The sequence below is a fragment of the Muscardinus avellanarius genome (genome assembly GCF_963383645.1).
Source record: "Muscardinus avellanarius genome assembly, chromosome: 5".
In the NCBI taxonomy this organism is placed as follows: domain Eukaryota; kingdom Metazoa; phylum Chordata; class Mammalia; order Rodentia; family Gliridae; genus Muscardinus; species Muscardinus avellanarius.
The window spans coordinates 76,490,209-76,562,297 of record NC_137790.1 but is presented as its reverse complement, the minus strand read 5'-3'; the positions used below and the strand labels follow the sequence as shown (position 1 = coordinate 76,562,297).

The window sequence follows — 72,089 nt, the reverse complement described above, 5'->3', positions numbered from 1 at the left end:
CTGAACACTTTTCCTCAAACGATAGGCTTACCGCCCATCTCGACCGAGCGGCTTGCGGCACTTCTTGATGATTGTACTTTAGGATAAGTGAGGCCTGGAAACTCTTGGAGAAGAAGTTGAATATTAGCCATACTGGATCACAATACATGAAGAACTGATAATATTTGAAATATGCCCAAAATATTAGCAGAAACATTAATAGACAATAAATATTTATAGATGAAGCAATCACAGACAAAACTTAAAAATGAGAATGAATAGAATTGGCTGACAGCTGGCTCTGTAACAGAAATATTTGCAGTTTGGGTTATGATGACGACTTAAGTGATTCTGTTTTAATTATATAGGACTTACAGTTCTATATAATTACATCAAACACAATAATTGGAATTAGTGAAAAGAAAATAATACTTTCTAAATTTATATTGTTTTACTGTCTAAATTTGGTCATACTAAATTAAATATTATTTCAAGGAGCCGGGTGTGGTGGTACATGCCCACAATCCCAGTTCTTGGGAGGCTGAAACAGTAGGATCACAGGTTTAAGGCCAGCCTCAGAAATTTAATGAGACCCTCAACAACCCAGTGAGACCCTGGTTCAAAATAACAAATCAAATAGGGCTGGAGGTATAGGTCAGAGGTAAAGTACTTCTGGGTTCAATCCCCAGTATCCCCCCAAAAAAAATACTTCAGTGAAATAATACTTCTTCTCATCCAGGATCACGTCAATCACATGGATTAGTTGAATATAATTAATACAGAATTTGTGAAAGAAGCAAATTTATATAGACTTTGTTCTACTTGGGATCATATTCAATTATTACTGGCAGAAATGACTTAATGATTAGTTGTATGGCTCTCTGTACCTGTTTCCACAAATGTAAATCACTGATATCTAAATAGATGCACAGTATCTACTTCATAAAATTGTTAGGAAAAATTAAATAAGTTACTACTCTAAGCCCTTATAATGACACCCGACACATGTTAAGGGCTAAGCTTTCATTGTTCTCACTGTTGGGGGTTGGTTACTTGGGGTAAAGTCCGAGGTACTCCCAGTGACTATGGAAGCAAATGCAGCCGTGGGCAGCATTTAGTTGAAATGAGATTACAGGTGTGGCATTCCCCAAACATCAAATTTTAGGCAAGAGCTGCGTGTGGTGCAGCATGCAATCCCAGTATTTGGGAGGCTGAACAGGAGGATCACAGGTTCACAGCCAGCTTTTGCAATTAAGTGAGACTCTGTTTCAAAATAAAAAGAAAAAATGGGCTGGAAGATTAGCTCTGAGGTAGAATGCTCCTGGGTTCCATCCCCACCCAGTACCACACACACAAAAAGTTTAGGCAAGAAGTCAAACAACAATATATGCTGGTAGGGATGTGGGGAAACAGGAACTCTTCCACACTGTTGGTGGGCCTGCAAATTAGTGCAGCTGCTATGGAGATCAGTGTGGAGATTCCTCAGAAAACTGGGAATGGATCCACCTGTGATCCAGCTCTGCCACTCCTGGGGATCTTCACAAAGAGACTGAAATCAGAATATTATAGTGATTCGTGCATATCCATGTTTATAACAGTACAATTCACAACAGCCAAATTATGGAATCAACCTAGGTATGCATCAACAGATGCATAGTTTACAAAATTAGGGGATATACGTACAATGAAATTCTACTCGACAATAAAGAAATAAAATTATGTTATTTTCAGGAAGATGGACGGACCTGGAGAACATTATGTTAAGTGAGATCAGCCAGTCACAGAGAGTGAAGGGTCGTACGTTTTCTCTCATATGCGAAGCTAGGGAGTGAGCAGGATACAAGAAGGACATTCGGAGGAAAAACTCCAGTGGACAGAGGAAAGCGGTCTTAGTGAGGTGGTGGGGAGAGAGAGAGGATCAACGAAGGAATCCCTTCCATGACTTATGTAGATATGTGAGCATACATACCACTGCCAATCTCACTGTCCTGTATGCGGAAGGGGGGAGGGAAGGAGCCAGGGGAAGTCCTCCAAGTGCGGTGTGCATGTGTAGCACCATCGCCACGGGCTACATTATGATGTGAGACGAGAATGCACCAATACAGGTTTAAAAAATAATCAGGAAGGCCGGGCGTGGTGGCGCACGCTTGTAATCCCTGCACTTGGGAGGCGGAGACAGGAGGATCGTGCAGGTTCGAAGCCAGCCTTGCTGGCTTAAGAGACCCTGTTTCCAAATTTAAAAAAAAAAAAAAAATATATATATATATATATATATATATATATATATATATATATATGTATGTATGTATGTATGTCTGGGAGTGTAGCCCAGAGGTAGAAGGGTTTCCAGGAACCCCAGTACCACACACACACACACACACACACACACACACAAATAATAATTAGGAAGAAAACCAGGTGTGGTGACGCACACTTGTAATTCCAGCATTCGGGAGGCTGAGACAGGAGGTTCATGGTTTGCAGACAGCCTCAGCTACTTAGTGAAGCCCTCTCCAGCTCCATGAGACTCTGTTGCAAAAAATAAAGAATAAAAAATAGGGCTAGGATGTAGCTTAGAGGTAGAATACCCCTGGGTTCCATCCCCAGTACTGCAAAAAAATTTTTTTAGAGAGAAAACCTTAAATTAACCGTTTGGAGGGGGATCTACAAGGATCTCACCACTCGGGATCTCACCGCTAATCAGGTGGTCTCCAGGAGCGTGTACCCTTATCATTCTGCCAGCTGTGTCTAGGTGATCTGCAGGCAGATGGAGCAGAGATGTTTACGGGAAGCCTAACAGCATGAATTGTTAGGGGAGAAGATGGAGACACCCTAGGAAGTAACCAAGGAAGCCCTATGAGGAATGGAGAGGGTGCCAGGTCGGAAAGAGAGAGAGGTACCAGAAAGGGTGCTACCGTGGGAATCACCAGAGCTCTCACATCAAATGTAGGACGTGGACCACAACCTCCACCACCCCACCCCCCAAAACTGCAAAATGCTCCAGAGGCAGGGAAACGCCAGTGGGAGATCTTGACACCTCAGGCCTGCTACAAGCCCACACAGCTAAAACCAGACCGTGGCAGGGCTCACAGCAGACAGGCCTGGGGCTTTGGGGTCCCATCCTGGCTGCAGTGCGATGCTCCACCACCCACCAGATGTTTGAACTTTCCTCGTGGGAAGGTGCCTTCCACACAGCGAGAGCTCCATCGATGGTAGCTATTATTATTGCTTGCTGACAATTTCATCTTCTAGGGAGCAGAGGAAGTAATAAGGGGAACTGCCACTTGGAACCTAAATTTGGCCCAAAGGGGGAATTGACGGGCAGAGTGGAAGTGACAGGAAGCTTAGGAGAGAGCTTTCAGTTTGTGAAAACTGGCAGGGTGGTTAGACATGCTCACTGAATTTTAACAATTAATGAAAGTACTACAGCTTTAGGTACTAGGAGGATGCTCAGGAGTTTAGTAACTTTGTGTGTTCTTTTTTGCCATGCTGAGGATTGAATCCAGGATCTAGAACATGCTAGGCAAGCACTCCACCACTGATCTATGTCCCCAGACCTGGGGATTTCTTAAGAACAGGACCTTTACCTGTGAGATCTCAAGTCAATGCCAAAAGAGAAGGGGATTAACGGAGCCCCCTGGCTGTAGGTGTTTCCCTAGCCAGAGCTGGACAGAGATGAGCCATGGAGAGGGAACGAAAGTCAAACATGCTTCCGAGAAAGTAAAAACCGCATAGGAACTGAGGCCTGCGAGGGGCTTCATAAAGTCATTAGAGAAAAAAAGGGATACGCTGCTCGTGGCCAACGTTGTCCTGTTGGTGGGTGTCAGAGAAAAAGCAGAACTTCTCAGAATGCGTAGTTTGCTTCTGTTCTCTCTGTCTAAGGGAATGTTCTTAGAACAGGAACGCCCAGAGGAAAAGTCAAACCAAGGTGGGAGAGAAGACTGCAAGACTTTTCGCCAGCGTTTCTATGTGAATTCCAGGAATCTGACCAGGGCAAATTATTTCCAAGAATGTAAGGAAACTTGCAAATGAGTGCCATGAACGCCCCTTCCAGTATTGTTTAAAGGGTAAACAGTGGTCTGGAGGGAAGCCCTCACTCCAGCTTTCAAAATGGTGAGGACATTCAGTTCCACACGCCACAAGGCACTGTGTTATTGAGCCCCAGAACCAACACTACTTTTTAATGAGATGCTCGTGTGCAACTCAAAGAGACAGGGTCGCTCCAAGTCAATGGAGGGGGCTGGAGAACACTTTTATCTCTGCCATTTGCCCCTAAGAGGGTTTTTTTCCTCCTCCTCCTCCTCCTCCTCCTCTTCCTCCTCCTCCTTCCCCTCCTCCTCTTCCTCCTCCTCCTCCTCTTCCTCCTCCTCCTCCTCCTCCTCCTCCTCCTCCTCCTCCTCCTCCTCCTCTTCTTCTTCTTCTTCTTCTTCTTCTTCTTCTTCTTCTTCTTCTTCTTCTTTTTTGTGGTACTAGAGATGAAACCAAGGGGCATTTTTTCTCTGAGACACACCCCCAGGCCTATTTTTTTTTTTATTCTTAATTTTGAAACAGGGTCTCACTAAGCTGTGGAGAGCCTTACTAAGCAGCTGAGGCTGGCCATGAACCTGAGATCCTCCTGTCTCAGCCTCCCAAGTACTGGGATTACAAGCGTGCATCACCATGCCCGGCTACATTGAGATCTGTTTTCATTTATATTTTAAGTTGTTTTGTTTCATTGCTTTATCTGTATCAAATTTTACTTAGGTTTCTATCACGTCAGGTGACATTGTGCTTGCTTCCCCTCTCCCCAATATCCACTTCCTTATCATTGGTGACACCCCAACTTTTTTCTGGTAATCGTATTTCCACCATGCAATTCAGGAGTTTTAAAGAACACTGACTACGCTTGTGGCCAAAGCAGAAACTGTGGCCCAGGCTTCATCTTACCAGTAAAATTCCATCTCCCGTATACTATTATTACTGCAGGAAATAGGACATGGACATGGCTTAAATCAGGGTAGCGGCCTTGGGAAAAGACAATGGGGGGGTCAGAGAAAGCAGCCCCTCCCTTACCTTCCTTTATTTATTTATTTTTATTTTTTTTTTTTTTGGTGGTACTGGGGTTCCTGGAAACCCCTCTACCTCTGGGCTACACTCCCAGACCTATTTTATATTTTATTTGGAAACAGGGTCTCTTAAACCAGCGCGGCTGGCCTCGAACCTGCGCGATCCTCCTGTCTCTGCCTCCCAAGCGCGGGAATTACAAGCGTGCGCCGCCACGCCCAGCCTCACCTTCCTTTAAATAGCATGGTATGAAGATGTGGAGCCTGGAAGCACTCGACCCATTTTGCTGCTGCCAGGAGTAAAGTCTGGCTGAAGACTCGGCCACTTTACAGAAGCCGGCAGGACCGAGAGGTCTCCATGGCAACTAAACGGAACCCTTAATCACATTACAACTGAAAGAACTATGCTGCACTTAGTGTTACCTAACTCATTAAAACCCTTTCCTTCTTAGCCAGGCGTGGTGGCGCACGCTTGTAATCCCCGCGCTTGGGAGGCAGGGACAGGAGGATCGTGCAGGTTTGCAGCCAGCCGCGCTGGCGTAAGAGACCCTGTTTCCAAATAAAAAAGTATAAAAATAGGTCTGGGAGTGTAGCTGAGGTAGAAGAGTTTCCAGGAACCCCAGTACCACCAAAAAAACAAACAACAACAACAAAAACCCTTTCCTGTGTGTGTGTGTGTGTGTGTGTGAGAGAGAGAGAGGGGGTGGGGAGGAGGGGAGGAGAGGGAGAGGGAGAAGGAGAAGAGAGAATTCAGGGGTGAAGCTGGGCGTGGTGGCGCACGCATTCGGGAGGCCCTCTGCAACTCAGTGAGACCCAGTTTCAAAATAAAGAATAAAAAATAGGGCAGTGGGTGTAGCTCGGAGGTCGAATGCCCCTGGGTTCCATCCCCAGACCAGCAAAAAAAATAAATAATAATAATAATAATAATAATAATAATAATCCTGTCTCAGCTTCCATACTGGGATTACAGGCGTGCACCAGCATACCTGGCTCCTTCTTTAGCTTAGTTTCAATTTAGTTTCCCATTCCTTGAAACTGAAAGCGCCGTAACTGAAAAACTCATTGCAAGTTGTTCTTTATAGACAGTGTTTCTATCAAGTCCAAATTTCCTGACCCCTTTTTTTTTTTTTTTTTTTTTTGGTGCTGGGATGGAACTCATAGGCTTTCTACCTTCGGGCTACACTCCAGACCTATTTTGTATTTTATTTGGAAACAGGGTCTCACTAAGTTGTTGAGAGCCTCACTAAGTAGCTGAGGCTGGCTTCGAACCTGCACGATCCTCCTGTCTCTGCCTCCTAAGCACTGGGATTACAAGCGTGTGCCACCATGCCCGCCTGACCGAAATTTTGAAGGCCTAAATTTTTTTTTGTGTGTGTGTGTGTGTGGTACTGGGGATGGAACCCAGGGGCATTCTGCCTCCGAGCTATACCCTCAGCTCTATTTTTTATTCTTTATTTTGAAACCGGGTCTCACTGAGTTGCAAAGGGCCTCACTAAGTAGCTGAAGCTGTCTGTGAACCGTGATCCTCCAGTCTCATGCTGGGATTACAAGCGTGTGCCACTACGCCCGGCGCTCTAAATTTTTTTCGAGAAGACTTTACTTTCAATATTTTGTTAAAACAAATATTAAAATGTCTTAGAGTTGGGCACAAAACTGGCTTTTTCTTTTCTCTTAATTTATAATGAATATCACTAGTAGACACAATGATTGGAAAATAAAACTGACAACTGCTTAAATTAACACTGTTTGTTTGTTTGTTTGTTTGTTTAATGGTACTGGGGATTGAACCCCAAGGAGGCAGGAGGTAGTAGTTTAGAACTCAAATGAAAGAGGCAAAAGCATTTTGTAAGGTACATGTTTTCAGAAGGATCCACTAAGGTGGAACATGTAAAACTAAGTTTTATTTATGTTTGAGATTTTATCTGATTATCAAATTTCCTAGTCAGTTCCATTTCAGCCAACCAATTATTGGCTCCTCTCAAATCTTGATATTGGTCTCAAAATTCAAGTTTCCCTCCGTGCCTTAAAGTGCTTTCATTTGGGCATTCAAACTGTTTTTGGAACTGATTTTTACTTTTACAGTGTCATCTCTTTCTTGAGTGTACAACCCAATGCTCTGCATGAAATCATTTTTGAGGGAGGTGCTGGGGATTGAACCCAGGGCCTTTTGATTGAGCCCACGTGCTCTACTCTAGCCTAATACTTCATTTTATATGTTTAGCACATACCTCCAGGCTCAACATCTGCTCCCAATACTGATACTCCATTCTACAGTCAAATCTATGAGTTATGCATGTGAAGAGCTCAAGCCGGGGCACACAGCCTACTGTTCTCAGCCTCTCCATCACTGCAGTTCCCTCCGTCAGACTTTTTCTCCTTCACTTGTTTTTTCTTGAGGCTCAGCAACCACTGTGTGGTGCAGTTTTCCAGCTGCGGCCATATGTGTGTTATAAAATACTACATCACATCATAGAAAAGAGGTGGTACCCGCAGATTCGGCAATTCAAGAGAGATTTAATAAGGGGATAATACAAAGATATGGTCATGGGAGCACAGGGTGTCAGGATTTGCCAGAAAGAGCTGTTAATATCCCTAGAGCAGCTGGGCATGGTGGCACATATTTGCGACCCCAGTATGTGGGAGGCTGAGATAGGCGGGTGGCAGGTTCGAGGACGGCCTCAGCAAGTAGTGAGATTTTCATCAACCTAATGAGACCTTGTTTCAAAATAAAAATGAAAAACAGAGCTGGGGTTGTATAGAAGGAGAATGCTCCTGGGTTCAATGTCCAGTACTACAGAGGGGAAAAATCCCTAGGTCTGAGGAGAGCAAGGTGTTAGGAACCCAGGTGAGAGAGTCCAAACATGACATGATGAAGGCTCCTTGAGAAGTTCCAGGAATGCCGGGCATGGTGGCGCACGCTTGTAATCCCCGCGCTTGGGAGGCAGAGACAGGAGGATCGCGCAGGTTCGAAGCCAGCCGCACGCGCTGGCTTAGGAGACCCTGTTTCCAAAAATGAAAATGTAAAAATAGGTCTGGGAGTGTAGCCCGGAGGTAGAAGGGCTTCCAGGAACCCCAGTACCACCAAAAAAAAAAAAAAGAAGTTCCAGGAAAGCAGCCCCCTGAAGAAGCCCTGATAGGAGGGATCCGGAGGGAAAGTGCCTGCCTCTAATTTCTTGCCCCTGTTGGGATCCTAACTGGAAGCCAAAGCACACAGGAACGAGTGATACCCTCAATATGAGTGGAGAGTCCTGAGCCCCCAGCCGGGTGGGAGCAGGCGGAAGAGCAAACCGGCGGATTCTGAACAGTGATCTGCAATGTGCTAGAGGGCGAGTCCTGCCGCCTGGCCTGTCTCCATCATGCCTTCCAAATGTGTCTTGGCATCGGTGGCATCTTTGCATGACATGTTCTTAAAGGCCTTTAAAAATGGCTCTCGTTCTTTACCTTGCAATTTGTTTTACTGCACACAGAATTTAAATTATTTCCCAATGGTATTACCAGCCATTTGCTTACATTGAAACTTAATCACATTCGCTTTTTTTTTTTTTTTAACTGCTAACATAGTTTCATATAAGCCAAGTGTGTTGGCATGGGCCCGTAATCCCAGGATGCAGGAGACTGAGACAGGAGGATCGCAGGTTTAAGGCCATCCTGGGCAACTTAGCGAGCTGGGTATGAGTTGGACAGGCTCGAGGACAGCCTCAACAAGTAGTGAGACTCTCCTTAACCTAAGAAGGCCCTGTTTCAAAATAAAAATAAAATAGAGCTGAGGATGTAACTCAGAGGTAGAATGACCCTGAGTTCAAACCCCAGTGCCACAAAAAATAAAAAATTAAAGTAAGAGCAATCCAACTCTAATTGGCATAAGCAAAGGAGAGATTATTGGCTTGTATAACTATAAAAGCTGTTATCAGGCAGGAACAAATCCCTTGGAGGAACTCCCAGTTATACTTTATGCAGAGAAGACCACTGACTCTACCCCTCCCTCCTATTGTCCAAGCCAGCTCTGAGCTACAAGAAAGTAGCACCCACAGCAACTGAATATGTGTACAGTAGTTCCCTTAAGAAGATAAGCAACCTTTTTGAATATGTAAATATATTCCTTATAATGAACACATACATTTTCATAACAGAGTCTCAGTAGAATAAAATTCCTTCTTAGCAGCCTGGTTGTCTTTTCCCGAGAAGGTTATTAAAGTAAGCGGGAGACTTGTAGAGCTGAATGACAATGTTGAAAAAGTGGAGTGCTGGATAGACAGGAGGAAGATCCACACCGCAGACCTGGCTCTGCTGTTAACAACGGGCCCACTTCTCCATTTGTAAGATGAGGTTGCACAAGACCACCAAAGTCTATTTCAGTAGTAAGAATTTCAAATTCTATTCTGAAATATGTATTATCAAAGAGCTGATAAAATGGGAGTACTTGGCCGGGCGTAGTGGTGTATCAAGCCATCTATTTTGCAGAGATGAAAACTGAACCTGAGTGTTATATTATTTATATAGGATCAGAGCGCAGCAGCAGGAATAGAACCTGCACCTATCCCAGCCCTCTGTGACTGCTCATTGTAGGTGTCAGTTTTCCTGGGCCGTGGGGCCCTGACATGTGGTCAAACATTATTTTGAGCATTTCTGTGTGGATGAGATTAACATTTAAAGCACTGGACTTTGAGCAAAGTAGATTATTCTCAATACCATGGGTGAACCTTATCCAACCTGCTGAAGGTCCACATGGAAGAGCAAGACTGACCTTCCCAAGAAAGGGGAAATTCTCCGTCCTGCTGGAACGCTGCAGGTTTTGGACTTGCTGGCCTCCATACTCACATGAGACGATTCCTTAGTCAATCTTTTCATGTTATATTGGTTCTATTCCTCTGGATTTTGTTGTTGTATTGGTTTTCTGCTTTGTTGTTTTGTTTTGGTAATACTGGGGTTCCTGGAAACCCTTCTACCTCTGGGCTACACTCCCAGACCTATTTTATACTTTTATTTGGAAACAGGGTCTCTTAAGCCAGCGAGGCTGGCTTCGAACCTATGCGATCCTCCTGTCTCCGCCTCCCAAGCATGGGGATTACAGCATGCGCCACCACGCCCTGGCGTGTATTGTTTGTTTTTGAATATGTAAATATGTGGAACCCAGGGGCATTCTACTTCTGAGCTATACTCCCAGCCCTGTTTTTTATTCTTTATTTTGAAACAGGGTCTCACTGAGTTGTGGAGGGCTTCACTAAGTAACTGAGGCCAGCCACAAACCAGGATTCTCCTGTCTCAGCCTCCCAAATGCTGGGATTACAAACAGGTCTGCGTCACTAAGCCCAACTTTGTTTTTGTTTTTTATAGGGATGGAACTCAGGCCCTTGTGCATGCCAGGCAAGTGCTCTGCCACTGAGCTACATCCCTAGCCTTCTCTAGAGAATCTTCAGTTATATACCTGCCCTTTCTTTTTCTGACCAATTACACCTTTACAATACTGCTACTGGAACCAGGTGTGGTGGTGCACGCTTGTAATTCCAGCATTTGAGAGGCTGAGACCGGAGGATCGCAGTTCATGAACAGTTTCAGCTACTTGGCAAGGCCCTTCGCAACTCATTAAGACCCTGTTTCAAAAATAAAACGACAAGCCGGGCGTGGTGGCGCACCCTTGTAATCCCCGCGCTTGGGAGGCTGAGACAGGAGGATCGCACGGGTTCGAAGCCAGCCTCAGCTATTTAGTGAGGCTTTCAGCAACTTAGTGAGAACCCTGTCTCCAAATAAAATATAAAAAAAAAGTCTGGGAGTATAGCCCGGAGGTAAAAAGCCTCTGAGTTCTACCCCCAGTACCAAAAAAAAAAAAAAAAAAGAAAGAAAGCCGGGCGTGGTGGCGCACGCTTGTAATCCCAGCATTTGGGAGGCTGAAACCTGGAGGATCGCGGTTCGCGGACAGCCTCAGCTACTTAGTGAGGCCCTCTGCAACTCAGTGAGACCCGGTTTCAAAATAAAGAATAAAAAATAGGGCAGGGGCTGTAGCTCAGAGGTAAAATGTCACTGGGTTCCATCCCCAGACCTACAATAAATAAATAAATAAATAAATAAATAAATAAAACACTGCTGCTGGTTTGATGTGGCTGGGTGTGTTCCCCAAGGATTCATTTGTTGGGAGTTTGGTCTCCAATGTGGTGATTTTAAAAGGTGGTGGATAGCTGGGCATTGTGGCGCACGCTTATAATCCCAGTGCTTGGGAGACTGAGACAGGAGGATCACATGTTCAAGACCAGCTCCAGCAACTTATTAAGACCCTGTTTCAAAATAAAAAATAAAATTGGGTTAGGGTATAGCTTGGAGATAGAAATTCTCCTGAATTCAATCCCAGTACCACTAAATAAATAAATATTAAATGAATAAATAAGGCCAGGCGTGGTGGCAAATGCTGATAATCCCAGTATTTCAGAGGCTGAGACAGGAGGATTGTAGGTTCAAAACCAGCCTCAGCACCTCAATGAGGCTCTCAGCAACTTAGCCAGACCCTGTTTAATAAAAAAAAAAAAAAAGTAAAATAGGCTGGGTTTGTAGCCCAGAGGTAAAAGGCCCTTAAGTTCCACAAAAAAATTTTAAAAATAAAAATAAACATAAAAGGGCTCGGGGTGTAGTTCAGCGGGAGAATACCCTTGGACTCAAATACCTTGGACCCAGTACCACCACCACCACCAAAATAAGGGTTGCGATCCAGTGGTAGAGCTCTTGCCTTGCTGCAGGAAGCCCTGGATTCAGTCTTCAGCAACACACACACACACACACACACACACACACACACACACACACACCACAGTGGAACTTTTAAGAGATGGAGTATAGCAAGGCACAGTGACGCACGCCTGTAATCCCAGTACCTGGGAGGCTGACACAGAAGGATCACAGGTTCAAGGCCAGCCTCAGCAATTTAGTGAGGCCCTCAGCAATTTAGTGAGACACCATTTCAAAATAAAATGTAACTGCCGGGCATGGTGGCGTACGCTTGTAATCCCAGCGCTTGGGAGGCTGAGACAGGAGGATCACACAGGTTCGAAGCCAGCCTCAGCTACTTAGTGAGGCTCTCAGCAACTCAGTGAGACCCTGTTTCCAAATAAAGTATAAAATAGGTCTGGGAGTATAGCCTGGAGGAAGAAAAGCCCCTGGGTTCCACCCTCAATACCACAATAAATAAATAAATAAACAAATAAATAAAATAGGGCTGGGGGTGTGACTTAGTGGTTGAATTCTCCTAGGTCTAATTCCCAGTAAACCCCCCCCACCCAAAAAAAAAAAGGCTAGGGTATAGCTAGGAGGTAAAATGCCCTAGACTTCAATCTCCAGCACCCTGTCCTTCCCCCAGAAGAAGAGCTGGAGTGTGGTGGGAGGCACTCAACTCACTGGTGCCTGTTCCTTAGAAGAGGTAAATGCTGATCTTCCCAAGTGAACTTGTTCTCATGAGAATAGGTTAGTGTGTGCGTGTGTGTGTGTGTGTGTGTGTGTGTGTGTAGTACTGGGGGTGGAATCCAGAGGCTTTTCTACCTCCGGGCTATACTCCCAGACATATTTTATACTTTATTTGGAAACAGGGTCTCACTACATTGCTGAGAGCCTCACTAAATACTTGAGGCTGGCTTCGAACCTGTGTGATCCTCCTGTCTCAGCCTCCCAAGCGCTGGGATTACAAGTGTGCGCCACCACGCTCCACTCTTATTAAAGAGCAAGACTGGCCCTTCCCTGTCCTTGGCTTCCTGTCTCCCTGCACCATCTTTTCTCCACACTCTTCCAATATTGTGATGCCCTCAGCCATAAGACTCTCACCAGAGGCCAAACTGATGGAGCTACCAAATCTTGGACTTTCGGCCTTCAAAACCATGAACTAAACAAAACTCCTTTCTACCTGAGTGTAATCTCAGTGTTTGGGAGGCTGAAACAAGATCACAGATTCATAGCTGGCCAGCCTCATCAACTTAGTGAGGCCCTGTTTCAAAATAAAAGAATAAAATAAAACTTGGGGTGTAGCTCAGAGATAGAATGTCCCTGTGTACCATTCCTAGTACCACAAAAAAATTAAAATAAACCTTTTCTTCATATATTATCCAAACATACATTTTGTTATAGCAGCAGAAAATAAACTCATACAAATACATATCATTTCATCATTTGACATTTGTACAATACTTCAGTAACCACAGAGATATTTTTTTCTGGTCACAATAGGAAAAAAAGACACATGAAAGGGTTAAACTGTCAACACTAATCCAGGAGTTAATCTTAGAATGACTAATAGTAAAGCAAGCAGACACATCTCCAGATGTGATTAGTCAAGTATCCAGTATCACCTAGGATCTAGCCTTGCTAAAAATACTTTACTTGAGCTGGGTATGGTGGCCCATGCTTGTAATCCCAGTACTTGGGAGGCTGAGACAGGAGGGTTGAAGGTTCAAGGCCAGCCTCAGCTACTTAGTGAGGCCTTCCATGATTTAGTGAGCCCCTGTTTCAAAATAAAGAATAAAAAATAGAACTGGGATGTAGCTCAGAGGTAGAATGCCCCTGGGTTCAATCCCTGGTACCATAAAATACATACATACATACATTATTCCAGAGCTGAGGCAGGAAAACTTCATGCTTAAGGCCAGCAAAAGGAAAAAAAAAAAAGAAAAAAAAAGCTTCACTTGAATTGAATCAAACTTTAAAATATAATTTATATTTATAGAAAATAAAGGACATAGAGCCAACTAAAAGAACACTACAACAAGGAAGCAGTCAGCTAAACTGATAAGATGAGATATCCCTTTCCACTATCAACATCATAAATAAAGAGGCCGAGCCTGGTGGCACAGGACTGTAGTTCCAGTGCATGGGAGGCTGAAACAGAAGGATCACAAATTCAAGGCCAGCCTCAGAAACTTAGCAAGACCCTGTTTCAAAACAAAAATAATGGGAATTGCATTGAACCTATAGATCAGTTTTGGCAGAATGGCCATTTTGATGATATTTATTCTGCCTATCCATGAGCACGGGAGATCTTTCCATCTTCCAAGGTCTTCTTCAATTTCTTTCTTTAATGTTTTATAGTTTTTGTTGTAGAGGTCTTTTACATCTTGGGTTAGGTTTATTCCTAGGTATTTTATTGGTTTTGAGGTTATAGTGAATGGAATTGTTTTCTTTGTTTCTTTCATTGTGGATTCGTTGTTGGCATAAAGAAAAGCCACTGATTTCTTTAGGTTGATTTTGTAACCTGCGACTTTGCTGAATTTGTCAATCAGCTCCAGAAGTTTTTTGGTTGAATTCTTTGGGTCTTCCAGATAAAGGATCATGTCATCTGCGAATAAGGATAATTTTAATTCCTCTCTTCCTATGTGAATTCCTTTGATTTCCTTCTCTTGTCTGATTGCTGCAGCAAGAGTCTCAAGGACTATATTGAAAAGGAGTGGTAATAGTGGGCATCCTTGATAGCAAAACTGTGGGAAATACACACAATGGAATTCTATTCAGCCATAAAGAAGAACAAAATTATATCATTTGCAAGAAGATGGAAAGCCCTGGAGAACATTATGTTAAGTGAGATCAGCCAAGCACAGAAGGAGAAGGTACATATGTTTCCTCTAATATGCCCAAACTAGGAAACACAAAGGATACCAGTAGGACTCCAGATAATGGAGGGGAAATACCAGCAAAGTTTGAATGGAAAGATAGGAGAGGAGGAAGGCTGATCTTGATTAATGAGGGTCTACATCTGAACATGTGTAAAATTATGAATAAGACATGGTTAACCTGGACAACCATTGGTGGGAGGGGGGAAGGGGAAACGGTGGCAGTGGGGAGAGGGCACCAAATATAGTTTAAATGTATACCATTTATGTTCAATAAAAAAATTGTTAAAAGAAAAAAACAAAACAAAACAAATAAATAAAATAAAATATACGGCTGGGGTGTAGCACGAAGTTAGAATGTCCCTGAGTTCAATCCCTAGCACCAAATAAATAAATAAAGCCTCACTTACCATCACAACCCAGTGGTCACAATACATGGTCTTGGTTCAAATCCTGGTTCAGAACAAAAGAGTAGTACAGAACATTTTGGGGACAGCTGTAGAAACTTGCAATATGGACTAAGTACTAGGTAGTGTTAATAAATTATATTTAGCTGGGTGTGGTGGCGCACGCTTAGAAGGCTGAGACAGGAGGATCACAGGTTCTCGGCCAGCCTCAGCAACTTAGTGAGACCATGTTTCAAAGTAAAAAGAATAAAATAGGGCTGTGGGTGTGGCCCGGAGGTAGAAAGCCCCTGGGTTCCACCCCAGTACCACCAAAAAAAAAAAAAAAAAAAAAAAAAACAAGATCTTGGTATGTGCCACAACACCCAGCTAAATATACTTTTACATGTTTTATTAAAAACTAATAAAGTAGGAATGAGCTCTGGACACACAAAAGGGAGAAGTAACTGTTGAAGTTGTCCTAACCCCCAGGTAGAACAGGAGGGAGGTTACACCTGCCTCCCTGGCAAGGAAAGGCCAGAAATGGCATTCTTCTCATGTTTCCTTCCTGCTAAGGCCCCCTTCCTGACTCTCTTTGGGCTCGGAAGTTTCTGAGGAACTCCTGCCTTGCAGGGCCTCCCCTGGAGGGTGAGCTTGGAGACAAGGCATCTGATTGGCTGACCCAGGGAGAAGGGGGTGGGGGCCGCGGGACCCCTGGGAAGGCAGGTTCTGGATGGATGAAGTGCCAGATGGAGCTGATCTGTTGGAAGAAGCAGTGAAATTCTCATCTCTCAAAGCACCAAGCAAAGGCTGGAAGCCTGGACAGAGTGAGCTGGGGAACAGGCTGGCCTTGAGGACCCCACAGGCTGGGCAGCCTCAGGGGCCCAGTCCCAGGAAAAGTACAGCTGTGGCCAGAGGTGAGAGCAAGGCGGTGAGGTATGCCTGTCACCTCAGGACTGGTAGGCCCAAGTAGGAAGATCTGCAATCTTGGCAACTTAGATCTTGTTCCAAAATAAAAATAAAAAATTAAAAGGGGCTGGGTTTGACGGTGCACGCTTGTAATCCCAGCATTTGGGAGATTGACACAAGAGGATCAAGGTTCGTGGCCACTTAGCTACTGCTTAAGTGAGGCCATTTGCAACTCAGTGAGACCCTGTTTCAAAATAAAGAATAAAAAATAGGTCTGGGGGTATAGCTTGGAGGTAGAATGCCCCTGGGTTCCAGCCCCAATACCGCAAAATAAATAAATAAATAAACAGGGTTGGGGGTAGAGCTCAGAGGCAATATACCCCTGGGTTCAATTCCTAGTAACAAACAGGAAAGGAGGCCAGGACCAGGCACTGAGGGCTGGGCCTGGAGCTGATTTTCTGATCTCTGCTGTCCCTCCAGGACCCTGCCTCTCTGGGCTGCTTCCTGTCTCTTATAATCTGGAGGAACCAATTTCCTTCACTGGCTGATTTCATTTGATAAGGAAGGGCACGGGCGCTCATGCCAAGCCACAGCGAGGGGGAGGGGCAGAGGAGGATCATCCCTGGGAGAGCTCGGTCTTGACGGTCCCTACCCACACGCCCACCCACTCTGGAAGCAGGGAGATTCAGGAGAAAAGCTGCTTTACTGCAAAGGTTTGTTTTGAACTTTACAAATATTGCTTTTTTTTTCTTTCTGGGTTTGGGGATGGAAGCTAGGGGCATTCGACCTCCGAGCTACACCCTCAGCCCTATTTTTTATTCTTTATTTTCAAACAGGGTCTCACTGAGTTGCAAGGAGCCTCGCTAAGTAGCTGAGGCTGTCTGCGAACTGCCATCCTCCTGTATCAACTTCCCAAATGCTGGAATTGCAGGCGTGCGCCACCACGCCCAGCTTCGAATATTGCCTTTTAAGCCAACAAACAGTGCCCAGCACATTTTCTAGCTCTAGAGAGAAAAGAACAATGCAGGTCAACAACTGGACCCTAGGGCCGCTTTGTGCTGGGATGGACAGAATATAAAGGTAAATAGACTCTTTCCTTGCCCTCAGAACAGTCATAACCTCACTGGGTTCGGTGATGCATGCCTGTGATCCCAGTACTTGGAAGGCTGAGATAGGAAGAGCTCAGGCTCAAGGCCAGCCTCAGCAATTTAGAGAGATCCTCTTTCCAAATAAAAAATTAAAAGGAGCTGAGCATAGAGGCACATGCCAGTGACCCCAATACTTGGGAGGCTGAGACAGAAGAATTACGGATTTGAGGTCAACCTCAGCAATTTAGTGAGACTCTATTTCAAAATTAAAAATAAAATAGGACTGGGGGAATAGCGCATAGGTAGGATATCTCTGGCTCAATACCCAGTACCAAAGATAAATAAGTAAATTAATATATAAGGGGTCGAGGGTATAGCTAGGAGGTAGAATATCCTAGGGTTCAATATCTAGTACCAAACAAACAAAAACAACCTTCAACTGTAGCTCGAAGACTAAAAATCAAACAGAAAGAACTCACTATAAAACATATTTAGTCCTGCTTGGAGTGGTGGCACATGCTTGCAATCCCAGCATTTGGGAGGCTGCAACAGGAAGATTCGGGTTCGCGGACAGCCTCAGCTACTTAGTGAGGCCCTTTGCAACTCAGTGAGACCGTGCTTCAAATTTAAGAATTAAAAATAGGGCTGGGGGTGTAGCTCGGAGATAGAATGCTCCTGGGTTCCATCCCCAGTACTGGGGAAAAAAAAGACCAAAAGAACCTTTCTGCCTTCCTTTTTTATCTTTTAAGTATTGGAATAAGTCTTAAGAAAGTGCTTTACTTTTCTTCATGGTCATTTAGTCAAGTATCTTGTAAGACCAGCTCCTCCCTCAGAATAAAAGTTAATGCATGTGCCTCAGTTACCCAGGATGAGAAAGGAGATGTGAGAGAGATAAATGAGTTGGATCGAATTAAATGATTTGTGCCACGTCAGCTTGATGCAAATTTGCCATATCTGATACTATGAAAAAAATTTTGATGACTTTTCTAATGTCTTAACTGGTAAGCTTTAAAATATCATTCTTTAAGCTGGGCGTGGTGGCACACTCTTGTAATCCTAGCATTCAGGAGGCTGAGACAAGAGAATCACGGTTCGCAGACAGCCTCAGCTACTTAGTGAGGCCCTCTGCAACTCAGTGAGACCCTGTTTCAAAAAATAAAGAATCAAAAAATAGGTCTAGGGGTGTAACTTGGAGGTAGAATGCCCCTGGGTTTCATCCCCAGTACCGCAAAAAATACAAAGCAAACAAAACAAACAAAAAACACATACTTAGTCCTGAATTAACCAGAAAAGCACATGGAATGTCCCTGAAAATATGTAACAAACAGATTAGATACTATCTTCTTTTTCATCCAACTAGGAGGGTGTAGCTCAATCCCCAGTAACACACACACACACACACACACACACACACACACTCACTCACTCACTCACTCACTCAAGCATGTGGCCTTTGACCGAGCCTCTCCCGCTTGGCCGTCGCCTGCTGCTCTACTGTGACGGGCTTGGTTGGGTGGAAGGGTTCCAGATGGTGTTGTACTGGAATTCAGAGCAAAGCAGCAGAAGGTCCTAGGGCCGCAGTCTTTGGGGATCCCTGCAGAATGGTTCTTCACCACGGTGCATGTCCTGCCCCCAGGATTCCTTCTCCACGGGGCCTTGCAGAGGTGGCCAGGGCTACTGGCCGGATTGCAGCCAGGTGCCCAGGTTCTCGTGAGGTCCGGCAGAGGGTCTGGCAGGTGGGTGGGGAGCACAGAGATGAATGGAAGATAGCGAGTGGCCTTTGCCACCCAGGGATTACAGTCTTGAAGGGAAACACCATGCTGCCAGGCAGGTGAGGAAGCAGGGGAGCCTGAGCCTCTTGCTGCACCCTTCCTCCCAGAGGGGATGGACGGCAACCCTGTGGATCCACCCAGAATACGGACAGTTGGGGGGAAACTGGAAAACACTGGAAACGAAAGAAGGAAGGAGTGTGAGAGAAACTAGAACTTTCATGGCCAAAGCAGAGGGTAAAGAATTAGGAAAACAGCAAAAGAATAAAAAGCCAAGCCAGGCATGGTAGTGCCCTATGATTCCAGCACGTGGGAGGCTGAGACAGGAGGATCAAGATTCGAGGTCAGCCTCAACAAGTAGCAAGGCTCTCAGCAACCTAGTGAGACCCTGTTTCAAAAACAAAATATAAATAGATAAATAGGGCTGGGGTAGCTTGGTGGTAGAATGCTCCTGGGTTCAATCCCCAGGGCACCCCACACACACACTCGAGGTCCCCCAAAGTATTGAGCTCGTCCTTCTCCCTCCAGAAAAAAAAAAAGACTGTCAGCTTTTTTCTTCCTTCCTTCCTTCCTTCCTTCCTTCCTTTCGTTCTTTCTTTTCTCTCTTTCTTCTTTCTGTTACTGGGCTACATTCCCAGAGCTATTTTATATATTTTTTGGAAACAGGGTCTCACTAAGTTGCCGAGAGCCTCACTAAGTAGCTGAGGCTGGCTTCGAACCTGTGCCATCCTCCTGTCTCAGCCTCCCAAGTACTTGAATTACAGGCGTGTGCCGCCACGCTGGACAAGACTGTCAACTTTACAGAAAACATGACGTTTGTGGCTCAGCTCACGCAGGTGTGGGTATGACCCTGAAGTGGGTCAAAACCCTTACCCTGAAGTAAGGGTTTCCTTCTGCAAGCTCCTCCCCAGCCTCCCCAGCCCCTGATGTGTGCTGCCGCTGCCCCCTGCTGGACGGACTCTACTGGGCCCTGGGGAGGGGGTCGGCAGAGAGTGGCCACTTTCAGTACCTAAGGGGCCAAGGTAGAAGAGAGGGAACGCTAAGGCACGTGCAATAAGACGGAGTGTTTAATAGCCAGAGACCAACACAAACCTGTGCAGGAAAGGTCTGGCTTATAATCGGCATAGAAGCAGGCGGTCAAGGAAGAGAAGGGGAAGGGGAGCTGCCTGAGGAAGGAGGCTTTCAGTGAGGCCTAGACGACCCTTCTCTACCCTATGGTCTATCCAAAGCATTTTAACCTTTCCTAAAGCACAGTGCTTATTATGTGTGTGGGGAAATTTTCAAATGCTACATGGCTAAGAGAAGAATTTTTGACAATGCTTTTTTTTTTTTTTTTTTTTGGCAGTATTGGGAATGGAACCCAGGGACATTCTATCTCCAAGTGACGACACCCCTGGCCCTATTTTTTATTCTTTATTTGGAAACGGGGTCTCACTGAGTTGCAAAGGGCCTCACTAAGTGGATGAGACTGGCTGTGACCTGGATCCTCCTGTCTCAGCCTCCCAAATGCTGAGATTATAAGTGTGTGCCACCATGCCCAGCTTGCCTTTTTTTTTATTTTTTTATTTTTGGTGGTACTGGGGGTGGAACCCAGAGGCTTTCTACCTCCGGGCTATGCTCCCAGACCTATTTTATATTTTATTTGGAAACAGGGTCTCACTAAGTTGCTGAGAGCCTCATTAAGTAGCTGAGGCTGGCTTCAAACCCGTGCGATCCTCCTGTCTCAGCCTCCCAAGTGTGGGGATTATAAGCGTGCGCCAGCACACCCGGCTTGCCTTTTCTTTTTTAAAGTAGGTTGGTATTATAACATTTATTAAAATGCTATGGGTTAATAGAAACAACAAAGGACCAAAGAATTAAAATGCAAGCTATGTAAAATCCCAACTAAAACCCAAACCTGTCTAATGTATTCATTCATCAGCTAAATAAAGCCCAAGAAAGATAAGACACCCAATATAATAAAGTACTATGAACAACTGGCAAATTTCAGTTATTAAAATTGTAGATTTTGCTGGGCCTGGTGGCACACACTTGTAATCCCCGTGCTTGGGAGGCGGAGACAGGAGTATTGTGCAGATTTGAAGCCAGCCGCGCTGGCTTATGAGACCCTGTTTCCAAATAAAAAGTATAAAATAGGTCTGGGAGTGTAGCCCGGAGGTAGAAGGGCTTCCAGGAACCCCAGTACCACACACACAAAAAAATTGTAGATTTTGCGTGTGTGTGTGTGTGTGTGTGTGTGTGTGTGTGAGTGTGTGTGTGTGTGTGTGTGTGTGTGTGTGTGTGTGTGAAACTGGGGATAGAACCCAGGGGCTTTCTACCTCCGGACTATACCCCCAGACCTATTTTGTATTTAATTTGGAAACAAGGTCTCACTAAATTGCTGAGAGCCTCACAAAGTAGCTGAGTCTGGCTTCGAACCTATATGACCCTCCTGTCTCAGCCTCCCAAGTGCTGGGATTACAAGCGTGTGCCCGTGCCTGGCTTGGAGTTTGCATTTTGTATCCTTTACTCAATCAAAGAAAAATAAAATTCTTTTTTTTTTTTTTTTTGGTGGTGGTGGTACTGGGGTTCCTGGAAACCCTTCTACCTCTGGGCTACACTACCAGGCCTATTTTATATTTTTATTTGGAAACAGGGTCTCTTAAACCAGAGAGGCTGGCTTCGAACCTGCGTGATCTTCCTGTCTTCTCCTCCCCAGCATGGGGATTACAAGCGTGCGCCACCAAACCCAGCCTAAAAATTCTTTTTGAATGTCATATAAATATAAATCAAGATAGAAAATTACATTATAAACTTGTAACAATGATTGCAAATACATTATATTACATGATTCTTATAGGCAATAGGTTCGTTATGGTACACATACAGCATGAAACTAAGATAATAAAGAATAGACAAAAATACACGTCAGCTGTATGCTAACATACAAGTGACACTCCCATCTACCCACACTAAAAAATTATATAATGCTGTCAGAAAAAACTGGGAGTGGTAGTGTATACTTGTAATCCCAGTACTTGGGAGGCTGAGCCAGGAGGATCGTAAGTTCATGACCAGCCTCAGCTACTTAGGCCCTCTGCAACTTAGTGAGACCCTGTTTCAAAATAAAAAGAATAAAAAATAGGGGTAGGGGTGTAGCTCAGAGGTAAAATGCCCCTGGGTTCAATCCCCAGTACTGCAAAAAGTCTTAAAAACAACATACTTTAATAAGAAATAAATTCAATAAAGAATGATAATAATGAGAGCCAAGGTATTCAGATTTCAGAAGTCATGCTTTTTTTTTCGGTTGATACAAAATTTTGTCAACTGTGTTTTCAAAAGTTTGTTCAGTGCCAGCATTACTCATAAAAGTCACACATTTAAAAGCCGGGTGTGGTGTCGCACGCTTGTAATCCCCACGCTTGAGAGGCTGAGACAGGTCAAAGCCAGCCTCAGCTACTTAGTGAGGCTCTCAGCAACTTGGTGAGACCCTGTTTCCAAATAAAGTCTAAAATAGGTCTGGGAGTATAGCCGGAGATAGAAAAGTCCCTGGGTTCCACCCCCAGTACCACACACACAAAATAAATAAATAAATGTCACACATTTATCACTTCATATATTTACTTTCTTCTGCATAAAAGACCTCTGATAAATATCTAAAATGTCCAGATTTAACACAGTTGAGATGAAACTGGATCAAATACTGGTATTGTTTTTAACTATCACCTCAAGTGTTTGGGTGTCACAAATTTATGCAACCAATCAAACAAAATAAAAACAAAAAATGACACAGCATCTACTATAAATAAAACAACTGTATATGTAACAGAGGACAAGGCAGTGGCAGGTTAAACCAAAGCTAGCTGAGTACAAAACATCGACTTACTGTCGCATAGTAAACAAACTGAAAATGCTCCGAGAGAGACATGATGGAGATGTGACCAAGAAGGTGCCCACTGAGCTTCCTGCCTACCGTGGCTGTGAAGCCGTGGCCGTGTGGACAGGGCACGCGCTGATGAGCTGGGGGTCCGCTGTCACGTGACACTCGCCATGTCTGGCACTGAGGAGTTAAGGATTACTACCCGGGGCTTAGATGTAGGCTTTCATACAAATTGTTTCAACTATAAAACTGTTTGTGCTTCATACGAAACTGGAAGCTTAAGTTGAAATGTAATTGAATATTTATGTGAACGATGCTAATTTTTCAAATTCTTTTGAAGTTTAAAAAGGTGGCAAAAAAAAAAAAAGGCTTGTATTGAAGGAGGACAGGTTACTAAAGCTAGCAGGGAGACAGACTACACAAATTATCTGGTATGATATTTAAAGAAGTCTGTTTAAGACGGGCATGGTGGCGCACGTTTGTAATCCCCGTGCTTGGGAGGTGGAGACAGGAGGATCGCTCAGGTTCAAAGCCAGCCTTGCTGGCTTAAGAGACCTGTTTCCAAATAAAATATATGATAGATCTGGGAGTGTAGCCTAGAAGTAGAAGGGTTCCATCCCCGGTTCCACCAGAAAGAAAGAAAGAAAAAGAAAGAAAGAAAGAAAGAAAGAAAGAAAGAAAGAAAGAAAGAAAGAAAGAAAGAAAGAAAGCAGGCAGGCAGGCAGGCAGGCAGGCAGGCAGGCAGGCAGGCAGATTAAATTCTGATCATTTAAAAATACTTTTTTCCAGAGCCGAGCGTGGTAGTGCACATTTGTAATCTCAGTACTTCGAAGCCAGCTTCGGCTACTTACTGAGGCTCTCAGCAACACAGTGCAACCCTATTTCCAAATAAAGAATAAAAAATAGGGCTGGGAGTGCAGCTTGGAGGTAGAATGCCCCTGGGTTCCATCCCCAGTACCACAAAAAATAAAATACTTTTTTCCAAAATTAAAATCACAAGCATTCATTTTTTGTGAAAAAGTTTGTTAGGCATACTATTACCTCCAACTAATATGGAAAAAAATCCAATGCACCCCCCCTTCTCTGAATAGAATAAAACTCTAATTTTGTTCATAAAGTGATGTTCAGATCACATATAATTGTGATCTCAGAATCCTTTGGTCTAACACTGAAGACTGCAATAACCAAAAGTACTCAATTTTGAATTTTATTTTATTTTATTTTTATTTATTTATTTATTTATTTTGCGGGTCTGGGGATGGAACCCAGGGGCATTCGACCTCCGAGCTACACCCCCAGCCCTATTTTTTATTCTTTATTTTGAAACAGGGTCTCACTGAGTTGCAGAGGGCCTCACTAAGTAGCTGAGGCTGTCCGCGAACCGTGATCCTCCAGGTCTCAGCCTCCCTAATGCTGGGATTACAAGCGCGCGCCACCACGCCCGGCCAATTTTGAATTTTAAATAAATTTTTTTTTTCTGTACTGGGGATGAAACCCAGGGACATTCTACCTCCAAGTTATACCCTCAGCCCTATTTTTTATTCTTCATTTTTGAAACAGGGTCTCACTGAGTTGCAAAGGGCCTCACTAAGTAGCAACCGTGATCCTCTCGTTTCAGCCTCTGGAATGCTGGGATCACAAGCGTGCGCCCAGCAAATTTTAAATACTTTTGAAATCACTTCACCAGTGACATCCCTGGCGGAAGGTTAATGCATGATGCATCACCACAGTCCATTCAGAGAGTTTTGGCTTTGCTATGAGAAGAAAAAGAGTCGAAAAGTCTCTCACAGTCACTGCCCCTGTCACTGCGTAGTTAAGGGGCATCTGTCTCCCCATCTTGACAATCCTTTTCTGACTTCTTATTAAAGTCTACAGAGTGACCCCAACTGACCTCCCAAGCCTCTGCTCACACCCTTCTTACTTGCACTGCTGTGCTTCTTTTTTTGTGTGTGTGTGGGTCTGGGGATGGAACCCAGGGGCATTTGACCTCCAAGCTACACCCCCTGCCCTATTTTTGCTTTATTTTGAAACCGGGTCTCACTGAGCTGCAGAGGCTTCACTAAGTAACTGAGGCTGTCCGCGAACCGCGATCCTCCAGGTCTCAGCCTCCCAAATGCTGGGATTACAAGCGTGCGCCACCACGCCCGGCTACTGCTGTGCTTCTATCAAACTGAACTTGTCACTGTCCCCACTCTCATCTTCCCACAGTCCTTGCGGTGCCACTGTTTCTCCTCCCCATTCCCCAGCGCTTACAGCAATATGAAAAACATGCATGGTGCAGATGTAAAACTATGAAACAAAAATAGAGAAAAATAAAACAAGAACAGGTGACTATTTTAAACCAATAGCCTCTCCATTGTATTTTCTTTTAAATACTGTACTATGTACCTATATTTTATATTCAAAATAGATTCATTAAGTACCTTATTTAGAAGAAGTGGATTAGAGCTGGGCGTGGTGGTAAACGCTTGTAATCCCAGCGCTTGGGAGGCTGAGACAGGAGGATGACACAGGTTCGAAGCCAGCCTCAGCTACTTAGTGAGGCTCTCAGCAACTTAGTGAGACCCTATTTCCAAATAAAGTATAAAATAAGTCTGGGAGTATAGCCCGGAGGTAGAAAGCCCCTGGGTTCCACCCCCAGTACCACAAAAGAAAAAAAAAGTGGATTAGAAATCTCTGAAAGTCGTGCGTGGTGGTGCACACTTGTAATCCCCGAGTTTGGGAGGTGGAGACAGGAGGATTGCGCAGGTTCGAAACCAGCCTCGCTGCTTTAAGAGACCCTGTTTCCAAAAATAAAACAGGTCTGAGAGTGTAGCCTGGAGGTAGGAGGGCTTCCAGGAACCCCAGTATCACCCTGCCAAAAAAAGAAAGAAATCTCTGAAACATAATATATATTTGATGATTTAAAAATTCATTAGACAAGCAGGGCATGGTGGTACACACCTGTAATCCTAGTACTTAGGAGATGGATATTGCAGGAGGATTGAAGGGACACAGCAAGCCTTAGCAACTTAGTGAGGCCCTCAGCAACTTAGTGAGGCCCTCAGCAACATAGTGAGACTGTTTCAAAATAAGAAATAAAGCCGGGCATGGTGGCGCACGCTTGTAATCCCTGCGCTTAGGAGGCGGAGACAGGATGATCACGCAGGTTCGAAGCCAGCCGCGCTGGCTTAAAGAGACCCTGTTTCCAAATTTTAAAAAAAGTATAAAAATAGGTCTGGGAGAATAGCCCGGAGGTAGAAGGGCTTCCAGGAACCCCAGTACCACCAAAAAAAAAAAAAAAAAAAGAGAAAGAAAGAAAGAAAGAAAGAAAGAAAGAAAGAAAGAAAGAAAGAGGGGCTGGGGTATAGCTCAGCAGTAGAATGCCTTTGGGTTCAATCCCCAGTTTTAAAAGAAAATTCAGTGGACAGTATAAACTCCAGACCAAATAGACAAAGTAAAAATTTTAATTAAAACATAACAGGAGCTGAGTGTGGTAGCATATGCTTGTAATCCCAGTACTTGGAGGCTGAGACAAGAGAATCGCAGTTTGTGGCCAGCCTCAACTACTTAGTGAGGTCCTAGACAACTTAGTGAGACTCCTGTTTCAAAATAAAAAATAAAAATATGGCTGGGAGTGTAGCTCAGAGATAAGATGCTCCTGGGTTCAATACTCTGTACTGCAAAAATAAATAAATAAATAAATAAATAAATAAATAAATATGTATTAGCAGCAAAGTGATATAGAAACTAGATTGCATAGATATTCTTGTTTTTAAGTCTCAGGAGACAAGAATGAAGAAAAGGGTGAAGAAGAAATAATAGAAAAGATAACAGCCCCCTGGATATTGACATTCAAGAGAATGAGACTTAACTCCTACTTCACACAGTAAGCAAGAAATAATTCAAAATATCACAGACCTAAATATAAAACCTGAAACTATAGAACCCTTAGAAGAAAACAAAGAAGTCTGTGACTTTGAACTAGGCAGTGGTTTCTTAGGTATGACATAAAACTCCAGCTGAGAGCCAGGTAAATTGGACTTCATGAACACTTAAAAGTTGTATACTAAGCTGAACATGGTGGCTCACACTTGTAATCCAAGTACTTGGGAGGCCGAGACAGGAGGATTGCAGGTTGGAGGACAGCCTCAGCAAGTAATGAGACTCTCATCAACTTAGCGAGACCCTATTTCAAAATAAGAAATAAAATTGGTCTGGGGTTGTAGCTCAGAGGTAGAATGCCCTTGGGTTCAAGTCTCAGTACCAAAAAAAGTATACTCCAAAAAGACACTATCATTCTAGGATATATAATTCCTACAACTGCACAAGAAAAAGACAAATTACCCATTTCACAAATGGGTGAAGGATTTTTTTTCTGTGTATGGGGTACCTGGAATTGAATCCAGGAGCTTCACTTGTCTTGGTGGCGCATGCCTGTTAATCCCAATTACTTGGGAGATTGAGACATGAGGATCACAGGTTTGAAGCCAACCTCAGAAGTGTAGTGAGACTCTCAGCAACCTGCAGTGACCCTGCTTCAAAATAAAAAAATGAAATAGGGCTGGTGATGTAGGTCAGAGGTAGAACACTCCTGGGTCCAATCTCCAGTAACACAGACACAGAGAAACAGTCTAAGTTACTACGTACTGGTCTAGAATCTGTGATCCTCCTATCCAAACCTCACAAGTACTGGGATCACAGGCATGGGCCACTGTATCTGGCTGGAAAAAGCATTTATACAGACATTTCTTCAAATAATGTTCTCACAAAGCCAACAGAGCAAATATATGTTCAATACAGTTAAAATTAGAATGAGATACTGCTTCATACCCACTAGGATGGCTATAATTTTAAAAAGAAAGGAAGGAAAGAAAGAAGGAAGAAAGGAAAGAAAGATGGATTGTAGAACCAATAGAATAAAGAAAACATCTTAACTAGCAAAGAAAAGAGATGAGCTACGGAGAAGTGATAGCTAGACTGACAATAGACCTCTTACAACTAACCGCTCATGCCAGAAAATAACGGAGCAATACGCTCAACGTGTTAAAGAAAAGGAATTGTTAATGTCAATTATTTCACTAGCAAACTTATTCATGAGTGAGGACAAGGACCCAGGCGTGGGGGCACGTGTCTGTAATTTCAGTACTTGAGAGGCTAAGAGAGGATGATCACGTATTTGAGCCCAGCCTCACCAATACAGCAAGACCCCCAGCCACTCAGCAAGACCCTGTTTCAAAATAAAAATAAAATAGATCTGGGGGTTAGCTTGGAGGTAGAATGCCCCTGGGTGTCAACCCTAGTACCACTACCACCAAAAAGAGTGAGGGGAAAATGAGGCTTTTTTTTTTTTTTTTTTTTTTTTTTTTTACAGTACTGGGGTTGGAACCCAGGGGCATTCTACCTCCAAGCTACACTCCCAGCCCTATATTTTATTCTTTATTTTGAAACAGGGTCTCACTGAGTTGCAAAGGGCATTACTAAGTAGTAGCTGAAGTGTCCGCAAACCACCATCCTCCTGTCTCAGCCTCCCAAATGCTGGGATTACAAGCGTGTCTCACCACACCCGGCTAAAACAGGGCATTGTTTAAACATTCAGTAATCAAAAGAGTCTCACTAAGCTGGATGTGATGGCACACACTGTAATCCCAGTACTTAAGAGGTTGAGACTGGAGGATCACAGGTTTGCAGCCAGCCTCAGCAACTTAGTGAGGCCCTCTGCAACTTAGTGAGAACCTGTTTCCAAATAAGAGAATAAAATAGGTCTGGGGATGTAGCTTGGAGGTAGGATGCCCCTGGGTGCCATCCTCAATACCACCAAATAAATAAATAAATAAAATAAGAGTCTCACTAAAAGAAATATAGCAGGCTGGGTATGGTTGTGCACACCTGTAGTCCCAGTACTTGAGAGGCTGAGACAGGAGGATAACAGGTAGGTTGGAAGCCAGCCTCAGCAATTTATAAGACCCTGTTTCAAAATAAAAATTAAAAAAGGTTAGGGATGCAGTTCTGTAGTAGAGAGCTTGCCTAGCATGGGTGAGGCCCGATTCAATCCCCAGGACCACCACACATACACAGAGAACTATAGACAGGATACATAAGTGATAGGACATGGATAAGACAGCTATCGTGCACTGGCGTGAGTTCACTGTGGAGAGTCACTGCCTACACCAGCATCTCTCCGTCTCAAGCTGGGGCTCTGAGTAAGTTATTTAGCCTGTCTGTTGTCTCAGTTTCTTCATCTAAAATAGGAACACTAATGGCACCTACTTCAAAAGGGTGTTCCAAAGTTGCTGAAAAGCCGGGTGTGGTGGCACACCCTTGTAATTCCAGTACTTGAGAGCCTAAGACAGGATGATTGCAGGTTCGAAGCCAGCTTTGGCAACTTATCGAAGTCCTCTACAACTTAGTGAGACTTTGTTTCCAAATAAGAAATAAAACCAGATTGGGGGTATAAGTTGAAGGTAGAAGGCCCTGGTTTCCATTCCAAGTATCAATCAATCAATCAATATTAAAGATAAAGTTACCGAAAATCAGGTCAAAATAGATACATTCATTCCTATATATCCATAGTGACCAGTGAGAATATATAAAAAGAAATAAATCTTGTTTTCCAATTTTGTGTGTGTGTGTGCAGTGGGGATGGTACTGGGGATTGAACCCAGGGATATTCTGCCTCCAATCTATACCCCCAGCCCTTTTTATTTACTTAAAAATTTTTTTTTGTTGTTTCAGCTGGACATGGTTGCTCACGCATGTCATTCCAGTACTTGAGAGGCTGAGACAGAAGGATCTCAGGTTCATGGTCAGTCTCAGCAACTAAATGAGGCCCTCCACAACTTAGTGAGATCTGTTCCCTATATGTGAGATCTGTTTCATACACATACACACACGGCTGGGGATGTAGCTCAGGGTAAAATGCCCCTGAGTTTCATTCTTAGCACCACACACAAAAATAATTGTTGTTTTGTTTTGAAACAGAGTCTCACAGGTTGCTGAGAGTTTTCTTTTTTGTTATTGTTTTGTTTTGTTTTGTGGTTCTTAAGAACTTAGGCCCTGTTTCAAAATAAAAAATAAAAATAGGATAGCTCAGAGGTAAAACAAACCTGGGTTCAATCCCCAGTATCACAATAAACAACAACAACAAAAATAATCCAACAAACAACATAGATGCTTATAAGGAAAGCATCCTTCCCTGCCCCTGAGATTCTCATCCACTTGCAGGGGGCTCTTTTTGAGTGATAGTCTCAGTCTCTCTGCTCCTTTGCCCTTTCTCCTAAAAGAACAGAGTGACTCTCAATAGAACATTTAGAAGAATAATCAGGGCATACTAGGCTCCGCTCTGCTTTTCTTTTTGAGGCACAAACGGACACCAGCATTCTCTGTGCAGACACAGCACACTTACTATATTGCTTGTAGATTTCTGGCTCAATCCCACAAGCCCCTGGCTATCAGAAGTAAAACTGGATCCTCTGACCTGGTCTTCGTCCGCAGTAAAGATAATATTTTGGTCCCGAGGTACTACCTTTATTTCTCAATCTGTTCCATATCCAGATGGAAAAAAATCTGTCTATTTATTGGACTCTCACAGACAATGTTTGGAGACACAAAAGATGGGGAGGCATGCCCCGATCATGGGTGAGAATGTACTTTATCATAAAGATATTCATTCTTCTTGAATCTATCAATTCAACATGCATATTGATTTGTATTGTCGATTTTCAATAAAAATCCTAATAGTCCAGGCGTGGTGGTGCATGCCTATAATGTCAGTACTAGGGAGGCCGAGACAGGAGAATCATAGGCTAGCCTCAGCAACCTAGCAAGACCCTGTTTCAAAATAAAAATAAATAAATAAAAGGGGCTGAGGGCATAACTCAGAGGTAGAATGTCCTTGGGTTCAATCCCCAGCAAAAAAAAGGGGGGCAGGGGAGAGGCTTCTTGTTCATATCTATAACACAAAAGAAGAAATAGTGTAATATGGAAATATAAACTGGCTTATCACCTCCATAGATGACCCCTGTGAGTCTCTTTCAGATAGCCCCTCTGTCACACACTGTCAGTCGGGTCGTAATTATCCGCTCCCGGTCAAATCCTCGGAAAGATGGGCCAAAAGGCAGGTGGAGTTCTGCAGAAACTTATCTGCAGCGATTCTTTCCCCTCTATGAAATAAATATCCTTAAGTTCTTAGGTACGACGCTTTGGAAAGAATCTGAGGTGGACAAAGGCTTCTTGAGCCAATGACAATTTATTACAGGAACCCAGAAAAATTTATACCCTTCACCAGTGAGATTAATAATAGGAGAAAAAAGAAAAGGGGGGCAATCACAGCAAAACAATAGTGAATTACATGTAAACAAAGTAAAAGACTAGTCCAGCATTTAAGAGATTAACTCCGGATCTTTCTTTCGATATTGCAGCAGAGCAGGTCCAAGGGGTAAATTCCAGAGGCAATACAGGCACGCCCAAGGCCCAGGGCTTGGAGAATACGCCTTCTCATGGAATCTTCTTTTGCTTTCTTTTTTGAAGTTTCCATCTATATCCGTATGACAAGCATGGGGAGATATGGCGGTCCAGGGAGATGTGATGGAAGTCTCTCAGATCTCATCCGCCTTGCCTTCTGAAGTCTGAAAGCTTACAAAAACTCACAACACAGCTTGGCAAATAAAACACCAAAAAAAATACCATGAAGTCCTTAGATTTAGTTGTCAGATGTATTTCCTTAACTGCTGAACACTCTTCCTTAGACAATAAGCCAATTAAAAGTCTATTCATCTTTAATAATCCATTTCCCTATCACAAACCCTCTGCAACCTGCTTCTAACTTTCTAATTCCTTTCTTTCCCAGTTGGGACAATCTTATGATAAGCTCTTCTTCATGCAAAAGTGCTTTTCTTACTCTTACGGTATTTCCTTTCTTTCATACATATATATTTAGAATATCTGTCCTTTATTTTGTCATATTCATTTCTAGCCATGCGGCGTCTCCCTGTCTCGGGGAACGCTCATACTGGGCGTAAAAGTCAATAATCTTTTTCCTTCGGCTCTATTGTATTTGGGCAACTAAGTTGTTCATCTCCTAAATTGTTTTGAAGTCACACACAAAGTTTTATCTTCTCTGTCTCTAGGCAGGATCTCAAGGGTAAACAGAGTTACCTTAAACTGAGCTACCGGAGTTAATGGCTTAACCTAAGTTAGTGATAAGAATGAGGGTCGGAGATAATTTGTAACTGCTGCAGCTGGAATGCTTATCACAGCATCTGAGTTCTGGCTAGTTTTTCATTACTATTGAGCAAAGCCAAGGGCGTTTAGACAAATTATTAGAAAATTTATTTCCACGGACTCAATTTCTTTCATAGTCCTGATCTCACATCACCGGAGCAGTTTGTGTAGAGAGTTAAAAGAATTATTACCAAGAGAATAATAGTTATGAAGGATATCTAAAAGTGGGGGGTACTTTGGCCAGAGATGACACCCCGTTCCCGGGGCTTGTTGCCGATTGGCTATGTGGAGTGGGGTCTCAACACATAGATGCCGAGGCAGCAGGTGGTCTCGGCACCCCTCAATGAACTGCTTCTTCAAGAAGGTCTGCAAAACCCCTAATGTATAAACTTCTCAGGATTACTGGGTTGTTTTTGTCGTATTTCTAATGCCAGAAAGGCTCAGACTTTAATCACAAAGTAAAGCCAGTCCTAATGGCACACACCCATAATCCCAGTACTTGGGAGGCTGAGACAGGAGGACCACAGGTTTCCGGATAGCCTCAGCAACTAAGCAAGGCCCTTTGCAACCTAGTGAGACCCTGTTGCCAAATTAAAAATAAAATAGGGCTGGGTGTAACTCAGAGGTAGCATACCCCTGGGTTCAATCCCCAGTACTATAAAAAACAAAAACAAAAAAACAAAGCCAACTTGGTCAGATGGTCTCTAATTCTCCATATTCTTTTATAAATACACAAGGAAACAAGGGGTTTGTAGTCCCTTTCCCTGTACACAATACATGGTACGTCCAGCTGTGCCTGGCCTAAGCACCCTTCCTCATGAACATCTGGGGTGCCACACACATCGCCCACACCTCCAGGTGCGTGACTACATCACATACTGTCTCTATTGCTTGTCCTTGTCCCTCCTTCCTGGGCTATGAGATCCTCCAGGACAAAGCTTCACTTGTCTTTGCCCTCCTGGCTCTGTGATTCTCACAGTAGGTCCTTAGTAAAAGAGGAAAGAGAAACTTGGCACGTTCACTAAGGAGAGGATCAAATAACTAAAAGCATCTGCTTCGTCCAGCCCACAAAGTGCGAAGGCATCTATAACAGGTTGTCCTGGGAAGTTAGGCCACAAACATTTGCTGTTTCAGTCTTTTCTGCCTTTTCCTCTGAGACAAAGTTCTGCCAATTTCTAATTCAGGCTCAGATTAATGTGCCAACCTGTTGATGTGGTCCAGGGAGGCACTCTCAGAGAAGCAACACAAGAAAATAAGATGGAAGCTTTTCTCCATAGCAGTCTCAGACCCAGCTCTCAGGCTGGGACGTATGCAGTAGCAGAGGAGGAGCAGCTGGATGGGGACCAGGAGCCCAGAGCCAGGATTCTGTACAGAAAATCCAGGGGTATCAAGGGTAAGGCTGCTGACAGGACCAGGCAAGAAGTCTCTGGCTGGGTTTTAGGCTTGCTACAATTAGCAAATAAAAATATAGAATGCCCTTTCACCTTATACCCATTAAGATGGCAATTATAAAAACAAACAAAAAATAACACAGGAAATAACAAGTGTTAGTGAGAATGTGGAAAAACTAGAATCCTTCTGCACTGTTGATAGAAGTGTAAAATTCTGCAGCAAAAAGTTAAGCATACCAGGCATAGTGGCTCATGCTTGCAATTCAGCAACTCGGCCTGGATGCCTGTGTGGCACCTGGATTCTTACTGCTTTTTATATTTTTATTGGAAGTGAGTACCAGAACAATTTTTTAATACTGGCACATGAGGCAGCATCCAACCAGGGTAAAAATTCCTGTTACCACTATTAAGGAGCTTAAGACTGAGGCTAATAAAGTCTTCCCGTTTCTGGATCATTTTGGAGCATATCACCAGAAGGGTTGTATACCTCAGAGTTTTCGGCCAATTTATCAGCCATCATTGACAATTAGTCAATCTGGTGGGTTTTTTTATTTTTCTCATTAATTAATTAATTAATTAATATTTTGCAGTACTGGGGACGGAACCCAGGAGCATTTGACCTACAAACTACACACCCTGCCCTATTTTTTTATTCTTTATTTTGAAAAAGGGTCTCACTAAGTTGTGGAGGGCCTCACTAAGTAGCTAAGGCTGTCTATGAACCGCGATCCTCTGGTCTCAGCCTCCCAAGGACTGGGATTACAAGCGTGCACCACCACACCCGGCTTTTTATTCTTTATTTTGAAACAGGGTCTCACTGAGTTGCATAGGGCCTCACTAAGTAGCTGAGGCTGTCCATGAAGCGAAATCCTCCTTTCTCAGCCTCCTGAATGCTGGGATTACAAGCGTGTGCTGCTACACCCAGTTGTTAGTCAATCTCTTTTTAAGGGTTCTAACGAGGTCAGCATTACCCAGTACAAAAGCGCAGCATCCACCCACACAGCATCACACAAACACCTCCTTATGATGGGTCACCTGTTTTACATTGACTGTCCACCAGACACTGTTCCAATGAGGACAGGACCTAGTCTAATTATAATCAGACTCTGATTTAGGGCAGATGTAGTTGTCAGCCCGGGAGAGCTGCTGTTGTGTTTTCAGGTTACCACAAGATGTAATCTGACCTGCAACAAATCTGACAACAATGGTATTCCTAGTTTTGGTTACATTAATGGTGAAGATTACATAGGCTGGCTGTAACAACTCAATTAGCCCTAGACCTAGCTTCACACCTAAATTCTTGAGAAGATTAGATTCCAGAAATGTTTCATCTTTTGTAAAAGCCTCACACTCCATCTGCTTGCCTACGTTTCCTAGGAAAAAGACCCCAGAGGAAGTCGCACATTTGCCCTGTACCCTGGCTCCATGGGTCCATGCCTCTGCTCCCCAGGATTCTTATCATGAAGAAGTTTTTCACCTTTTGTCTTCCTGAAAATTCAAAGGAAGGAAACTGCCATCCCATGTTGCCAATGCCCCTAGCCACCCCTCTCTCTAGAGGCACTATAAGAGATTGAAAGATCCCAGGACTGCACTCACCCTCTCGAGATGGCCTGTGTTTCCCATTGAACATGTATCTCTTGCCTTTTCTTAAATTAAAACTCTTTGTCTCTGACTAGCGAGTTTTGAAATTCTTTTTGCTATGGAAGCCAAGAACCCCGAGGGTTCTGATATAAATTTCTCTTTCCCAAACTGGGGAACTCATGACTCTCCACAGAATTATCATGTTTTCCTGTGACAGGACCACTGTAAATCCCACAAATAAAGTTAATCCTAAGGCACATATGACATAAAACCTAGAGTTCAGTTCTGTGGCATGGGATGAATGCTCCCCAGTGCTGTGTCACGCATGAGCCCGACAGCCTCTGGGTATGACTAGAGCAGGGCAAGTTGTCTTTTTCAGGATCAGCTTGTCTGGCTCTCCGGGGTTTCTTGTGAGCAGTCCAGTGGGTTGTCTTGGGCTGGTGGTTCCGGGGCAGCTGTGATGAATCCAGGAAGCAATATCCTTGGATTTTACTGCTGTTGGGGTGGCAGTAATATTTTGCCTTGAGGAGAGCCTGACTCCGATCTTTGACCCAAACTAAGCTTTGACGCTCAGAAGAGTTAACTGGGGTAGTTAAACTTAACTGGTATTTTATCTAGCACCTATTTATGCAAATCATGTGTGACCTTACCCAGGTTCCTTATAAGTTTATGCATTTCTAACATCCCCACCTCCTGCAGCCTTCCTGGAAATCCTTGGAAGACAGGAGGGTGCCAAGCATATATCATCTCGCAGGGAGAATACCCTATTCTCTTGGTAGAAGACTAAGAGTTAGGGTTGAACCCAAACTTAAGTTGGATTCTTGACGTATTTTCTCTAATCCAGCTTTGATAGTTTTATTTATTTTCTCTGCTTTGCCTGAACCCTGTGGCCTCTATATGGAGTACAGCTTCTAGGTGATTCTCAGGGCAACTGCCATGTCCCGGGTGACTTCTGCAACGAAGGCTGGTCTATTGTCTGACCCTGTGTGTTAAGGGTTGTTTACATCTAGTTAAATTATGTGGGTGGTCCTTAAAAATGACTTTATGAATACATCTCTTTTTGCCCTAAAATAGCATACTTGTTTTTGGGTTAACTTTCCTGTTGGGTATTTAAGACCAAGTAGGTAGCCCTGTTAGGGCAAACAATTTTTTTATAAATTATTTTACTGTTGAGGTCAGTCAGAGCTCCTCAGGATTACTCTAAGGGACTTTGTGAGATTTTTTCCTCAACCATTTGTGCCATCTGCCAGAATGTGTCATGGTCTTGCTGACCATTTGGCTGTGTTTTGAGCACTGGGGACATTCCCCTCTCTAGTGACCTTCCTTTTTACAGAATATGCACGGTGGCTCTTATTCTCTGGGATCCTCACTATTTCTCTACTCAGAAGACTGGGTGACTTTCCAGAATTTGCAGAGCCATTAGGATTCCCATCATTGATTCCCTGGATCACAGTCAACCTTGGGTGGCAAAGGCCAAAATATTGGCTCTTTTTTCCTTAGCCCTTTTATTTCCTGATTGTTTTACAAGTCTCAGTTGTTGAACACCCCAAAGGTCAGTTTTACCAATTCTTTTTAATGAATAATGTGCCAGTATTTAAAAATTGCTCCGGTATTGATTTCCAATAAAAATGTGAAAGGAAGTCAGCGTTTGAGTGCTGTGTAGGCACTCAAGCAGGGACAGGCAGCAGCTTTCCTTTGTTACTTCTCAGAGCTTCCCCTCCCCTCCGCCCTTGTCCTAATGTTTACCCCTAGTAAAGCCTTTAGCCTTACATATGTAAAGACAATTAAAAGCTCTAAGATCACAGTGACTTTACCTGGCACATTTTAGAGTCATAAAGAAAGCAAGAGCCTTATGCCTTGCTCTTAGAGACTACACACAGACCCTGTTTCAAATAAAACAAAAAATTTAGCCAGGCATAGTGAAGCATGCTTTAATCCCAGTACTAGGGAGGCTGACACAGAAGGCCAGCCAGCCTCAGAAACTGGTGAGGCCCTTCGCAACTTAATAAGACTCTGTTTCAGAATAAAGAATAAAATAGGGCTGGGAGTGTAGCTCAGAGGTAGAATGCCCCTGGATTCAATTCCCAGTACCACAAATTAACATAACAATTTAAGAACATATAAACCTAGAAGAACAATTCTGTTGCTATTAACAATTTTTGTTTAGAACACACCAGCTTAATAAACTGTCCTCTAAAGCTCTGTATTCTAGATGATACTTAAGAAAATACTTTACTTACAAGAAAGTCAGTACAACATATAAGTTACATATATATTAATTTAAGCCTTGCTTGGAGTGAAATTTAAAATTCAGTACTCAGGAGCTGGGTGTGGTGGCGCACACTTGTAATCCCAGCACTTGGGAGGCTGAGACCAGAAGATCACAATTCACAGACTCAGCTACTTAGTGAGGCCCTTTGCAACCTAGTGAGACCCAGTTTCAAAATAAAGAATAAAAAATGGGGCTGTGGGTGTAGCTCAGAGGTAGAATGCTCCTGGGTTCCATCCCTAATACTGCAAAAAAAAAAAAAAAAAAAAAAAAAAAAAAAATTCAGTACTCAGCAAAAAACTATAATTACCATTTTATGTAGGTTAATAGCATTGACAAAAATCAAATAGCTCTAGACCCTTCATAAGTTTAGAGTTATATGATTAGAAACAGGCTTATTAAATGATGGACAATTGTATCTTTTTAAAAATAATAAAACAGAGGACTTCCGGGAAGATGGCAACCAAGAAAAGCAGCGTTTACAAGTCCTGCTAACACTCGATCTCTGTTGCCACAAAATCAGCGCTTTTCATAGCCAGAAAACACTATCAGCAGAGAAATAAAAAATGTAAATACAAGGGACAGAAAAAGAAGTCTAGAAGAACAACCAGAGACCAGAAAAGAAACCAGCCCGCAACGCAGTGGCAGAGCCGTGCCGGCACAACTTCCCTCACAGCACCAGGCTCCAGCGAAGAAAGGTAAACAAGTAGCTGAAGTGAGCAGCTGTGGATCATTCGGGTGTAATTCAGCAGTTCTTCTAGTGCAAAGAACATCTAAAACTCCCACTGGACAAGATCATCACGTCTTTCAGGGACTCAGAATGGAGCTCAAAACCAAAAAAGAAATACAAACAAAAACTATAGTGACAGAATGGATTAAAAACCAGAATCCATCAATCTGTTGCTTACAAGAAACACACTTTACAAGTAAAGATAGTAACAAATTCAAGGTAAAGAGCTGGAGCAAGGTAATTCATGTTAGTAGCCATCCTAACAAATGTAAAGTAGTATTTCACTATAGTGTTTGTTTGTATTTTCTTAATGATTAGTTATATTATGATAATGATGAGTGATGTTCATGTGTTTATTGGTCATATAAAAATCTTTGGAGATTCATTACCTATTTTAGTCTTTTGCCTAATTCTAAATTGTATTGTTTGCTTTTATTGTTGCTAATATTTAAGATTTCTATTTGGAATATTAATATACCTTCAGATATAGCATTTGGAAATATTTTATCCCATTCTATCAGTATTTTTTAATTCTGTTTGCATTGTCTGATGTACAATATTTTTTATTTTTTATGAAGTTTGTTTATTCTTTTGTTGCCTGTGCCTTTGGAATCATATCTAAGAAATCACTGCCAATTTCAGTGTTGTCAAGTTTTATGACTCAGATTTTCTTCTAAAAGTTTATAGTCTTGAGATTTACATTTAGGTCTTTTATCTATTTTGAGTTAATATTTGTATGTGGTGTTAGGTAAGGGTCCAATTTTATGCCTTTTCATGTAATTGTTATTTTTCAACAATATTTAGAGAAAAGATTATTATTTCCTTTACCAAATGTTCTTGGAAACCTTGTCAAAAATAACTTGACCATATATGGAATAATTTATTTCTAGGTTTTTTATTTTATTCCACTGGTTTACATATCTGCCTTTATAGCAGTACTATACTGTTTCAATTATTGTTGCTTTATAAGGTTTGAAATCAGAAATTGTACATCTAGCTGTGTTCTTTTTCGAGATTGTTTTGGGTGTTTAGAGTTCATATTTCATGTTAGGATAGATTTTTCTAAAAATAAATAAATAAGTAAATGTATAAAAAATAAAATAAAGTAAAAAAAAGAAAGTTGGAATTGAACACACACATACACACAAAAAAAATTAATGCAATCACTTTGGAAAATAGTATGGAAGATCCTCAGAAGATGGAAAACAAATTTACCATATGACCCAGCAATACCACCTCTTGGTATCTACCAAAAAAAAAAAAAAAAAAAAACCAAAATACCAAACTAATGCATGAGCAACCATGTTCATAGATGGACAATTTACCATTGCCAAACTGTGGAACCAGCCAAGATGTCCTTCAACAGATGAGTGGATTACAAAATTCTGGGATGTGTACACAATGGAATTTGCCCAGCCATAAAGGAGAACAAAATTATGGCATTTGTTAGGGAAAAATGGGTCATAGGAAGAAATCTTGTAAGAGGAAATCCTATAGAGGAGCAAACAAGACAACCTAAAGGAGGAGAAAGGAGGGGGGAAGAGGAAAATCTCTAAAACACACAATGTACTTAAACATATCAAAATGTCAATCACTAAGCCAAGCAAGGGAGGGAGGGACGGGGAGGGAATGGGGTGGGAATTGGATAGGGGTTAAATCAGCGATGAGTACATGTTTGTACACACAAGTTTTTTACCCCAATAAGTTGTATGAATATAATGCACAAATTTAAAAGAAAAAAAGAAAAAAGAAAGAATAAAAAAATAGGATTGGGGGTGTAGCTCAGAGGTAGAATGACCTTGAAAAAAAAAGTTAACACTAATGCCTACATTATTGAAAATTGACTAATAATGAAAATCAGAGTCAACTGTACTATTCCAATTACGTAAATTAGAGTGCATAAAAGCAACATTACCACCACCCTGTTCTCCACATAGAAGGCAGAACATGCTCAGCCTTCCCCACTTAAAAAGGATCTGTTGCCTGAAGCAACCAAAAGCTAATTGATTCCAAAGTCACCACTGAGGGCTTGTGGCACTAGAACCCTGGTGTCCTGGCATCATAATCCCAGGCTCCACCAACCAGAACACGATGCTTCTTCAAAAAGAGAAACAAAACAAAACAAAAAGAAGGCTTTTCTATTGTGCACATCCCAGGGCTTGTCAAAACATCACTGCATCATTGTTCTGCCCCTTCTTCATGGGGCTGTCACAGTGACGTGATCAAGCCTGGTGCTTTTCCTAATTCTAACAAAAGCAAGAAGAGAGAAGATTCTACATCCCTGTAACCTTTCATTCTCCAGACCTCCAAATTCACTATTTCAACATTTCATTCAAAGGCTTAGGTAAAAATAAATGAGAGCAGTCAAGTAACTGGAAATTCTATAGCTTCCTCTGATCTGGGTGCTGTTTAATGTATATACTTTACGGGGTGTGTTGTAATTATACATGATAGTGAAGTGAAAAGGGATACAAACATATGTGCACACAGTAAAAAAAAAATGGCATTAGGAGTGAAATGTCACAAAAAATAAGAAATCAGATGCTTTCCCTAATGTGCAAAAACTAGGGAGAAATGGGTAACAGGAGGAACTCTAGATGAAGAAGGGATCCTATAGAGGAGCAATGAAGGTGACCTATCTGAGGGGATGGGAGGGGGGAGAGGGAAATTCTTTAAAGCAAGTGGTGTACTTAAACAAACATAGCAAAGTTAATCAGGAAACCAAGCATGGGAAGGAGGGAGGGGGAGGGTAGGGGTTAGGGATTGGGTAAGGGCTGATTGGGTGATGTGTGCATGTATATCTCAAGTTTTTTATCCTATTAAGAAGTATGATGCCGGGCGTGGTGGAGCACGCTTGTAATCCCTGCGCTTGGGAGGCGGAGACAGGAGGAACGTGCAGGTTCGAAGCCAGCGTGCTGGCTTAAGAGACCCTGTTTCCAAATAAAAATATAAAATAGGTCTGGGAGTGTATCCCGGAGGTAGAAGGGCTTCCAGGAACACCAGTACCACCAAAAAAAAAAAAAAAAAAAAAAGAGTATGGCTACAATGCACCAATAAAAATTTATTAAAAAAAAGATTAAAATAAAAAGAAAAATGTGAAAACAGACCAAATAAAATTTATGCAATTGTGGCCTAAATGCAAAATAAAATAAAAATAATAAAACATTTAGTCAAAGTGAACAGGTGCAAGTCAGGTCTTAAATGAAAATGATTTTTTAATGGTATTAAACATTAGACACAATGAAGAGATCACTTTTTTGTTACCTTTCACACATATAAAACTCATATATTAGCTGGACATGGTGGCACACACTTGTAATCTCAGTACTTGAGAGGCTGAGACAAGAGGATCACTCAGGTTCGAAGCCAGCCTCACCTACTTAGTGATGCTCTCAGCAACTTAGTGAGACCCTCTTTCCAAATAAAAATATAAAATAGGTCTGGAAATATAGCCCGGAGGTAGAAGGCTCCTGGGTTTCATCCCCAGTACTGCAAATAAATAAATAAATAAATAAATAAATAAATAGTAAGAACCATAGAAATATTATTAGTTAAAATTTTAGATTAAGGCCGGGTGTGGTGGCGCACACTTGTAATCCCTGCACTTGGGAGGCAGAAACAGGAGGATCATGTGAGGCTGGCTTAAGAGACCCTGTTTCCAAATACACACACACACACACACACACACACACACACACACACACACACACACACACAGGGTCTGGGAGCATAGCCCGGAGGTAGAAGGATTTCCAGGAACCCCAGTACCACCAAAAAAAAAAGAATTTAGATTTAGGATAGGGAAAAAATAGAAATTCCCCGCTCCCTTCCTAGCTCTCAGCAAACTGACACTTAGCAGAAAAAAGACAGAAAGCAGCTTGCAAATAAATGGGGACAGTCCCTCTCTCTAAGCATGCCAGGAGACAGGACAGGGCAGGGGTCCTCCCTAAGTGTAAATAAGGGGAAGCACCTGCCAGATGAGAGACAAGACAGTTTGATTTAACAGCTTTTTTTTTTTTTCTGTTTTCTGTATCTGTATCACACTCATACTAGGTGTAATAAATCTCACACTTTCCCATTCCCTCCTTTCAAAGTGACCACCTGTACAAGAAATTTGGAATGTTTTTGTTTGGGGGCCCAGTTAGTGGGAAATAGCCAGCCATCGGGGTCATCAGCTGCTGATTAAAGACCTGTATATCCTAGTTTCCTTTTGTCTCTGAGACTGGACTGTAGGGAACACTCTCCTACAATAATTTCACTATTTCTAGGAGCCCTTCTTGGAAGGGTGTATGTACTAAGCTACTTCCAAAAACGTAATGTAGCCAGTCTATACTATTACCAGGACTTCTGGCAAGTAGCCATCTGTCCATGGCCTCTACTGCTCTGGACATTTGGTCATGAATGATGTCACTCTGGCCAACTGAATGAAGGGAAAGCAATGTCAGTACAACTCTCATACCAGCCTTAAGCCTCCTTTCCTTCAAAAGAAAGTGGCCAACAAAGGGGCACAGATGATTTTTTTAAAAATGCTTTAAATATTGGTTGGGAAAAGGGAACAAGTTAGCTACATTAAAATAAACAGATAAACCGGGTGTGGTGGCACACGCTTATAATCCCAGCACTTGGGAGGCTGAGACAGGAGGATCGCACGGGTTCGAAGCCAGCCTCAGCTATTAGTGAGGCTCTCAGCAACTTAGTGAGACCCTGTTTCTAAATAAAATATAAAATAGGTCTGGGAGTGTAGCCCAGAGGTAGAAAACCCCTGGGTTCCACACCCAGTACCACAAAAAATAATAAAATAAAATAAACAGATATATGACATATCCCCATTATACCTCTAATTAATCAAATCTGGAATATTAGCATTTTATTTCAAGGGAGCCTTACTCAAGGGAAAGTTAAAACCATAATCTTCTAATGTTTTCCTATTTTATTTGTTTATTGATTGTGATATTGGGGATTGAACCCGGGGGTATTCTACCTCTGCACTACAACCCCACCCTTTTTTAAATTTAGAAGCAGGGTCTCACTGAGAGTCTTCCTGAGGCTGACTTTGAACCTCCAATCCTCGTGTCTCATCCTCCCAAGCACTATCATGCGCCAGAGCCAGGCATGGCGGTGCACACTTGTAATTCCAGTATTTGGGAGTCCGAGACAAGGAAATCACAGGCTTACAGTCAGCCTCAGCTACTTAGTGAGACCCTTTAGCAACTTAGTGAGAGCCTGTTTCAAAATAAAATATGAAAATAGGATTGGGGTGTAGGTTGGAGGTAGACTGCCCCTGGGTTCAATCCCCAGTACCACAAAAAAAAAAAAAAAAAAGAAAGAAAGAAAGAAAGAAAAAGAAAAAAAAAAAAAAGAAGCTGGGCATAGTGGTATACACCTATATACACTTGTAATCCTAGTACTTGGGAAGCTGAGACCAGAGGATCATAGGTTCAAGAACAGCCTTAGTAAGTAGTGAGACTTAACCTAGCAAGACTCTGTTTCCAAACAAAAACATTATCAAAAGAGGACTGGAATGTAGCCCAAAGGTAGAATGTCCCTGGGCTCTACCCCCTGTACTACCAAAAAAGAGAAAGAAACAAATTAAGCACTGTCAACAGGGTGACCTAAGGAAATTTCCTAAATGACTCTTGCTTCTTGAGTCACTCATCATGAAATCCTACCTATGAAAGCTGAATAACCATCTTAAATTCTGAGGACTTTTTCTTTTCTTTTTTTCAGTATTGGGGATGGAACCCAGGGGCATTCTACCTCTGAGTGACACCCCAGCCCTATTTTTTTTATTATTTATTTTTGGTGGTACTGGGGTTCCTGGAAACTTTTCTCCGGTCTACACTCCCAGACCTATTTTTTAAATTTGGAAACAGGATCTCTTAAGCCGGAATGGCTGGCTTCGAACCTGTGCGATCCTCCTGTCTCAGCCTCCCAAGCACAGGGATTACAAGCATGTGCCGCTACCCCCAGCGTCAACAATATTCTTATGAATACATTAAATAAAAAGCAATTAGTAGCAGGCATGGTGGCACACACTTCTAATCCCAGTACTTGACAGGCTGAGACAGGAGGATTGCAGGTTTGTGGCCAGCCTCAACAACTTGTGAGGCCCTCCATAATTTAATTAGACCCTGTTTGAGGCCCTCCACAACTTAGTGAGACTGTTTCAAAACAAAGAATAAAATATAGGCCTGGGGTTGTAGCTGAAAGGTTAAATGTCCCTGGGTTCTATCCCCAGACCTGCAAAAAATAAAATAATTTATAAAAAATCGGGTTGAGGGTGGAGTTCAGAGTTAGAATATCCCTGAGTTCAACCAGTACTACCGCATAAAAAAGCAATTGGTCTGGGGGAATATCCAAAAAAGAAACTAGGACAACAGATTCAAAAGCTGCCTGTGGTGTCATTTCACTAAACAAAAAGATAAATACAGAAATTTACACCTACTTATTTTTCTCTTGGAAAGCTAAAAATGCTTTGCATAACTTTTAGCATATACTTAATATCTTCAGCTGATTGTCTTCTTTCAGATCACAAGAGCACATGTGCAGCCAGTCCAGGACGAGCCTGCCTGCCTCTTAGAACTCTTGGCAAACAACTGCATTACCAATGGTTAGCTTAGGGCAGAACCAGTCCGACCTAGAGAACCACTGTGCCCTGTCCGTGATCCCTTCTAAACACGGGACATGAAAATTCTTTTATTAAAAGCCATGGGATGTACAGGTTAATTCCATCACCACCCCTGGCTACGAATGTACCCCATTTTTTTTCTTTCTGAGCAATGTGGAAAAATGTTCCTGTTAACTTGTAAGCAATCACAGGTGGTTAAAATTTGTTTTAGCTTTTTATTAGGAAACTAAGGCAAACAATGAAATTCCAAAAAATTAAAATACAGAATTCTAATTTCATTCTAAACAAATATGAAATCTACACCAAGAACTAAAAACCAGTTTCCCAATATTTACAAATAAAGGGGAATGACTAAAAGGCATTCACAGTAATTACTTTTTCTTCACTAGCCTCAGGTTTTTATCCCTTTTCTTTTCCACTTTATCTGGACTAGGATATACAGTTTCCTTCTCATCTACCTCTTCTAAGATGGCCTGTAACTTCAGAGGAGCTTGTCTTCCTACATAGTTCTATGTTCCTCAACAAATATGTGAGCACCTGCCTACTGAGCTCAGAGATGTGAATATGGTGAGTCCATCAAGTTACTATCCTAGGGAGGTAAGACACCAATAAATAAATAAATAAATAAATAAATAAATAAATAATTTTATAAAAGATATAAATTCATATAGCATGAGTTAAATATAGATAAAATATAAAACTAAAGAAATTTCAAGGAAGGAGGGGTTACATTCAGGAGAGGAACTGAGGAATGTTTATGAGGATAGAATTTGGATTGAGTGTGGGCCCTTCCTTCCTAATAAAGGCTTCAGAGTGGTCGTGTCTATCAGTCCCAATTGTGGTGGTCTTGATTTCTGGAAAGTAATCTTTTTAACATTCTTTAAAACACCTTAAGTTTCTACCAAGCTGTTCATTTCTTTAAATTATTCAAAAAATTACTAACATTACAGTCTATATAAACAATAGTTTGGGGACTTGGGTTAACAATTATAAAGCCAGGCATGGTAGAATTGCAGGTTTGAGGCCAGCCTCGGCAACTTGGAAAACCTTGTTTCAAAGTGAAAAGTAAAAAGGACTGAGGATGTAGATGGGAGGTAGAATGCTCCTGGGTTCAATCCCCAGTAAAAAAAAAAAAAAAAAAAAAAAAGTTAATTATAATAATAATTTCTATAAGGATTAGGGCTTTATTTTTTAAACTCCCCAGTCAAGTCATACCTAAGAGGCAGAAGATGCCTCATCATTGCTGGGCGTGGTGGCGCACGCTTGTAATCCTAGTGCTTGGGAGGCTGAGACAGGAGGATCGCATAGGTTCAAAGCCAGCCTCAGCTACTTAGTGAGGCTCTCAGCAACTAAGTGAGACCCTGTTTCCAAATACAATATAAAAATAGGTCTGGGAGTATAGCCTGGAGGTAGAAAAGCCCCTGGGTTCCACCCCCAGTACCACAAAAAAAAAAAAAAAAGCCTCATTATTTAGCCATAACTTCACATACTGCAGTTGGGCAAAACCTACTTGCTTTAGCAAATCTGTATTTAATCTTAATTTAAGAATGAGATGAAATAAATGGCTTAACATTCAAAGTAAAATGAAAACACAATGGCAACTATGAAATGATATCTACTAACCACAGAATTCCTTGTATGAAAAGTTTTAATGAATTATGAGCCAATGAATATTACAGACTTTGAGCCTACTGGTACTTCTTTCCTATGTAAAACCAGATAATAAAAACAATCTATCTCAAGTATGACAGAAGACGATGGTGTGAATAAGAGTAATAGTAATGTCTGCTTTCACATCTGCATGCTTCGTTAAAGAACCAAAGAAAAGAACTCCCAGTTTTCCAAGGCAACACAGTCAATTCAATTACACATTTTTTTCCTGATCACAGTTGCAGTTGAAATACATCAAATACCACTTTGTTTTTCAATAGCACTTTTCATCCACAGCGCAAGCACTTTCCCATTTTTTCTTCCTTTACCTTCAATATCCTGGTGAGGTAGTGAAGGGAGGGAGCAAGAATTCTCTAGTTTGCAGATGAGAAAAATCTAGGTGAATTTTAGAACAATGGTTCTCAATCTTGATGGTATACTGAAATTACCAAAAAGCTTTTAAAAACCCTATAGTCAAGTCATATCCCAGACCAACATCAGAATGTTAACATCGTGGACCCAAGACAAATACTTTATAAAACACTCCCAAGTGATTCCAAAGTACAGCCAACATTGAGAACCATTGGTTTGGGTAATTTATACTCAATCTTCAGGTACAACTGTGTTCTACCTAAGTGATTTAAAAAAGAGATCTCCTGGAACATTGCAGCAGTTTGTTTTAATAATCTGGACAGCCACTGTTGGGTCTCTAGCAACAAAGTCATTTACCAGGTTATAAATGAAGGCTTGTCATTTTCCTGGTGCTCATGCTATGAACCTCTATTTTACAAAACTTGCAAATGGGATATTAGGGTATTCAAATATTTGAGATAAGAATGGCTTGTCATTAAATATTTAGGCCATTGTTTGACTCTGGGTTCCATATGGAATGAATAACCATGTGTTTTTGTTTTCCAGTCAGCACCTTCAAAACTGTGTTGTAAATGAATGTTTACTAACAAGACAAAACAGAAGTTATAAACAAAATTCTCAGCAAAAACTCTTGGAATTGGCCAAGTCACAATCTGAAAAGGCAACAAGTATTTAAAGGACTTCATCACTTTCTAAGTAGCCAGTCTTCATCTTCAGAACCTCTCTTCTTTAATCAAATTTTAAACTTTACCAAATTGAGTTGTTCTCCACCAAGAAAAATCAATTTGTGTCAGCTATATTCTCTAATATATTTAACACATAATTTCACTCTCTACAAGGAGGCTTCTTCTTGATGTAGATAGCAAAAAGAATCTTAAATTTCATCTTTTCAAACAACCTAGCAAATTCACAATAAATACTTGTAAACCTTTCAGATAGCAACAACAGATCTTTTGTTCTATGGCTGACATATCCTGTTTTACAGGAGTATTGATGATTTTAACTCTCAAGTAGCAACCCAAGAATCCCAGCAAGTTGCTTGCTGTACCTAATTTTATTAGATTCAAAATAAAATATACATATAATAATCTAAAAATTATAAACATTTCACTTGCCTTCATCAATTCTTATGTATCTGAAACCATACAATTTATACTTTCATATAGAAAGATGATGTGTATTTCTCTTCTAAAGAAAAGAAAATTTTCAGCTCATGTGTTGTATGATTAATTCAAGATTATTAGTGAAGAGAAATAAAATTTATCAGCCAAAATAGGAAGTCATGTTAAGCTCTTCTCCAATGAAACTTTCAAAAAACTGCCAACCTGAAGTTTTCAGCACAGAAGTTGTGTTTCAAGTCCCACAGGGGCAATTCTCTATAAGAAAATTAAGAATACTCTCCACCTGGTTTCAGGTTGGCACTGTGTCAGATGGTGAGTAAACATTTTCTTGATCGCCCCAAGGAAGAATTCGAGGCTTAGTTTGTTGCATGATGTAAACAATGAAATTAAAACATTTTTATAGTATCTACAGCACTATAAAGTTAGAAAATAAAAGAACCATTCATCAATTCTTTTTCTAGGGTTTATGACTTATAGCTTTTATATGTGACATAGCATTGTTCTGTGTTATGACACTTTCTCAGAAGGCCAAAAAATAAAACCTGGTATCAAAAGATGTGCATTACTATTACGTTTAGCTCATCCTTACTGATATCTGAATAATGAATTTGCCTTCCCTTCATCTTTAGCCAGAAGACTGAGGAATCTTTACGATAATTTGATGGTTAGAAGCAAACAACAGACTGTAACAGCTATGGGAACATTAAGCCAAAAGTAAGATAATGAACCAATGCATCTTCTCTTAAAATTCTTTCCTTTGTGGTTACCCAATTGTCCCTAGATGTTATTCTAATTTTGTACCATGTAGTGGTTTTAGAGAAACTGAAATAGAACAAAGCAACCCCTTTGTTCCTTTTTTTTTTTACATTTTTTTTACACACATATTGTATATACAACTTTTAAAATAGCTGCACAACTTTATTTCTCATTGTTAGAGAAGTGCAGTCCAGGCAGACCATGCTTCTCAATATATTAAAAATATTAAATAAAACCCAACCAGTTTCACACTTTTCTAATAGTCAAGCTGGCTGGAAAAAAAAAGGGACTGGAGAAAGAACAGGCAGTTGTAAGATGGTATCAATCTTTCTTCACAAACACACTACTTAAAAATCTTACTATTTCCTTATCCCTTTTACAGCGTCCCTAAAATCTCACCTTTAAGTTGGAAATAACACATTGCTAACATAAGAGACAAAATCTGTTGCAACATGCATATGTCAACTGCCCACTCAACCAACTGCAACCCTGAGGATTTTTCTGGCCCAGTGGAAAGAGGAAACGCTAAGATAATCTCTGCTGTAGAGCTGCTTCTCCAGTTTACAACTTCGTGGCTTTTTTCAGGATGTTTCTTGGACATGCACGTGACACTGTCACTTCATGATTCTACTTTCACCAAGTAGATCTCTCTTCCATTCTGTCTGTCATCACAAGAAAGCCACTGTCATCCATCCAAAGGTTTTCCAAGGTAAACCAAAGTCACTTCTGTGTTGCCATATACAGCAGAAACTGCTGGATATAAGCAGGCTTTTGGAAGTCCTCTAAAGGCAACCCCCAGGAACTCATATCCACGTTCAAAAGCTAAAGTCTTATCTTCCATGTCCAAGATGACTCGAATTCTTTCTCCTATCTGCAAACAGACACCAAAAGAAGGTTAAAAGAAAATCCACTAAAGGCACAGCTAAAAAAATTTTTTTGAAAATATTATTAAGAATATATATATCCATGGTGGCACACACTTGTAATCCCAGCATTTGGGAGGCTGAGACAGGAGGATTAAGGTTCGCAGACAGCCTCAGCTATTTAGTGAGGCTCTCAGCAATTTAGTGAGACACTGTTTTAAAATAAAGAATAAAAAATAGGGCTGGGGGGTGTAGCTCGGAGATAGAATGCCCCTGGGTTCCATCCCCAGTACCGCAGGGGATAAAAAAGAATATATATCTAAAATTTATCTATAAAAATCAGAAGGGAAACTTTCTGGTTAGGGAGAAACCTCTAAAAGAAAGAATATATATCATTCTTACCACAAATGCTTAATCATTTTTTAAAGACTCACATGGGATCCACATTTAATTATTAACAACTTAAATATTCCCTAGATTTTACTCTTTAAGAACTTTTCTTAAGGAAGTTAACACTAACACCTATAACTTGGTATATTTTACCAAAAGGGCTCTATGTAAATTACTTTCTCAAATTATAGATTTACCTACAAGTATTCAGCCATAAAAAATAAAATTTTAATATATGCTACAACATAGATGAAACATGAAAACATTACACTAAGTAAAATAAGACAGAAACAAAAAGACAAATATTGTATGATTCCATTTATATGAAGTACCTAGAATAATCAAATAGACAGAAAATAGAGGTTACCAGAGGCTGAGAAGCAGGCAAAGGGGGAAGTTATTGTTTAGTGAGTACAGTTAATATTTGGGTGATGAAAAAGTTTTAGTGAGTACAGTTTATATTTGGGTGATAAAAAAGTTTTGGTGAGCAAGGGCATGGTGGCACATGCCTGTAATCCCAGTACCTGGGAGGCTAAGATAGCAGGATCACAGGTTTGAAGACAGCCTCAGCAAATAGTGAGACTCTAATCAATCTAGTGAGACCTTATTTTAAAATAAAAGTAAGCCAGGTGTGGTGGCGCACACTTGTAATCCCCGCGCTTGGGAGGCTGAGACAGGAGGATCGCACAGGTTCGAAGCCAGCCTCAGCTACTTAGTGAGGCTCTCAGCAACTTAGTGAGACCCTGTTTCCAAATAAAATAGAAAATAGGTCTGGGAGTATAGCCCGGAGGTAGAAAGCCTCTGGGTTCCACCCCCAGTACCTCAAAAATAAATAAATAAATAAATAAATAAATAAATAAAATAAAAGTAAAATACAGCTGGGGGATGTAGCTTAGAGGTAAAATACCTATGAGTTCAATCCCCAGTACCAAAAGTTTCAGGTATAGACAGCAATGACAATTACACAATATTGTGAATGTATTTAATGTCACTTAATTGTATGCTTACAAATGGTTAAAATAACTGGGTGTGGTGGTACACACTAGTAATCCCAATTCTTGGGCCCCTGGCCCAAATTTGCCCTGAGCCCTAATATCACACCTTAGAGCACAAGTATGATCATTTATTCACATATGATCTACAACTCATTTCATGCTATAACAATGGAGTTGGAACACTGTGACAGAGACCATATACACTGCAAATATTTACCTCTGGCCCTAAACAGGAAAAATGTTTTCTATCACCTAAGCTAGAGCAAAGATGGATTCCTCAAGGCAGAATTTGTATGAGCAACAACTATTGAGATACATCATTTATGTCACGTATTTAAAAGTTACCATGAAAGATGGAACTGCTATAGAAAAACTGTCAATTTTTTTTTTTTTTTTTTTTGGTGGTATTGGGGAAGGAACCCAGGGGCCTTCTACCTCCGGGCTACACTCCCAGACCTATTTTATATTTTTTATTTGGAAACAGGGTCTCTAAGCCAGTGGAGGCTGGCTTCGAACCTGCGTGATCCTCCTGTCTCAGCCTCCCAAGTGCGGGGATTACAAGCCTGCGCCATCACGCCCGGCGAAAAACTATAAATTTAAAACAAATTAAAGTATGATATGACAAATGCCCAGACCTGGAAAAACAGCCAGTTTCTCACCTGGTATTTTGGTGCATTGTTGCATTGTGGAAAACTGCCATTGACTTCCCCATTATGCAGCAGGTTATTGTCCACCAGATTCCAGCCCCAGCTCTGGTCATCACTGCCCAGCAATGCCACATAACCTTGGCACTGCATAGGGGCCCGTTTCGTGGCGATTCCAATCACGGCCACAGTGCCCAAAGGGCCTTCCCACCATACTTCCCATGCATGGCGGCCCTCACTGAAACCAATCTTTGTCCTTGCACCATCAGTGCTCTGAGCGATAGGGTTTCGATGTAAAGTAAAGCCATTCTTCTTTATATAGACATTCCTGGAGCAGTCATTAGTGCTGAAGGCATGTTGGAAAGCACGTACCTAAAAAGATGAGAAATAAACCAAAGAAACAGAATTTTATTTTTCTCAAATATTAAAAAGTACCCAAATGTCAGGCTAATGTTTTAATTAAGAAATCTATACATTTAAAAACAATACAAGCCGGGCGTGGTGGTACACACTTGTAATCCCTGTACTTGGGAGGCTGAGACAGGAGAATCCCACAGGTTTGAAGCCAGCCTCAGCTGGCTTAAGAGACCCTGTTTCCAAATAAAATATAAAATAGGTCTGGGAGTGTATCCTAGAAGTAGAAGGCCCCTGGGTTCCATCCCCAGTACCGCCAAAACAAAAATAATACAGTGAGCATTTCCAAATAATGGCTAAAGCTTCAGGATATAATGCTAATCTAAGATATATAATATTTAAAATAGCTGCCATCACCGGGCTTGGTGGCGCATGCTTATAATCCCCGTGCCTGGGAAGCAGAGACAGGAGGATCTCACAGGTTCGAAGCCAGACTTGCTGGTTTAAGAGACCCTGTTTCCAAACAAAAATATGAAATAGGTCTGGGAATGTAGCCCAGAGATAGAAGGGTTTCCAGGAACCCCAGTATCACCAAAAAAAAAAAAAAAAAAAGCTGCCAGCTGGGCGCTGTGGCAGACACTTATAGTCTCATCTACTTGAGAGGGTGAAATGTGAGGATCACTGGAGCCCCAAACTGCAAGACCTTACCTCTTAAATACATACATTAATGTATAAGTAAACAAGTAATTTCCAACTGTCTTATCACTGTCTAAATTCTAGGTTACAGTGTGAATTCTCTAGGGTTCTTAAAACATCAAAAGATATATACAAAAATCCTTCTATTTTAGAGCAAATACTGAAATGTTAATGGATGAAATAATGGTATGTGAAAAATTGCTTTGAATATCCAGGGGCAGAGTGAGAGAGTGTATGAGGTAAACATGAAACCAGACTTGTCATGAGTCATTGGTAAAGCTTGGTGATGAATATAGGAAAGTTCATCCAACTATTGTCTCTGCTTTTGTTTGATATTTTTATGTCAAAAAGTTAAGAGATAGCTGGATGTGGTGGTACACACTTGTAATCTCAGTACTTGGAAGGCTGAGATAAGGAGATTGAAGGTTTGCAACCAGCCTTTGCAACTTTGTGAGAATCTGTTTCAGAATAAAAAATAAAATAGGGCAGGGAGCACAGCTCAGAGGTAGAATTCCCAAGTTCAATCTCCAGTAGGTCAAGCCGGGTGTGGGAGGCTGAGACTGGAGGATCGCGATTCACAGACAGCCTCAGCTACTTAGTAAGGCCCTCTGCAACTCAGTGAGACCCAGTTTCAAAATAAAGAATAAAAAATAGGGAGGGGGTGTAGCTCGGAGGTCGAATGCCCCTGGGTTCCAATCCCCAGACCTGCCAAAAAACAAACAAAATAAATCTCCAGTAGGTCAAGATGCATAGTTTTCATATAGGTAATGCTGCCATCAAAAAGAATGATATTGCCAGGCATGGTGATGCACACTTGTAATCCCAGCATTTTGGGAGGCGTAGACAGAAGTATCACAGTTCGTGGACAGCCTCAGCTACTTAGAGAGGTCCTTTGCAACTCAGTGAGACCCTGTTTCAAAATAGGGAATAAAAAATTGGATGGGGGATGTAGCTCAGAGGTAGAATGCCCCTGGGATCCATCACCAGTACCACACACAAAAAATAATAATAATTATATTTGGGGCTTAGGGTGCTATTGTAGTGCAGTGGCAGAACACTTGCCTAGTATGCACAAAGCCCTGGGTTCAATCCCCAGCACCTCAAAAAAAAATTATATATTACATAAAATAAATACTTTAGTCATAGAGGCTCTAAAGCTCATAAAAATTTTAGTAACCACAAACTACCTTAGAACCTTAGCTTACTTGTTGGCATTACTCATACACTAAGACATTACCACTCTTTTTACCAAATCAAATAATCCTCTAGATAGCATCCAAACTCAGCCAGAAGGCTTACAAAGAATCATTAAAAGTAGCTACCAGCTGGGCATGGTGGCCCACCCTTGTAATCACAGATTCAACTACTTAGTGAGGCCCTCTGCAGCTTAGTGAGAACTGTTTCAAAATAAAGAATAAAAAAATAGAGCTGGGTGTGGTGGTGCACACTTGTAATTCCAGCATTTGGGAGGCGAAGACAGGAGGATCACAGTTCGTGGACAACCTCAGCTACTTAGTGAGGCCATTTGCAACCCAGTGAGACCCTGTTTCAAAATAAAGAATAAAAAATAGGGCTGGAGTTGTAACTCAGAGAGAGAATGCCCCTGTGTTCCATTCCTAGTACTATAAAAATAGGGCTGGAGGTATAGCTTGAAGGTAGAATGCCCTGGGTTTAATCCCCAGTACCCCCCCCACACACACACACACACACAAAAATATGTATATAGTAACTACCAACAAAATAGGTTAGTTGATGCTTTGTAATTACAAGATTCTTTTAAATGTCCAAAACAGTTTCTCTATACAAGTAATAGCAACTTTTAAATAATTTAACACTTTTGGTTTGTATGTCACTTTAAAAAAATTTCCTTTCAAGCTGGGCTTGGTGGCACACGCTTGTAATCCTAGTACTTGGGAGGCTGAGACAGGTGGGTTGCAGGTTCACATTCAGCCTCAGCTACTTTTAAGTGAGGCCCTCTGCAACTCAGTAAGACCTGTTTCAAAAATAAAGAATAATAAAAAAAAAAAAAAATAGGGCTGGGGGTGTAGCTTGGGGGTAGAATGGCCCTGGGCTCAAAACTTAGCACTGGAAAAAAAAAAATCTCTTCTTGGTTGGAGACATAGCTCAGTGGTAACGCACATGCTTAGCATGTGTGAGGTCCTGGGTTTAATCCCCAGCAATGCAAAATATAAAAACAAGAAACCAGGCATGGTGGAACACATCTACAATCTCATTACTTGGGAGACTGAGACAAGAGGATAGATGGTTGAAAGCCAGCCTCAGAAACTTAGTGAGATCCTGTCTCAAAACAAAAAATTAAAAGGGCTGGGGTGTACCTCAGAGGTAGAATCTCTAGTACCACAAAACAATAAATATCCCTTCTTAACTTTATTTAAACTACCCAAATATAGTGGAGAACTAGAATGTACTGCTTTAGTTAACTTGAGAAATCAACTCCAGAGTCACAGCATCAGAAAGTGACCTTATGTCACTTAGTTCAACTTAGGGATAAGGACACAGACCTGAAAGTCAACAGCTACTTAGTGCAAGGAGCCTAAAAAAAAAAGCATCCAATTACCTCATTAAGTGCTCATTTACTATTAGCCAGTATTTTACTGTTTCACTGCTGAGCTACAGAAAAGAGATTTTTTTGAAATTCTTTGTTTCTGGTATCCCATGTTTTTCTAAGTAGGTAATAAAACAGAAGTATTCTTAAGTTTTTCCTGTCTGCTCCTATTATTGTACACTTTTAAGCACCTAAATGATCAGAACATAAAAGTAAATGACAGAGAAAAAATGTCCCCAAACAAGTATTATCTAAATTACTTAAGAAAATAATACCAAGAGACTTCCGGGAAGATGGCGACCGAGAAAAGCGGGGCTTAAGAGCCCCGCTAACAACCAATCTCTATTACCACAAAATCAGTGCCTTTCATAGCCAGAAAACACCATCACCAGAGAAACAAAAAAATCACCAGGCTCCAGAGAGAAAGCGGACTGAGAACAGAGCTCAGAGCCACAGAGGAGATACACCGGCCTCACGCCCGAGGACGCAGCAGCAGCGCCATACTGCCGGTGGCAGCGGTGACTTCACCGGACGGCTACAGCAAGCCGAAGTGAGCCGCTGCAGAATAGCCAGGGGGGATTTTTCAGAGCAGGGAACATCTAAAGCTCCCAGTGGCTGAGCTCAACACACGCTGCAAGGACTCAGAGTGGAACTCAAAACCAAGAAGAAATAAGCCAGCCTCACGGCCGAGGGCATAGCAGCGGCGCCATATTGCCACCGGCGGCAGCAGCAGCGAATTCAACGAGTCCACTACAGCTACATCTGCGAACTCAAGAACAGTTGAGTCAAATTGCAGGCCACAGAGGAGAAATCCCAGTACTGTACTTCCTGGGACTTGACCCAGTGGGGGAGTGGCGGTGGCAGAGATATCACACCATAGGAGAACGTGCAACCTGGCACCCCCCATAGTTTAAAGCAGCCTCTATCGACTCCCTGGGTCGGAGACTCTGTGATACAACCCAGTAAAGGAGTAGTGGGGTCTGAGATACTACTGACTCGAGATCCAGAACACCTTAAGTGAAGTCATAGTGACCCAAGGGAAGAACCCTGAGAAGGCACAAACTTCCCAAATCATGGGAAAGAGGAATAACAATGGAGCAATGAATGCCCACAACCCCACAACATCAGAACCCGATAAAACTGAAAATCAGAGATTTCTAGAAGATCAAATCAGGAAAATAACTGTAGAAATAATAGAGGTGCTTCGAAAAGAACTCAGAGAGAGCCAAAAAGAGATAAAGGATGCAATTAATGAAGTAAAGGCCTCAATTCAAAGCACAAACAACCGATTAGACCACATGGAGAACAGAATCTCGCTCTTAGAAGATGATCATTCCAAAAATGAACGCATAGTTTCTAATCTAGAAAAAAATATCCAACAGCAGGAATCTGACATTGAAGAAATATGGGCCCATTTTAAGAGAGCTAACATAAGAATAATTGGAATAGAGGAGGGAAAAGAAAGTGATACCAAAAGGATCAACAATCTCTTCAAGGAAGTAATAGCAGAAAATTTTCCAAACATAGAGCAAGAGGTTGATACACAGATCCAGGAAACTTATAGAACTCCCTTTAGACAGGATCGGAGAAGAGGATCCCCACGCCACATAATTGTCAAAATGACCAATGTGGAAGCCAAGCAGAGAATCTTAAAGGCACAAAAACAAAGGGCCAAGTGACATTCAGAGGCAAACCAATTAGAATCACTCCAGACTTCCCAAACCAAGTCATGAGAGCCAGAAGGGCTTGGAGTAACATATTCCAAACTCTGAAAGAAAACAACTTCCAGCCAAAAATTTCCTACCCAGCAAAACTTTCTATCAAATTAGATGGAAAAATAAGAAGCTTCCATGACAAACAGAAACTGAAGGAATTTATGTCTTCAAAACCAGTGCTAGAGAAAATACTCAAAGAGATTAACTACAAAGAAGAAATAGGTAACACACACCAGAACCAGAGAAACAAGATTTTCCATCCAACAGACAACTAAGATTGGTTATCTGTGGAGATTCATTATTTATGTTAGTCTTTTACCTATCTCTAAATGGTATTGTTTGCCTTTATTGTTAATTTTTAGGATTTCTAGTTGGAATATTAATATACCTTCAGATATAGCATTTGGAAATATTTTATCCAATTCTATTAGTAACTTTTAACTCTGTTTACATTGTCTTTGGATATACAATATATATTTTTTTTTTTAGGGAGTTTGTATACTCTTCTGTTGCCTGTGCCATTGAAATCATATCCAAGAAATCACTGACAATTTCAATGTTGTGAGGTTTTATGACCCAGATTTTCTTCTAAAAGTTTATAGTCTTAAGATTTATATTTAGGTCTTTTATCTATTTTGAGTTAATACTTGTATATGGGATTAGGTAAGGGTCCAATTTTATTCTTTTCCATTTAATTATTATTTTTCAACAATATTTAGTTAAAAGATTATTATTTCCACCACCAAATGTTCGTGGAAACCTTGTCAAAAATAACTTGATAATATAGGGAAGAATTTAGCTCTAGGCTTGTATTTAACTCCAATGGTTTATATATCTGCCTTTAGAACAGTACTACACTGTTTCAATTATTGTAGCTTTATATGGTTTGAAATCAGAAAATATATATCTTCTAGCTTTGTTCTTTTCAAGATCGTTTTGGGTATCTAGAGTCCATTTTCCATATTAGGATAGAGGTTTTTTTCCTGATAAATAAATATATAAATATATGATAGTTTCACCTAAAAAAATAGAAAAAAAAATATTCTCTGGTAAGAAAGAAAGTAAAAAGAAATATTGAAATGTTATCTTTAAGTCATCAAAAGCTTGGTATCAGACAAATGAAACTGTTATGTGAGATTATCATTTTTAATTTTGGATAAATTGCTATAATACTAGATGTCAACCACTAAGCCAAGCATGGGAAGGAGGAATGGGGAGGGAATGGGGTGGGGATCGGGTGGGGGCTGACTGGGCGATGTGTGCATGTATGTCTACAAAAGTTTGTATCCCACTATGATGTATGAATACAGTGCACCAATAAAAAAAAAATCGGAAAAAAATAATAAAAGAATAAAAAATAAAAAAATAAAAATAAATAAAATTACAAAAAAAAAAAAAAGAAAATAATACCAGCTGGGTATGGTGGTACATACCTGTAATCCCAAAACTTGTACTTCGGAGGCTGAGACAAGAGGATCACAGGTATAAGGACAACCTCAGCAACTTAGCAAGACTCTATTTCAAAAGTAAAAAAGGAGCTGGGTGTGGTGGCGTACGCTTGTAATCCCTGCATTGGGGAGGTTGAGACTGGAGAGTCATAGTTCATGAACAGCCTCAGCTACTTAGGCCCTTTGCAGCTCAGTGAGACCCTGTTTAAAAATAAAGAATAAAAAATAGGGCTGTGGTGTAGCTCGGAGGTTGAATGCCCCTGGGTTCCATCCCCAGTGCTTCAAAAAAAAAAAGTAAAAGGGACTGGTGGTGTAGCTCAGAGGTAGACTACTCTTGGGTTCAATCACCATTACCAAAGAAAAAAAAGGGGGGGTAGGAATAAAAAGCTAATCCAATCTAAATTGGTTAGTACTTGAGAAGTTGAGACAAGGATTGTAGGTTCCAGGCCAGACTCAACAACTTAGCAAGAGCCCGTTTCAAAATTAAAAATAAAAAGGCTAAGGGTTGCTGGGCGTGGTGGCACACGCTTGTAATCCCCACGCTTGGGAGGCGGAGACAGGAGGATTCCGCAGGTTCGAAGCCAGCTTCACTGGCTTAAGAAACCCTGTTTCCAAATAAAAATATAAAATAGGTCTGGGAGTGTAGCCTGGAGGTAAAAGGGTTTCTAGGAACCCCAGTACCACCAAAAAAAAAAAAAAAAAAAAAAAAAGCTAAGGGTATAGATTGGAGGTAGAATGTCCATGGTTCAATCCATAGTATAAAAACAAAAGTGAATTTTAAAAAAAGTCCTGGGATAGCTGGGCATGGTGGCACACGCTTGTAATCCCAGCATTTGGGAGGCCGAGAATGGAGGACTGCAGTTCACAGACAGTCTCAGCTACTTAGTGAGACCCTGTTTCAAAATAAAGAATAAAAATAGGGCAGGGGGTGTAGCTTGGAGGTAGAATGCCCCTGGGTTCCAGCCACAGATCCGCAAAAAAAAAAAAAAAAATCCCAAATCTGTTTCTACCCTTCCCTGTTACCCAAACTCCTTGGAACTTCTGACTCTGTCCTCTTCCTCAACCCACTCACCCAGTTAGCTGCTTTCTTATGTAGATTTGTCCTGTATTATAGTTCTCCCAACACTCCTCTCTCTCCTCTACACTGTGTCCCTGGTACATCCACTAATCCCTGTCCTCTTCATTTCATCATATGGCCTAGTTTCTTTAAAGTACAGCTTTTGTCACTCTCCTGTTCAAACTTCCATAGTTCTTCCAAACTAGAGAACAAAGCCCAAGCAAAAGACTAAAAACTATTTCAAAAGACCCTCTATGATATACACAGTTCCAGCTTACCTTGACAATCATATTTCTGACCCTTCTCCTTCATCCATTTTTTTTTTTTTTTTTTTTTTGGTGGTACTGGGGTTCCTGGAAACCCATCTACCTCTGGGCTACACTCCCAGACCTATTTTTACACTTTTTAATTTGGAAACAGGGTCTCTTAAGCCAGTGAGGCTGGCTTTGAACCTTACGTAATCCTCCTGTCTCCGCCTCCCAAGCACGGAGATTACAAGCGTGTGCCACCAAGCCAGGCCCTCCTTCATCCATTTTAACTAAACTGTTTTATATCTTTAGCCTAGACCTCTTTTCTAAAATATAACAGCTGCCTACCCAAAATTTCTTGGATGTCTCAAGAACGCTGTAAATTCTACTATACCACAACTGAACTTATTGACATTCCTCTAAAATCTTGCCAAAGTGATCCCTATGTGACCCAGATACCTAGGAGTCATTCTTGGTACCTTCTTCTTCCTTGTTCCTATTTCACCCCCCTACCCTGGTGTGGGGGGTGGATTCTACCTCTGTGCTACACCCCCAGCTTATCTTACTTTTTTTTCCGGTACTGGAGATGAAACCCAGGGGCATTCTACCTCCAACCTACATTCCCAGCCCTATTTTTTTTTTTTTTTTTTTTGGTGATACTGGGGATGGAACCCTTCTACTTCTGGGCTACACTCCCAGTCCTATTCTATATTTTTATTTGGAAACAGGGTCTCTTAAGCCAGGGAGGCTGGCTTTGAACCTGTCTCCACCTCCCAAGCACAGGGATTACAAGCGTGTCCACCATGCCCGGCTCAGCACTATTTTTTATTCTTTATTTTTAAATAGGATCTCACTAAATTGCAGAGGCCTCATTAAATAGCTAAGGCTGGCCATGAACCTGTGATTCTCCTCTCTCAGCCTCCCAAGTACTGAGATTACAAGCATACACCACCATGCCCGGACTTTACTCCCCACCCCCCAGCCCCAGTCCCCATGGGCATTCTACCTCCATGCTTGGCTACTTTTTATTTTGAAACAGTGTCTAAGTTGCAAGGCCTCACTAAATTGTTGAGGCTGGCCACAAATCTGCAACCTTTTTGCCTCAGCCTCCCCAATTCTTTAGATTTTACTTCCTAAATCTGTCAGGTTCTCTTCACCACCCACTCTCTAATCTACCCCATTTCTTTTTGTGGTACTATGCAGTAAACCCATGGGGTCCTACCTCTGAGCTACCCCCCCCCAGCCCTATTTTATATTTTACTTTGAAACAGGGTCTTGCTAAATTGCTGAGGCTGGCCTCAAAATTGTAATCCTCCTGTCTCAGCTTCCCAAGTGCTGGAATTACAGCTTTGCTCCACCGCCACAGCTCAGTAATCTAGATTTTAATCTACCTCCAAGCTACATCTCCAGTCCTATTTTTTTTATTCTTTATTTTGAAACACAGTCTCACTAAACTGCAGAGGATCCCACTCAGTAGCTGAAGCTGACTACAAAACTGCAGTCCTCCTGTCTTCAGCCTCCCAAGTACTGGGATTACAAGCTTGCGCCATCAGACCTGGTAAGGATAAAACCTTTTAATCTTTGTGGCCAGCCTCAGCAACTTAGTGAGGCTCTCTACAACTTAGTGAGACCCTGTTTCAAAATAAAAATAAAATAGGTGGCTAGGAGCATAGCTCAGAGGTAGAATGCCTTTGGGTTCAATCCACGGTACTATTAAGGAAGAAAAAAACTCTTAAAAAACTCTTTTAAAAAACCTCTTAAAAACCACAGGAGGGCTGGGCATAGTGGTGCATGCTTATAATCCCAGCATTTGGGAGGCTGAGACAGGAGGATCATGGTCCTTGGCCAGCCTCAGCTACTTAGTGAGGTCCTTTGCAACTCAGTGAGACCCTGTTTCAAAATAAAGAAAAAAAAAATAGGGCTAGGGGTGTAGCTCGGAGGTAGAATGACCCTGGGCTCCATCCCCAGTACCACAAAAAATAAAATAAAAATAAAAGCAGGAGGCCAAGACAGGAGGATCGCAGGTTCACAGACAGCCTCAGCTACTTAGTGAGGCCCACCGCAACTTAGTGAGACCCTGTTTCAAAATAAAAGAATAAAAAAATAGGACTGGGGGTGTAGCTCAGAGGTAGAATGCTCCTGGGTTCAATCTCCAGTACTGCAAACAAAACAAAAACAAAACAAACTAAAAAACACTGCAGAATAGCCAGGTGCAATGGCACATGTCCATAATCCCAGCTACTGGGAAGGTTAGGGCAGGAAGAACACAAGTTTGAGACCAGCCTAGGCAACTTATCAAGACCTTGTCTCAAAATAAAAAATAAAAGGACTAATGCCAGGCATAATGGTACATGCCTATAATTCCATTATTTAGGAGGCTAAGACAGGAGAATCATAAGTTCAAGGCCAGCCTCAGCAATTTAACAAGACTCTTTCAAAATAAAAAGTAAAAGCCAGCTGTGGTGGTGCACGCTTGTAATCCCTATGCTTGGGAGGCTGAGACAGGAGGATCGCGCGGGTTTGAAGCCAGCCTCAGCTGGCTTAAGACACTCTGTTTCCAAATAAAATATAAAATATGTCTGGGAGTATAGCCTGGAGGTAGAAGGCCCCTGGGTTCCATCCCCAGTACCACAAATAAATAAATAAATAAATAAATAAATAAATAAATAAATAAAGTAAAAAGGGCTTAGGATATAGCTGGAAGGTAGAATGCCCATGGGTTCAATCCCCAGTACCAAAGGGAGAAAAATTTCTAAAAAGGCAAAATCATTATATGACTAATCCCTGATACTGACTTTTTCTTTTCCTTTTTTTTTTTTTTTTTTTTGCAGTACTGGGGATGGAACCCAGGGGCATTCCCTCTCAACTACACACCCAGCCCTATTTTTTGTTCTTTATTTTGAAAAAGGGTCTCATAAGTTTCAGAGAGCTTCACTAAGTAGATGAGGCTGGTCACAAACCTCTGCGATCCTCCTGTCTCAGCCTTCCAAGTACTGTATTTATAAGCATGTGCCACCATGCTCGGCTCTTTTTCTGTTCTTCATACTTATTGAATTCCCTCCTAAAAAGCTCTTCTCTCTCTTGTTGGACTATTTATCCTTATCCTTCAGGTTCATGTATCATTTCCTATGAGAAAGCTTTCCCTGACACTCAGAACACTATGTATCTGTTCTTCATGGCACTTAACCAGATGCAGTTTTACAACTATATAATTATTTTATTAGTATTCATTCCTCCAACTTGACTATAAAGTCCATAAGCAAAGACCATCTGTAAGAGTTTATGTTTTTATTTGCCATAATGTGTAAAACTGAGTATGGTACCTTTGTTTCTTCTTCTGTTCAGAATACTTTCTTTTCATAAAATGTTTAAATATATCTCATCTTTAAAACTTGGCTCAACTTAAAACTTTTTCCACTTAACTCATAACTTTCTCTTTTCACTCAACTGCTAGTGTACTTTTTAATATTTCTAATAGTAAGCAATGTATGCCACCTATTAGTTATTTCTATATATTTTCCCTCCTCTACTAGTCTAAGAACTTCCCTGCTAGACTGACTCCTTCTGAATTAAGCTTTCATTCTCAAGATATTCAGAAAAGATCCTACAGCATCTGAATGAACCTGTGATTAGTACAAGCCTAAAATATCTATAGTATATATAGTAGAAAGGTAAACAAAGTATTATAAACTTAAGAACTGGGTATGGTGGCATACATCTGTAATCCCAGTACTTGAGAGGCTGAGAAAGCAGGATCACAGGTTCATAGTCAACACCAGCAACTTAATGAGGCCCTCCGCAACTTAGCAAGACTCTATTTCAAAATAAAAAATTGGGATCCTGCATCAGCTCCTGGAGCGAGGCCCCCCTGCGCGACCCGCGCCTCGCGCTGGGGGTGACACGGGGCCTGGACACCAGGGAGTCCTTGCAAGCAGTTCCTGTCTGAGGAGAACATGGCCACCCACTTCTCCCGACTCAGCCTACACAATGACCACCCCTACTGCACCCCCCCCCTGTGGCTTTTCCCCCTGCCCTGCCCCCACTCAGGAGCCCTTGCTCTGAGCTGCTTCTCTGGCGCTACCCTGGAAGTCTGATCCCTGAGGCCCTCCGGCTGCTGAGGCTGGGGGATACACCTGGCCCAGAGTACCCCACAACCCCAGCTGGGGATATAATGGAGCCCCCCCCCACCTCCTTCCCCATTAGAGACCACCAACCCCCAGGAGGGATGCAGGCCTGTCTATGTTCCTCCAGACCGGGTGTATAGGCACCAGGACCTTCCCCAGCAGAGGACACCAGCCCAGTGGAGCCCAGGGATGGGAAGGGAGCCCTGCCCCCACCCCCCCAGAAGTGAATAAAGATGACTGAGCAATTGAAAAAAAATAAATTAAAAAAAAAATTGGGCTAGTGGTGTATCCTAGAGGTAGAAAGCCCTGGGTTCAGTACTACCAAAAACAAAACAAAATAAAAAACCCTAAAGTATCTCTGAAAGGATACAAAACAAACAAATAGTAATACAAGTTGCCTCCAAGTAGGGAAACTGAATAGCTGAAGGAAGAACTTGACTCATATGGACACATTATGAATGTTATATGAATCTGACTCATGAACAACAACAAAAAAAACATAGTTTAAAATAAGCAAAACCAAACTTTATGGAAAAAAAATTTAGTTTAAGAAAAAAAAAAAACATCAGCTAGGTGAAGTGGCACACTTGTAATCCCACTACTTGGGAGGCTGAGAGAGAAGGATTATAGGTTTGTGGCCAACATCAGCTACTTAAGTGAGGCCTTTCACAATTTAGTGAGACCCTGTTTCCAAACAAAGAATAAAAATCAGGGCTGGGGATATAAATCACAAGGTAAAATGCCCCTGGATTCAATCCTTACTACCAAAAAACCTCGTGAAACTCAACAGATTATCTTTAAGCAAAGTAAAACAAACTTGCATTCTCCTATATAAAGGGTAGCAATGTACCAATGAGTACTAGTAGTAATTACCCATCTACTAAGTACAAATACTGTCCTGATAAATGTTATTTCACATAATAGAAAAAAAAAACTGGATAGTTGACATATTTAACAACAATGTTTCATAGCTTATTAAAACTGAAACTTGTCTTAATATTAATAAAGAGTAAATTTTACACCTATTTCATGAGAAAAAGTTTACTTTCTATTTGAGTCCCATTGGCAGGCTGGCATGAAGAGGGGATGTTTTAAGCCTAGCATGGTGGCAGACACCTGTAATCCCAGTACTTGTGAGGGTAGAGACAGGATGACCACAGGTTTGAGTACAGCCTCAACAAGTACTGAGACTCTCACCAACCTAACAACACCCTGTTTCAAAATAAAAGCCAGTAGCTGGGCGTGGTGGTACACACTTGTAATCCCAGCATTTGGGAGGCCGAGACAGGAGGATCGCAGTTCGTGGACAGCCTCAGCAACTACTTAGGCCCTTTGCAATTCAGTGAGACCCTGTTTCAAAATAAAGAATAAAAAAATAGGGCTGGGGTTGTAGCTTGGAGGTAGAATCCCCAGTACCACAAAAAATAAAATAAAACCAAAACAAAGCCAGGTGTGGTAGCACACGCTTATAATCCCAATTCTTGGGAGGCTGAGATAGAAGGATTGCAGGTTCACTGACAGCTTCAGCTACTTAGTGAGGTCCTCCACAACTTAGACTCTGTTTCCAAATAAAGAATAAAAAATAAGGCTGGGAATATATCTCGAAGGCACACCTGTAATCCCAGTACTTAGAAATACTAAGAAGGATCACAGATTCAGAGCCAGCCTCAACAACTTGGTGAGACTCTGTTTCAAAATAAAAAGTAAAGCTGGGTGGGTCCAGGTAGAATATCCTGGTTCAATCCCAGTACCAAAAAGGGGGTAGGGACATTTTAACTTTTTTAGATATTAATGTAGATTTTATGTTTACCACTTTCCAGGTCAGACTTACTCCTTCATATACATTTGTTCTTTCTTTCTTTCCCATCTCATTATATTTATTTTCTTTCCCATTTCATATATTTTCTCTTTTTTCTTCCTTTCTTTCTTCTTTTTCCTTTTTGGTACTGGGTATTGAACGCAGGGACACATTCTGCCAAACTACAGCTTCAGTCCCTATTTTATTTTTTATTTTGAAACAGGGTCTCACTAAGTTGCAGAGTACCCCACTAAGTTGCTGAAGCTGCCCTCAAACCTTTAATTCTCCAAGCTCAGCCTCCGAAGTACAGAGATTACAAGGCATGCACCACAATATCCAGCTTCATATATGTTCTTGGTGACTGCTATACAACAGCTGTTATCCATCCAAATGCACCCAAGACCTTTGTTTAAATGGCCCGAAGAATCTTCTTGTCTCTATCACCCTGTTACTTGGCATTTTTATTGTGTATTATGAAGGCAACAGGAATATGGGCAAGCAAGAATCTGGGGAGAGCGGGGAGAAGTAGCAAAACTGGAATCAGCACATTAGATGATAAATGGAATTCAAGAGAAACACTGTCAAGGTAGAATTATGAAAAAGTTAGCAATGAAATAGACAATAATAGTATAGTCGGGCATGGTGGCACACGCTTGTAATCTCCGCGCTTGGGAGGCTGAGACAGGAGGATCACACGGGCTCGAAGCCAGCCTCAGCTACTGAGTGAGGCTCTCAGCAACTCGGTGAGACCCTGTTTCCAAATAAAGTGTAAAATAGGCCTGGGCATATAGCCCGGAGATAGAAAAGCCCCTGGGTTCCACCCCCAGTACCACACACACACACACACACACACACACACACACACACACACACAGAGAGACAATAATAGTATAGAACAAGGCAATATTATGACAGTTCTACAGTACCAATGGGGAAATGTTCTGTATCTTCAAAGTCGGCAGAGTGCAAAGGACCACACTCATATACGTCTGAAATAAACTAAAGGGAACTAAAGAACTTGAGTGAAATAAAGAAAATGTGATTGTAAAATAGGGGTTGGGAAAAGGTGAGGCGAATACAAAGATCTTCGAATCTAAACCCATTATGAAAGCAGCCGAGATGATCTAACACAATAAAACTCTATTTGGAGGCCAGGGAGAAAAATAAGATCACAGATAGTATTAAAAGGTACAATAGTTAGTGGTCTGTCTTCAGGGGGAGAAACTGAAGAAAGCAGAACAAGTGATGGGAAACCATCTAGTCTTTTAAAAAAGTAATCACGGAAGTGGGGTGAGTCAAGGGGCAGAACTTCAATCCAAAGAAGAGGATCCTTATGGGGGGAGGCGAGGCGCATACAGGCTGGAGCCGCGGCGAGGCGTCGGACTCGAGCCTGGCCGAGCGCGGACCGCGCGGCGGGGCCCGGGTCCCTCACCTTGGCCTTGTAGCTGGGCAGGTTGCAGAGGATGTCCGTGCGCAGAGCCTCTTCGGCCAAGCTGCGAGCGCACAGGCTCCGCCACACCTCGCTGTTCTCGTCGCCATGGAGGCAGCGGTACCAGTGCTTGCACACCAGGGCGCAGCTCCGCAGCTCCGACAGCTCCAGGTAGGAGAACACCAACTCCAGCACCCGGCTGGGCAGCCGGCCGCCGACGCCCGCGCCCCCGGAGCCGGGCCCCGCGCCGCCCGCCGCTGCCCCGGCCCCCGGGCCCGGCGTCGCCATCGCCTCACCAGCCGGCCCGAGGGCCGCCGCCGCCGCCGCTTCCCCCCGTCTCTGCGCGGGAGGCCGAGCCGCGCCCGGAGACCGGAGCAGCTCGCTCGCCGCCCCTTTCAGGGCCGAGCGCCGGCGCCTCCACCACTCCGCCCCTGCCCGGGGCGTCCGCGGCGCGCCCCGCCTCACTGAGGGCAGACGCGCCCCTCCCGCGCGGCGCGGCGCGGCCGCCCGACCCGCCCGGCCTCCCCGCGGCGCGCCCCGGGCTCCGCCATGCGGGGTGAGGGCACGAAGCAAGGGCGCGCGCCCGGCGCTCGGGTTCCTCTCGGCCCCGGATGTGACTGTTCGGCCGAGGCGCCTCGCGCCCGGCGCCTGCCGGGATTGGACGCCGCGGGTGAGGTCATCACGAGGCGCCGAGGCGGGAGCGGGGAGCGCAGGTAGGAGGCTGGGGCGGTGGGCTCCGGCTGCCTTCGGTGGCGGTCCCTCTCCGGTGGCCTAGTAGTGATCGCGCGTCCGCTCTCTTGGGCCTCTGTTTCTATGGGTTTTCCGTGTGTCATGTCGTCCGTGCTTCTTTCTCCACTTGAATGCACGAAACTTCTCTTGTTAGCCAATCCCTACTTCCCCCATCTTCGGTGTGTGTAGGATCTTTTTTCTTTCCCTCGGGCAGCTGGGGCCGTCTTTTCCTGGTCTTTTCTCTGGCTCTCGCTACTCAAGAATGTCAAAGCGTGCGTTCGGCACCTGAACACCCTCCTCACTCTTCTCCAAACCTCTAATTTGATCACCTCTAAGTACTGTTTGAGTATTAATCAAGTGCCACAGTCTTTTGGACGAAGTGTAGTATTCCCAAGTCCACCGCTTAATAGGCAGATTAAGGTTCTTATTAAAGTGAGTTCTCCAGTAGGGGGGAATGACCTAAAAACTATGTTATAATTCCAGCATTATTTAGTTATATACGTTTTCCCGTAAAGGGGGCAAAAGTTTTCTGACCTTTAAAGAACACTTAATAAAAGAACAATAAGCCGGGCGTGGTGGCGCACGCTGGTAAGCCTCGCGCTTGGGAGGCAGAGACAGGAGGATCGCGCAGGTTCGAAGCCAGCCACGCGCGCTGGCTTAGGAGACCCTATTTCCAAATAAAAATGTAAAAATAGGTCTGGGCGTGTAGCCCGGAGGTAGAAGGGCTTCCAGGAACCCCAGTACACCAGAAAAAAAAGGACAATAACAGGAGGGCATGGTGGCGCACGCTTGTAATCCCAGCACTTGGGAGGCTGAAACCGGAGGATCGCGGTTTGCGGACAGCCTTAGCTACTTAGTGAGGCCCTCTGCAACTCAGGGAGACCAGGTTTCAAAATAAAGAATAAAAAATAGGGCAGAGGGTGTAGCTCGGATGTCAAATGCCTCTGGGTACCACCCTCAGACCCGCAAAAAAACAAACAAACAACAAAAAAAAACAATAATAAGTGGGCGTGGTGGCACACACCTGTAATTCCAGTAGTTGGGAGGCTGAGACTGGAAGATCACAGGTTCGAAGACAGCCTCAGCAAGTAGTGAGACTCTCATCAACCTACTGAGACCTTGTTTCCAAATAAGAAATAAAATCGGCCAGGGGGTATAGCCTGGAGGTAGATGACCCCTGGGTTCCACTTTCAGTACCATACACACACACACAAACAACACAGCGTGAGCCAGGCACTATACCAAATCTTTCACATTTTTGTTTTGCTTTGCGGTGTTGGGGATAGAACACAGGAACTTGCAAGTGCTAGGCAAATGCTCTACAGTTGAACTATATCCTCAGCCCCCTACACCGATTTTGTGTGTGTGTGTGTGTGTGTGTGTGTGTGTGTGTGTGTGTGTGTGTGTGTTGTGGGGGGGAGTACTGGGGTTCCTGGAAACCCTTCTACCTCCGGCCTACACTCCCAGACCTATTTTGGAAACAGGGTCTCTTAAGATAGCGAGGCTGTGCATGATCTGTCTCTGCCTCCCAAGTGTGGGGATTACAAGCATAGGACACCACGCCTGGCTCCTACACCGATTTTATATACCTTTCAATACAACTCAAAGTGAGTAATTATTATAATAATAGGGTTCACAAATTCCCTTAGTAGTCAACTCTTGCAATCTTTATGTAGTAAGATACCTTGCCTGAAACTTCCTGCTCTGTGTAATCCACTTCTAGTTCGCTAATGAAAATAAAAAAACAGCAACTTCCTGCCTACTGTGATATAATTACTTGTTTATTACTTGCCAGCCCCCCCTTTTTTTCTTGACATTACTGGGAATTGAACCAAACTACACCCTCAACCCTTTTTTGTTTTAATTTTTAGTGTTTGGAGTTACAGGGGATTAAACCCAAGGGAATTCTACCTCTGGGCTAAACTCCCAGCCCGTTAAAAAATTTTTTTGAAACAGTCTCACTAAATTGCTGAGTCTGATCTCAAACCTGCAATCCTATCTAAGCCTCCCAAGTACAGGGACTACAAGTGTGTGCCACCACACCTGGCTTATTTTTTGTTTTGAAACAGGGTCTTACTAGGTTGGTAAGTGTGTCATTAGGTTGCTAAGGGTGGAACCTGCAATCCTGTCTTAACCTCCCAAATATTGGGATCACAGGCATGCACCGTGAAGCCCGGTTAGACACCAGGATTATGGGTGTAAGGCCAGCCTCAGCCCCTTCTAGAAGTTTTGTCACCAAACTCAGTAACCCCAATTTTTTCATTCTTACCAATACCAATGTCACAGCCTTTCAATCATTTTGGTTACTATTCAGCTTCACATTAATAACTTTAGAGGACTTAAACGTGTAAAGAAAGATTGACCTGCACTGATTATAGTGATGGTGACTCTCAGATATTTCCTGAATGTTAGACCAAATTTTGTTTGAAAAGACAAGTTATGCATCCTCTAAAACTTTGAGACTAAAGTAGAGTTGGTCCATTTGAGAAGGGGCTAAAGAACCACACAAAGTAAACAGCTTTAAAGCACAGACAAAAGCTGGGCGTGGTGGTGCATGCTTGTGATCCCAGCGCTTGGGAGGCTGAGACAGGAGGATCGCACAGGTTCGAAGCCAGCCTTGACTACTTAGTGAGGCTCTCAGCAACTCAGTGAGACTCTGTTTCCAAATAAAATATAAAATGGGTCTGGGAGTATAGCCCGGAGGTAGAAAAGCCCTGGGTTCCACCCCAGTGCCACCAAAAATAAAAAAAAAAAATTTTAAAAAGCACAGGCAAAGTGCTGTGGTGTATAGCATCAAAAGGCTGAGGTGGGAAGATCACTTGAGCCTAGGAGGTTGAGGTCAGCCTGGGCAACATTTGAGAACCTTGTCTTAAATACATATATATGTATGTATGTATATATATATATATATATATATTTTTTTTTTTTTTTTTAAAGAAGACACTTGAAGAAGAAAAGTGGATAAGCAAAAGTATGGTTAGAGAGGAGTGGTGATAGTAGAGATCATTCATTTTTTAAAGACTTTGGCCTTTATCCTTTGAAGGATTCCATGTGATAATTTTGGTGCTTATGTAGTCCAGTCATTGGGGTTACTTTCAGTGACATACTATCCCCTAAGTGGCCCAGATAGAATTTCAAAGTAGAAAAAGATTACCTTTATCACTCCACTCCCTCTTGTTGTTATTACACGTCTTTCTCACTTTCCCCCTCCCCCAGGTTCAGAACCCTCTAGCTGTTCAAAATTGCCACCTGTGACCTCTCTAAAAATGCTCTGAAGACACTCTGAAGACCTTGTCCTCACCCACTCCATGATCTTATTAGGTTGGAAGGAAGGAACTTATTATCTAATTAAAGTAATTCATAGTAGAATATGATTAATTGTGTTTGATCCTTTAGGTCACCACTTAGGAAAAGAGCAGCTTGTTGACTTGATACATGAATGTGGGGCTATTGTCATATAACCTATTTCTGCTGGGCTTTCCAGTCCCATTCACAGAAAAACAAGAAACAGTAGCTTACCAGCTTACCAGTTCATTTCTTTTTTTTTTTTTTTTTTTGGTACTGGGGTTTCTGGAAGCCCTTCTACCTCCGGGCTACACTCCCAGACCTATTTTATATTTTTGAAACAGGGTCTCTTAACGCTAGCACGGCTGGCTTCGAACCTGCGCGATCCTCCTGTCTCTGTCTCCCAAGCACGGGGATTACAAGCGTGTGCCACCACGCCCGGCTTACCAGTTCATTTCTTAAAAATTGTTTTGATTGAACCCAAATTTAATTACCATTCTCCACTGCCTTTCTACTATAGCAGTCTATTTAACATTTTTTCATCTTTTTACCTGCCCTTGTTTAACACGTTGTTGTTGTTGTTTGGTATTAGGGATTAAACCCAGGAGTAGTCTACCCCCAAGCTATACCCCTAGCCCGATTTTTTTTTTTTTTTTTTTTTTTTTTTGGTGTGTGTGTGTGTGTGTGTGTATGTGTGTGGGTCTGGAGATGGAACCCAGGGGCATTTGGCCTCCGAGCTACACCCCCTGCCCTATTTTTTATTCTTTATTTTGAAACCAGGTCTCACTGAGTTGCAGAGGGCCTCACTAAGTAGCTGAGGCTGTCCTTGAACCACGATCCTCCTGTCTCAGCCTCCCGTATGCTGGGATTACAAGCATGCGCCACCACACCCGGCTTCCCTGCCCTTTTTGTATTCTTTATTTTGAAACAGGGTCTCACTAAGTTGCAGGGTGTCACTAAGTAGCTGAGGCTCTCCGCAAACCGCGATCCTCCAGTCTCAGTCTCCTGAATGCTGGGATTACAAGCGTGTGCCACCACACCCGGCTCCCTAGCCCGATTTTATTTTTTATTTTGAAACAAGATCTTACAAAGTTGCTGAGGATAACATCCAACCTTGGATCCTCTTATCTCAGCCTCTCAGATACTAGGATTACAGATGTGTGCCACCAGGCCCAGCTTGTTTAACACTTTATTGGTGGTGTTTTGGTATTTCAATTAACATAATTTTATAGATGAAACATGATTTTGGAGGCTCTAGTTGAATCCCTGATCAGTATTCTGCATGATAAACACTGACAGACTAAAAAACCTCACAGAGTGTATAGATTTTTAAGGCTTTTTTTTTTTTTTGCGGGTCTGAAGATGGAACCCAGAGGCTTTGACCTCTGACCTACATCCCCTGCCCGATTTTTTATTCTTTATTTTGAAACAGGGTCTCACTGAGT

The 72,089-nt window shown here is 42.2% G+C and overlaps 1 protein-coding gene and 1 pseudogene across 2 annotated transcripts; one reads left to right on the top strand and one right to left on the bottom strand.

The window, feature by feature from the left end:
• Positions 1-48,988: 48,988 nt before the first annotated feature.
• Positions 48,989-66,918, bottom strand: FBXO45 (F-box protein 45; the record flags this gene model as incomplete). Its single annotated transcript, XM_080695911.1, has 3 exons — positions 48,989-49,174; positions 51,211-51,567; positions 66,634-66,918. 3 exons carry the CDS (start codon positions 66,916-66,918, stop codon positions 48,989-48,991), a joined length of 828 nt encoding a protein of 275 aa, XP_080552037.1.
• Positions 63,111-63,543, top strand: LOC308263117 (host cell factor C1 regulator 1-like; annotated as a pseudogene). Its single transcript has one exon. The product of its transcript is annotated as a host cell factor C1 regulator 1-like (transcript).
• Positions 66,919-72,089: the final 5,171 nt, after the last annotated feature.